The sequence below is a fragment of the Mustela lutreola genome, chromosome 5 (assembly GCF_030435805.1).
Source record: "Mustela lutreola isolate mMusLut2 chromosome 5, mMusLut2.pri, whole genome shotgun sequence".
NCBI classification, from domain to species: Eukaryota; Metazoa; Chordata; class Mammalia; order Carnivora; family Mustelidae; genus Mustela; species Mustela lutreola.
This window is the reverse complement of record NC_081294.1, coordinates 151,000,835-151,070,905: the sequence shown is the minus strand read 5'-3', so window position 1 is coordinate 151,070,905 and position 70,071 is coordinate 151,000,835. Positions and strand designations below refer to the sequence as shown.

General features: G+C 40.9%; 2 protein-coding genes across 6 annotated transcripts; both read right to left on the bottom strand.

The window, feature by feature from the left end:
• Positions 1 to 2,680: 2,680 nt before the first annotated feature.
• On the bottom strand, positions 2,681 to 22,344 carry ZFP2 (ZFP2 zinc finger protein). 4 transcript variants are annotated; one of them, XM_059175882.1, is made up of 5 exons: positions 22,262 to 22,344; positions 19,943 to 20,038; positions 10,722 to 10,857; positions 8,484 to 8,573; positions 2,681 to 4,659 (listed from the first exon to the last, which is right to left on the bottom strand). In XM_059175882.1, exon 5 carries the CDS (start codon positions 4,580 to 4,582, stop codon positions 3,194 to 3,196), a length of 1,389 nt encoding a protein of 462 aa, XP_059031865.1. In that variant the 5' UTR covers positions 4,583 to 4,659; positions 8,484 to 8,573; positions 10,722 to 10,857; positions 19,943 to 20,038; positions 22,262 to 22,344; the 3' UTR covers positions 2,681 to 3,193. The 4 variants fall into 4 exon arrangements, with proteins under 4 accessions (XP_059031865.1, XP_059031863.1, XP_059031864.1 ...); XM_059175880.1 differs by lacking the exon at positions 8,484 to 8,573; XM_059175881.1 differs by lacking the exon at positions 8,484 to 8,573 and having other exon boundaries at positions 22,090 to 22,336.
• An 18,367-nt stretch (positions 22,345 to 40,711) lies between these two features.
• On the bottom strand, positions 40,712 to 59,889 carry ZNF354B (zinc finger protein 354B). 2 transcript variants are annotated; one of them, XM_059175876.1, is made up of 5 exons: positions 59,676 to 59,889; positions 58,524 to 58,609; positions 54,515 to 54,641; positions 53,705 to 53,800; positions 40,712 to 42,451 (listed from the first exon to the last, which is right to left on the bottom strand). In XM_059175876.1, the coding sequence occupies exons 2-5, from the start codon at positions 58,554 to 58,556 to the stop codon at positions 40,872 to 40,874; spliced, it is 1,836 nt and encodes a 611-aa protein (XP_059031859.1). In that variant the 5' UTR covers positions 58,557 to 58,609; positions 59,676 to 59,889; the 3' UTR covers positions 40,712 to 40,871. The 2 variants fall into 2 exon arrangements, with proteins under 2 accessions (XP_059031859.1, XP_059031858.1); XM_059175875.1 differs by having other exon boundaries at positions 59,690 to 59,889.
• Positions 59,890 to 70,071: the final 10,182 nt, after the last annotated feature.

The window sequence follows — 70,071 nt, the reverse complement described above, 5'->3', positions numbered from 1 at the left end:
GCTGTACCTTCCACTCTCCCACATCTTTCCTTTCAGCCGTCAGGCAAACACACTCTCGTCAGACTATTGGCCACATCAACACCTTGCTCAAACCTCCTTTTCTTTGCCTACCTCCACTTTAGAGGCTGGAAGTGTATTTAGTTTCTCAGCCTCCTTTGCTGCTGGCCTCCATGTAACACAGCTGTGGTCAATGAGATATAAGCGGAAGTCCTCTGAGCAATTTCTGGGACAACCTCTTTTGATAAAAGGCACAGATGTTGCTGGTGCTTCCCACCCTCCTTCTTCCTGCCTTGAATCGGATACTTTACCTGAAGCAGAACAGCCATCATGTGACCATGATGGAAAAGCTATCAAACTAAAGATATTGAATTTTGCTTTGAAACAATACCACCCACCTCCAGATTTGTTAAGAGGGGAGAAAAAAAATCCCTGCTTGCTTGTAAGCCTTGTTAACTGGGCTTTCCAGTATTTGTAGCCATAAAGCTCTTCTGATAGATATACCCGCTCTCAATGCCAGTCTCCCTCTAGTTATCTTTCTCTGTGTCTCCTTCCTCAGGCAAGCTAATGAGTCCTTCTACTCATTCTTCAACCTACTAATATTTAGCAAAGGCTTTCGGTAACCAAAACCAAAGGCCATTTTAAATTTTTATCTCACTTTAACCCTCCATGGCATATGAAAGTATTAACTATTCTTACCTTAGGTGAAATTCTTTCACTTCTGTGCTACCATCTTCTAATTTTTCCTTCTGTTTTTTCATTTTCCTTCTGGTTGCTGTTTCCTGTCAGCTCCTACTGGTTCCACTTCCTCTACCTCCCCCATTCAATGAGAGTACTCTCAGAGCACCCTTCATAATTGTCCTGCCAGTTATTCTAGTGTCTGTCAGGAATCTTCACTAGGATACCCACAGACTCATTAAAATGCCCCCAAACTGAACTTACCATGTCCCCACAAAAATCTGTCAACTTTGTGTGTTCTTAATTATGGTACTCCATCCATCCAAGTAAATTCAAGTTCCTACATTTAATCAATTACCACATTATCTAGATTCTGCCTCATTATTGCTTGAATTCTTCCTTTCCCATCCCAGGCCAGTTTTTAGTTGAGCCCTTAAAAAGCAACGAATAGGGGCACCTGGGTGTCTCAGTGGGTTAAGCCTGTGCCTTCGGCTCAGGTCATGATCCCAGGGTCCTGAGATCAAGCCCCACATTGGGGGGGTGGTCATGAAGAGATCCAGAGCTGAAAGAGTTAAATTGTGTGGAGCTTCTGCTAACTTGCTTTTCTCTGACTGCTCTGCTGCTTTGCCGGTTGAACCTTGAGAAGTAGGAACATGGCCTTCCCCTTGTGTTCCCCTCCATTCCCCCGAGGCCCCACATCGGGGCATCTTAAGCACGTTTCCTGCTTAAGAAATGTCCTTGAGGGTGCCTGGGTGGCTCAGTGGGTTAAGCCGCTGCCTTCGGCTCAGGTCATGATCTCGGGGTCCTGGGATCGAGTCCCGCATCCCGCATCGGGCTCTCTGCTCAGCAGGGATCCTGCTTCCCTCTCTCTCTCTCTGCCTGCCTCTCTATCTACTTGTGATTTCTCTCTGTCAAATAAATAAAATCTTTAAAAAAAAAAAAAAAAAGAAAGAAAGAAATGTCTTGAATTATGCTTGTGGTTAACAAAGAAGAGAACTGTTTTGTCCTAGTTTCACAGTTGCCTGACCCCAGCTGCACCCGGACGATAAGATATGGCTAACTGAAAAATGTAAACTGTGCAGAGCATACCAGGAACTGTAACTGTGTAAAGAGGTCACTGTGATTGTGGCTTTGTGCCAAGCCTTTGTCTAAAAAATGTATAAAAACCATATGCTCCCCTTGATCAGGGCTCTCAGCCTCTGCCTGATCTTCGGGTATGCTGCAGAGCCCCAGCATGCTGGAACAATAAAGCCCGTGCTGTTGCAGAAAGAGCTGCCTTAGTGTTGTTTCTCTGCACCTCCCTAGGTTGAGGTCTTCTTGACCCTAACAGTCACTGCTCAGCAGGGAGCCTGCTTCCCCCTCTCTCTCTGCCTGCCTTTCTGCCTACTTGTGATCTTTCTTTCTGTCAAATAAATAAATAAAATCTTTTTTAAAAAGCAAAGAATATATCTTACCCATTTTGATCTTCTAATCATGTCTGTCACATACTTAGCACTTTTTAAGTATGTATGAAATCAATGAAATTTATTTCATTTAAATCTAATGTCATCACTGGAGATCTATAAAACCTATGATTGTTTTGAGTTGCAAAGATTTTGTTACTATGTCACATTTTCATGTCCATTAGTGTCTAGCTTTTTCTCCTTCTCACTTTGACACAGAGTATGGTACAAAGATACATGTTTGAATCCTATGTACTTAGAGACTATATTTAAGTTAACACTGTTTTCTAAATAATTAGCTTGCTTAACAGTAGTTTAATGACTATTAATTGAGAACTCAAAATAGCATGCTATTGCATTATGATCCGTACAATTGTTTCATCACCCGGTAGCAACCAGTTTATGATTTATGGGAGAAAATAACAGCATGGGAGAGGGGAGAGGAACATGGATGGATAATAATAGGATTTGGTAGAGGTAGAGAATTTTGACCCAAAACATCCAAGGAAACCAGATGGTGGAATAGAAGCATCTAGATAACACATATAACATGGTAAAAGATCAAGGATTTCCCAGTGTTGGTTATATTTATAGGTTCATAGCATTTTAGAATTAATAGGGACCATGGAGACCTTCTAAATTCAAAATCTCTCATTTACCAAATAAGGATACTGTGACCTGGTGAAAGTAGGTGACTTGTCCAAGTTAGTGGCAGATCAGGACTACATACCAGGTCTTTGGGCTGTCCAGTTTAGCATTCTCACCTTTTCTCTCCAGTGTGAAGTCTCTGATATCCAAAGATCTACACTATGACATACGATAGAACTTATCTTCATGAATCTTCTTTGTTTAGAACATTAGCTATTTAAAGCTTCTGGTGTAAAGGAATGTTTTACATTCTGAATTAAGATTTCTCTATTCTATATGGTTTCTTTGCAGTGGTATTATCTGATATAGTAATTTATACTTCACCTAAAAGATTCCTACAATAATTACATTTATTAGGTTTCTGTGTTACATGCTTTATCTGATTATCATTGAAGAGTTAATCCTGGTGAAGGGTTCAATGAAAAAACTCATGTATGAGTTCTCTGATGTCGTGTAAGGTTTGTACTCCGACTGAAGGCTTTTCCACATTCATTACACTGATAGGGTTTCTCTCCTGTATGAGTTCTCTGATGCACTATAAGGGATGAATTCTTAATGAAGGCTTTTCCACACTGATCACATTCATAGGGTTTCTCACCAGTATGAATTCTTTGATGTTCAATAAGGTATGCACTCTGGCTAAAGGCCTTTCCACATTCATTGCATTCATAAGGTTTCTCTCCAGTATGAATAACCTGATGTACAGTAAGGGAAGATCGCCCAGTGAAATGTTTTCCACATACCATACATTCATAAGGTTTCTCTCCAGTATGAATTCTCCGATGTTGAGTAAGAGATGAATTCTTGCTGAAAGCTTTTCCACACTGATTACATTCAAAAGGTTTTACTCCAGAGTGAAGTCTCTGGTGTTCTATAAGGTATGTACTTTGACTAAAGGATTTCCCACATTTGTTACATTTGTAGGGTTTTTCTCCAGTGTGATTTCGTTGATGTAGGGTAAGGGTTGAGCTTTTACTAAAGGCTTTTCCACATTCACTACACTCATAGGGTTTTTCTCCAGTATGACTTCTCTGATGTACAATAAGGTGCATGCTCTGACTAAAGGCTTTCCCACATTCATTGCACTCATAGGGTTTTTCTCCTGTGTGAGTTCTCTGATGAACTGTAAGATTCATGCTTTGGGTAAAAGCTTTCCCACATTCATTACATTTGTAGGGTTTCTCTCCAGTATGAATCCTTTCATGTTGAATAAGGGATGAATTCTTACGGAAAGCTTTTCCACACTCTTTACACTGATAGGGTTTCTCTCCGGTATGAGTTCTTTGATGAACAGTAAGGTTCATGCTCTGGCTGAAGGTTTTCCCACATTCGTTACATTTGTAGGGTTTCTCTCCAGTATGAATTCTTTGATGTACAGTAAGGGAGGAGCGTTCAATGAAGTGCTTCCCGCATACATTACACTTATAGGGTTTCTCCCCAGTATGAATCCTCTGGTGCTTAAGAAGAGATGAGCTCTGGCTGAAGGTTTTCCTGCATTCATTACATTCATAGATTTTCTTTCCTACAAACATACTTTGAGCTTTAATTAATTCAGAATTCTGTTTAGTGTCTTCGCCACATGAATTCTGATTATGGGGCCTTTGTCCCACAGGAACACTTTGCTGTATATCAAAGACTGACCTCTGACTAGAACATCTTTTAAATTCATGACCACCATATGCCCGCCTCTCAGGGAGGGTTTCCTTATGAGTAAGGGCCACTTGGTGCGGATGTCTGTCCTGGTTTTTCTCTTTTCCATCTAACCAATTATCAGGTTCCCACGCTTCTCCTAAAGAAGGCCAGAGACCTCTTTCCATTATTACCCCATAGGATAAATCTTCAGTAATGGTGGGCTTTGTCGTTGATTCTCTGGTTTCAAGTCTTGTCTCCCAGTCTGGGGGAAAAAAAAAAATCAAATATACATTGGTTTCTCTGCTGGAAGACAAAAAACTGTATATGATGGGAATGAAAGAAAGAAACTGAGAATAACTGTGGGGCACATGTGAGAGCTTTCAGAGATGTCTACAGTTAGGAAGAAAAACAGAAGGGAGGGAAAGAACAGTGAACTAGTTCATAAATAACAAAAGAACTACAGGAGGTAGTAAGCAGAGAAAAGAGTAAGCCTGAGTATGCAGAAGGGATGGACACTGAAATCACTGACCTCTGGGCATGGCTGAATAATGAAGATGGAATGAAGGGGAAATACAGATAAGCTGGGATCGGGGCAGGCAGATCAGAAAGTCCTGGTATTCCCACCAGCAGTTTCTTCTCCCCTGCAGTGCTGCCTCTGATTCTGACACTAAATCTTTGTGCAACACTACAGTGTGACACCGTCAAAAACTGTTGGCTCTGGAGTCAGACACACTTGGCTTTAAACCCTGGCTGTTAACGTACCCTCTTAACTAGTTGTTTCTCTGGATTTTAGTTTTTACAGATATAAAATAAAGATAAAAATAATCAGATGAGGATTAAGTGAGATAATGCATATAAACTACCCTTCAGGAACACACTTGTTTGGAATATAAAATGCCACAACCTTCTTGAAACTTACAGGACGATCACACAATCTAAAGGTTCCCCTTACCACCAACTTTCAACAGGCTGTAAGTTTCTCATTCTCTTTAAGTAAAAGGGGCGTATAGGGCCCTACCATTTCCTAAAGTCCCATTCATTAGAGATGTGAACTGGTTGCAGGAAGAGGCAAAGCAGGATCTGTTGAGCTGCTTGAGATAGGGCCTTGAAGGAGGGACCTTGCGACCACTCAGACTTTTATTTTCTCACATCCCACTTCTTATCCTAGACAAAGCGGCCAGGGGAGATGAGAGGCAGAGGACAGAAAACTACAGTCTGAGAATCAGCTGTCAGCTTGATCAAAATTATGAGAGCCAAGATCAATAATGAACCAACAAAAAGGCCTGTGGACAGGAGGCTTTACTATGAAGCATGAGGTATGCATTAACTAAACCACCCCCTTGCAACCTGGCCTGCTTATGTAAAAAAAGAGAAAAAGTGGAAAGCCATGCAGGCTCCACTTCTAAAACACACACACCACTGCGTAACCCCAGAAAGGACCTATCCAATCAAGTGTGGATATCGACAGGCGACACATGAACTGGAGGCTGCCTCCTCCCGTCACTATATTACATCCAACTGTCCAACCAAAGCTCTACCCAGTAAGCAACATAAAGGGCAAAAGAGGAGCCATTCACACTGTTAGACAAATACAAACTCCAGACCAAACTGCCCTCATTCAAGATAAGTGATACACAGAAAATGACAAATTTGGAAACTATGTAGAGGTTTAAGAAATAAAAATTTGAAACAAAAACAGGAGAATGAGGAAAAAACCATAAAAACCACCTGGAAAATAAATACTGGAAGAATAATGAAATGCTTCCAGTCATCAAAAGGTATCGAAAAGGAAGTAAACAAAAACAGTGACATACTGGGAGGAGATCTTTGCAACACATGGCCCATACAGGACTAGAACCTAGATCTGGAAAACAGTGTCTGTGGAACACTAAGCCCACCAGAAAAATGGGCAAATGACTTGAGAAAAGGAGACATGGTGAGTAAACAAGCAAAGATACCCAATCTCAACAGTAGCCAGGAGAAGGGAGATTAAAGCTCCAGTGAGTAACATCTACTTGAGGGAAAAGAAAGTGCAGACTGATAGCTTCATATTTTAGAAAGATGTGTTGTAATGGAAATATCACATACCACTGGTAGAAATGTAATTTGGTTCAGGTGTTTGAGAAAGTTTAACACTACCTAGTAATGTAGGACAGGTACAGAGACTGTGATTTAGTAAACCCACTAGTAGATACATACGCTTAGGGAATCTGCTTTGCAAAGGTGTACCACAATTCATAATTTTTAAGGTAACATTGTACATAAGAGCAAAAAACTGGAAACCACCCATATGTTACCAGCAATAGAATTGATAACTAAATTGTGAAATATTTATGACAACAGAATAACTGAAAACAGTGAGTGTTAAAAATGTCATGTTTATGTCTCCCCAAAACTCATGTGTTGAAGCCTAATCCCCAATGAGATAACTTTAGGAGGGGGAGGTCCTTTGGAAGTCATTAAGTCATGAAGGTAAAGCCCTTATAAGAAGTGACGCACATGACAGAGCTTGCTTCCCCTCTCTATGCTCTCTGTCATGTGCGGATGCAGTGTGAAGGCAGCTGTCCATGAAGTAGGAGGTAGGCCCTCACCAGGAAGCCAACCATGCTGGCCTCTCATCTCAGACTTCCAGCCTCCAAGGAACTATGAGAAATAGATGTCTGATGTTAGAGCTACCAAATCTGTGGTGTTCTGTGATAGCAACCTGAACCAACAGAGAACATTAGCTAAAGCTATGTAAAATAATCAGAATGAGTAAATAATTTAAGCAAAGTCACACAAAAAAATGTATGTAGTAAGAGTCCATTTAGATCGAGTTTAAAAACGACTAAAACTAAATGTATTGTTTAGAGATTCCTTTATGGATGGCAGTACTGTAAGTAAAAGCGAGGAAAGGGAATTATCACAAATGTGAGAAGAATGGTTCTGTCTTGGGTAAGAGGACATGAATAAGGAGGCTCACACAAAGCATTTCTAATATACAAGCAATGTTCTGTTTCTAAATCTGGGGTCTAGTGCCTTAGTGTTTGCTTTCCTTATTATTTGTTCATCTTTATCATCACGAACTATAAAGAGAAGCAGTATGGCATAATGGTTAAGACAACAACTTTTGAACCAGGCTACCTGGCTCCACTTAGCTGTGTGACCTTGGGAAGGCTACGTTAACCTGTCTGTGTTCCTGTTTGCTCAGCTGTTAAATGGCACCTAGTGTATAGTGTTGATGTAAGAAAAAAAAAATTAGTACTTATAAAGGCCTCTTCTGTGTAGATTTTTGCTAAATAGTATATGTATTGTCTATAGTATATTATATTGTCTATAAGACATTTCTTAAAATGAGAACAACAAAATATTTGCAATTTTGGAAAATACTAGTAATTTTAAGTTGAAACATCATTATGTACTAAAGAAAACTTAATAGACTCCATATATCTTCATGGAATTTGGAGATCTAATTTAAAAGTTAATTTTGGAGATTTGCTGAAGGAAAAGAAAAATGGATTACCAACAATTTTCTTTAAACTGACTGAAGCGATTGCTCCAGAAAGACAGTGAAGCCATGTCTTCAGGGACTGAGGAAAGATCAATGTGACTCAAGAATTGCACATGGCCAGTACTCCGTACATGTTGTAGAGAAAACCAAAACACATTCTTAAATATGAAAGATTTAGTAATTGTAGTACACTGAAGCCATTCCTGAACTACTGCTTAGATATTTGATTTGAACAAAGGATTTAATCCAGGAGTTCCAGAATGTCACTATCAGGATGCTACTAATTAGTAATATAATATGTTATATTATGTAATATATATAATACATCATATAACATTATAAACTATATTAATATTATATATTACACAATATATATCTATTATATATTGTATATAATATATACTATATATTAATTATATGAATATATTGACAACATATACAACAATATATTAGTAGGACATGAGGGATGCTTCAAAAGTATTTGATAATATCCAACGTTGGATCCTGATTCAAAAACAAAAGTATAAGCAATGTATCAAATACACATAAAACACCAGAATTCATACTAACAACAGAATCAAGGAACAGATGCTTACTATTTAATAGTGTTCCCAAAGTGTGACCAGCACATTAGACAACTTAGAGGAGAGGAAATTTTACTTTTCTCAGATCACATGACTGTCTCCCTGGAAAACACAAAATTGTTAGGGTAACTGTACTCCGAATTAGTGAAGTGTTGAGGGGTTGGGATGGGAGCACTAAGGATCAAAAACTGTAGCTCTTCTAGGACTGGATGAGGTTTCAGATGCTTGCTATTTTGCTGTCTCATTAAACAAGGACCCTGTTAACATGCACAGCAATATGCTTGGTCATTGATTGTTAGCTGTTATCATTACCATGATTATTTTGTGTTAAAAAAATATATAGCCCTCTCTTCATTTTTTCCTAAACAGGACTTTGGAGTGATAGCTCATTCTCCTTATTGTCTTAGAATGTCTAGTTACAGGATTTATATAATCTTGGTACTCCTCAGGACATGAACAAGAGCCCCCAGGACCTTGGGAGAACACAGATCCTTCAGTCTTTATGGCTGACACTGGTCATAGAGGAGGCCAAGAGCCTCTACTGTACCCACTGTACCCACCCCAAGAGAACTGGGGCAGGTACAGCCCTCGGGCAGCAGGTCCGGCTCTTCCTACGGCAAGTTTTTATTTCTTTTTGTCTTTCTTCAATCCCCTGTGTAGTTGGTAAGTTACTCCTTCCACTCCACCAGATAATTTCAGTATTCACCTGACTGGACTTCCTACTTAACACTCTCGCTACTTACTGTACAGTGCATTCTCCATCTAGCAGCCAGACTGACCCTCTGAACATGAATTATCTCTTCAAGAATCACTATTGAACCAGGTGCTGATTAGAGTGCTAATGATGAACAAAACACATTTCTGGCCTAAGGAACTTATATTTCCATGAGAGGAAGAAAGGCAACCAACATAATAAATAAGTAAAATACTTAAAATTTAAGTGGCATGCCTTTCAGAAAAAAATAAAAGCAGTAAGATGGAAGCAGGGAGCATGATGGGTGAGGGGAATGGTCTGTAATTTCACAGAGAGTCTTCAGGAAAGACCACAGTGAAAAGGTGATATTGAAGCAAGACTTTAGAGGCTAAGGACGGACTCACAGGACTATCACAGGGAGAGCAACCCACACAGAAAGAACCACCAGTGCAGAGGCCCCAAGGCAGGTGTGGGTCTGCGCTGTGTAAAGATCAATGCACTTTGGATACCTCTACATTTATGGTCTTTCAGATTAGTTTTCCTACTGATGGAGGCAAAGACAGGGCTGTAGCAAACATGAAGGAGGCTCAGCTTAGCAGAAGGAACTCTGTAAATAGGGACTCCGTAACAGTATATAAATTCTGTGTGTTTGTGTACATACATGTTAATGTACACACACACACAGACATAGAAACACACACACAGATTGTCACCCAGTACTTTTCTGAGAATGATACAAAGTCATGTATAAAACACAAATAATAGGTTTCTACATTTAGGGGTAATAAAGGGTGGCTTCCTGGAGGGCTTAAAATGTTACAGGATCCCTAACTGTATCTTATTTCATAGACAAGATCTTTGGTAATAGATTTTAATACTTTGCACATGTTCTTGTTTGTTTTCTTCATGACTGTACTTCACCAACTGATTTAAGTCTAATGACCACTGATTAGAGGCTAAAACCTCACTGCTTTCCACATTGCTAATAATTCCCATCTTTGTCTCAACATTAACAAGTTTACTAGTGATAATGCTGTCTCTAACAGAACTTCTATCTGCACATTTTCTACTTAGCTTTTATCAAATATAGGCAATATCTAATTCAAGACCTATACACATGAAAACCTTTGTACAGAAAAAGAAAATAATTAACTGGGGTGCTTGGGTGGCTCAATTGGTTGAGCATCTGACTCTTGATTTGGGCTCAGGTCATGATATCAGGGTCGTGGGATTGAGCACCACGTCAGGCTCTGTGCCAAGCATGGATTCTTTCTCTCTCCCTCTGCACCTCCCCCCCCCCCCACCAGACTCACTCTCTTTCTCTAAAAAAAAAAGTAAGAAAGAAAACAATCATCTAAAAGAAAAATTGGGCCAGGACATTAAGGTTCTATTTGTCATAGCAAGGAAGGGAAGAAAAGTTACAACTTTTTTGTTTCAGAATTAGCATTAAACTTGAAGGCAAAAACAAAACAAAACTAGAAACCTGTGTTCAACTTCTGGCATGTCATTCCATCTCTGAACTGGTCTCTCCTAAGAGGGGGTGCTGCAGTACCTACCCCTTTAGATGGTTACAAAGAGTGAGTCAGAATGGCTGGACAAGAGCCGAGCACAGCACTCAGTCCTCCACACTTTTTTGTCTTGGTTTTGAACAGAAGACTAAAAGGTAGCTTTATCTGGCAATAACATCAAAACCTGGAAAAAACAAGACCCAGAGTTAGCACACCACCAATTTTCTGGGCTTCATCCTCTGGCTCCACTTTTCTGGGGCTTTGGTTTCTCGTCTCTACTCTTGTAAATACACTTGAGTTGTTTTGCTGGTAAGAAAACCAGAGGTACCTACCAACCTCCATCTTGTCTCAGTTCTTGCCCTTTCTTCCTTGCCCTCTGACGTGAACCCTGTTGAAACAACTAGTTGTAATGTCTTTACTTGTTTGCTTCTTTACTCATATACCCACAGCCCATTTCCCTCTGCAACAAGAGTACCCTTCCCCACGCCACATCCTTAGCGTCCTTCTGGCTAAGGCCAACAGCACCCTCCAGTTCTTGGTTGGCATGTTTACTCTCCCACTTCTCTCTTCCCTTGGCTTTCCCTACATTTCTCCTCCTTTGATGACTCTTTCTGTCCCCTTCACTGGGGCATTTTTGGCCCCAAATCAGTCTTACTGTTCTTTGGAGTCCCATCCTTGCTGCTTTGCCTTTCTCATTCCCTCATCCTGATAATTAATAATACTCATGATACCAAGTCACAGATAAGATTGTAAATTTCAAACCTGTATTTTCACCTAATTTCTAAAAATTCTACTTGATGTCATTCAGTATTCACTTAACAAACATATATTAAATACCTACTCTGGCAGGCAACATGCCAGGCAGGGGATATAAAGCAAAGTTAGCTCAATCATGACAATTCAGTGAGCCTGCATACTAGTGGCTAGACAGACATTCAGAGAGACATAAAATATCCAAAGTTGTGCAATGTGTGGCAGGAATCATAAAAAATACATCTTTTGACCCAGTGATTCTTGTAAAATCCTATTCTTTATTTAAAAAAAAAAAAAGATTTTATTTATTTATTTGACAGAGAGAGAGATCCCAAGTAGACAGGCAGGCAGGCAGAGAGAGAGGGGGAAGCAGGTTCCCTGCTGAGCAGAGAGCCCGACGCGGGGCTGGATCCCAAGACCCTGAGATGACTTGAACCGAAGGCAGAGGCTCAACCCACTGAGCCACCCAGGTGCCCCAAATCTTATTCTTTAGAAAGCTTACTGGAAACTTGCATTCATAAGATTCTTTGTTTTTTTTTTTTTTCCTATCAACATGTTCTTTTACTGATTTCTTTTATTGCTTTATACTTAGGTAGCCATATACTATTTATACAGAGATTTAAAAAAAATACATGCCTATCCCTTTAATTTAAAAAAGTGTATAAGAAGAAATGCTTTCATATTGAATAGAGAATAAAAGACTGTAAAATTTTTTTTTTTCTTTCCAGAAGAAAGTCAGTGATAACCTCTAACAGAAATTTCATTTCTAAGGGGGATTAGAAACCAGTTAACAAAGACTAAAAAAGACATTAAATGTTTAGAGGAGAATGGAATCCAGATTGAAACCTGAGGAATGAGAAAGGGAATGTATAGAACGTGAGGTTACTAGTGAAAATAGAAAAGCTAACGTCATCTTCATTTGTTTTCAAATGAAGACTAAAACACATATACAAGTTTGCAACTCAGGGAAAAAACCCTCAGTTTCCTTTAAGAAAGCTGACAAACATTTAAATGAAAGAAGTCATGGATACACATTACGGCTGAGAAGAAAGACTCACGAAACAGAGGAAAGAGAATATAAAGTGGAAGAAAATAGAAAGACAGGGATTCAAACTACAGATAAAGACAGAAAAGCAGTAATAATTGGTACATTTACTGATGTTCACAGCAATAAATAAGTGCTACAAATGTAGTACTCATTTGATCCTCCTACACTCTTCCCTCCATGGTGAGGGCTTTTGCGAGACGGATGAAGGATGAGTGACATGAGTAATGCAGAGACCTTTGAGGGAATAAAGGGCAGGCAGGGTTGCTGTCACTCCAGGAGACCGAGGGAGCTCCGTGGGGATTTCCTTGGGTACACACTCAGTAACAAGTCCTTGCAGCCTGATGTGTACCTGGAGAGGCACACTCTAAGTCCATTTGTCATCCAGCTCAGTTCTGCAAGTTCCAGCTGAGAAAACACATTTGGTTTGGAAAGCTGATGCCCTGCTCTGGGGGAGAGACAGTACATTTGGGTTCCGAACTGAGTATAATAACCACTCCTAGTACCTGTCCTTGTCCCTTCCCCATCCGGTCTTCTGAAGATTCCGTTTTCCATTCCATGTCCAGAGAGGACACCAAGCAACCATCCTAAAACAATGACCTATCAATGAGGATTGCAAGTGTAAATTTCTGAATTTCTGTGGTTGTACAAGGTGGCAGTAGGTGGGGGAAAATGTCAGTACGGAGATTTTGAATTAGAACAAGAGGTCTTACCCAGTGAAACCCAAGTCTCACTGTCGTTCTGTAGCATCACTGTCCCATACAAGTTCCTCTGAGCAGAATCCAGACAAATCCACTCCTCCTAAGTGCAATCCACAGACACATCCCTGATGGTCACTGACTCCTGAAACTATAAATTCTTGCTCAGAGGATTATGCTAATAAAACCCCCTGAGGGAAGTGGGGGAAAAAAAAAATCCATGTTAGAAGGGACAGGATAAAGATCTGTGTGAGAAAAATGTCTTATCTGCCAAAAGAAACTAAACACTACATTATCATGAAATGACCAGAGAAAAATGTAATATAAAGTGCTTTGGGGTGCCAGGGTGGCTCAGTCGGTTAAGCATCCAACTCTTGATATTGGCTTAGGTTGTAATCTCAGGGTCCTGGGATTGAGCCCCATGTTGGGCATTGGAGCCTGCTTAAGAATTTCTCTCTCCCTCTCCCCTCACCCCATCATATGTGCTCTCTCAAATAGTTAAATAAAATGAGTAAATAAAAAGAATGTGCTTTGACTTGTAAGGATGGAAGAGGAGGTATTAGAGAGTAATAGGGAAAGATACTGAAGGCTGCCCTAGATAACCACTGGCAAAGAGTAGGTAGTGTTCTAATGGCCTCCCATTTACCCTGTTGGTGAAGGAGGGATCCCAAACCTTAGAGAGTACAAGATGACTGAACACATGACACCGAGCACCAGGCAGAAGAGGCTGACAGCAATTTACAAGTCACATGTTCTTATAGCCTGGGGAAGGAGGAACTACCTCCCCATGCAGGACCATTCAGGGAGTGTACCTGTGAACCAGCAGGCTGTGGGAAGCAGGCTTTTTAGTGACAAGAGAGCAAGGTGACCATAGAAAGTTGCAGTCGACCTGTCTGAACAATTTTATGGGCTGGTAGGGAGGCAAAACCTATTAAGGTTGAGGACTGGGAGGGATTCACCGGTCTGGCTGATAGGGCAGTTAGCTAGTTAGGGTGCTTTCCTTGCTGGGCTGGGGCAGGAAGACCCAGGGGAACTCATAGCCAGGGCTTTGGAGCCCCATGAGGCTCAGCGATGACCAGGCAGCACATGGAATTTCAGGCTTTACAATATAGGCAGAATCCCAGTTAATGGAGGGAGCATGTACAAACATGGTACCTGCAGAATATGGTTGAGAAGTCCAAGAACACATCCAGCTTGACCTGAAAGTGGCATTTCAAATTTCTAAGCCCATTTCAGCCCTGTTCTCTTGCCCTTAGATTAGGAAGTAAAACACAGTAAGCATTCAGTATCTGTTTAATGAGTGTGATGGTTAATTTTATGTGTCAGCTTGACTGGGCTAAGGTATTCCCAAATAGATAGTAAAGTATTATTATTTCTAGGTGTTTCTGTGAGGGTGCTCCCAGTGAGTCATTAGACCGAGTAAAGATCAGCCTGCAGCAATGTGGGAGGGCATCATCCAATCCATTGAGGCCCAAAGAGAACAAAAACGCTGAGGAAAGACAAATTTGCTGCCTCTGCTTGAGTTGCGACAGCCCTCAGACAGTACTCTTAGCTCTTAAGCTTTCATACTAGGACCAGGACTTACACCCTCAGTCCCAGATCTCTGGCTTTCCTGGCCTCCAAATTGCAGAGGGTAGATTGTGGGGACTCTTCAGCTTATGGGTTCTGTTTCTTGAAGAAGCCTGGTACAAGGAGGGAGCACTAATTGAGTACTCACTGTTGTACTGAGCTTTGCGCTAATAGGAGAGTCTCACACCTCACCCCATTAACCCCTATGACAACCTGCTAGATTGCTAGCAGTACAGTCATCATTTTACAGATGAAGAATCTGAGGATCAGAATGGCTAAATAATTTCTCCATGATCACACAGCTGGGACTCAAACCCCAGGCCATCTATCTCCTCGTGTTGTTAGAGGAAAAGGCCAGCCCTCTTCAGAGCAAGTGAGAGAGGGAGAGAGAGAGAGTGTGTGTGGTGGGGGGGGGCGGTGGATATGGAAAGAAGTAAGGACAAGGAAATGGGGATAAAGCCACTGAGGAGGCTTTCATTTAAGGACAAAGAGTGCTGTGCTATGTAAGTGGGCAAAGGGGAGAAAAGTAGTGGAGAGGAAAGGCCTGGAAACCAGCGATGGCACGAAGCCCACCCCAAGAAATGTGTGTATTTTACATCCTGCTCGCTGTGAACTTCTAGGAAAAGTGTCAGCACTGAGGCAGAGTTCATTATCTTTCTACCTCATTATTTCCTCCTAATACTTATTTAATCGATATATCAACATAATGTTAAAAATCACAAATATTGTCCAAAAATGTGAAGGTAGCTTCTAGAAGGACATAATTATGTGGCTGAATTTCCATTTTATGAAAGGAGAAAAAGGAACCAAGAAAAACCATCAGTTTAACAAATATAAAGAAAGGAAACAAGAAAGCATAATAAACATAAATCATTAAATAATCAGAAAAAAGACGTGATACTTATGTAACAACATACGTGAATCAGTTGACTTTCTCTATTAAAAGACAAAAACTCTAAAATTGGTTTCAAATATAGCACATACAAAAGATATACCTAAACAACATACCAGAAAGTTAAAAAGTGTGTATGTGTGTGGGGTGAGGGGTGGTAGGGTAGAGACAAGATACAGCAGGCCAGTGTAAATAAAAAACAAGGAGAAAAAAAGAAACTAGGAGGAGAACATATGAATATCAAATAAGATAGAATGTATGTGGGAACAGGAAAAAAGGTAACAGAAATAGGATATTCTCTTTCCAAAAATTAAGCCACTTTTTTTTCCCCAATAAATTGCCTTGTTAGCTGAATATATTGGGCAAAATTAAAAGCCCAGATTCAGGGGCGCCTGGTTGGCTCAGTGGGTTAAAGCCTCTGCCTTTGGCTCAGGTCATGATCCCAGGGTCCTGGGATTGAGCCCCACGTCGGGCTCTCTGCTCAGCGGGGAGCCTGCTTCCTCCTCTCTCTCTCTCTCTCTGCCTACCTCTCCATCTGTTGTGATCTCTGTCTGTCAAATAAATAAGTAAATAAATCTTAAAAAAAAAAAAAAAAAGCCCAGATTCAGACTTCTATGGGCTATATGCCAGTATTCCCCACTTCCTGGATTTTTATCAGCTTTAGTAAGGAGCTCCCAGAGCTTGTCTCTATTATAAAACATCTTGTGGGCCCCTGAGTTATATAAAAGGGCTCCTAAAGACCAAAACTTAATGATATTGCTCACAAAACGTATTTGTTGTTAATCCCTTCAGAGGTTTTTCCCTTTCGCCTTTCCACTTAGTATGGTCTTTTCTCCCCAGCGCTACATTAAAAGCACAGGTTAACTCATGGTGTTTGAAATAAACAGCTTCATGGATTTGTCTCTTTCGTGCAAAGGTTTTCTTAAACCTAAAAATGCAGGCTTTTTGATATTGTTATCCTTTGAAAGACTGAGAACCAAATGGAATAAGTGGGGATATTTTAAGTGATCAAAGCATAATTTATAAAGAAGGTATGACAGTGATGAAGTTTGAGGCACCACAGCAACACAATGTCTTTCTTCAGGTATAATTCTTAGCAATCCAATTGTTATTTTATTTTTTTTTAAGATTTATTAATTGAGAGAGAGAGAATGCATGCACGAGCTTGTGGGTTGGGGTTGGGGTACACAAGCAGAGGGTGAGAATCTCAAGCAGACTCCCTGTTGAGCATGGAGCCCAACATGGGGCTCGATCCTAGGACCTTGAGATCATGACCTGAGCCAAAACCAAGAGTCAAATGCTTGACTGACTGAATCACCCAGGTGCCCCAGCAATCCAGTTTTTTTGTTTTTTTTTTTTAATCTCAATCATGTTTAAATCACAGTCACAATAGCAACAAAAAACCAAAACACCCCAGAATACACTTAACACTTAACAGGGATATGTAAGATCCTTGTGATCAAACTTAACAAAAGCCATTATGAATGATCCGAATAAAATGAAGGGTAGTTTTTTAATAGGAAGAATAAACATTGTAAGAGATGGCAGTCTTCCTCAAATTGATATAGATTTAATGGAATTCAAATCAGAATTGCATACTTTGTTACTGTTAAAACTTGATAAAAAGTAATAAAATTTGACTATAAGGATAACTGTAAAAGAACAGTACTGTAATGCAAAATTTTGGAAAGAAAACCAAGGGAGAATTTGCTTTATGAAATAACAAAATAAAATCTAAAACAACAAATAAAATAGTGTGGTACTAGAGCAGAGATAGAGCGACTGAATGGAACCTAGAAAAACTTATGTAATGTATATATAAACATAGCATACATTAAAGGTAGCATTTCCAATCTATGGAAAGAAGCAGATTATTCAGATTACACCAGTTGGAATGCCATCTTTTCCAGAGTGCCACTCCAGCTCTACCCAGCTAAAACAGACATCATACTCCACCATGCCACCCTGCTATGTGGCCTTCACAGCACCTAACAATGTCCTCAGTAATTATTTCTTCTCTGCTGCCTTCCCTTTCTGAAAGACAGGACCTAGGAGAAAGGGACCGAGCCTGTCTCACTCACCACCATTTTCCCAGCATCTAGAATACTGCCTAACACGTGATAGGCAGGTGCTCAGTCCTTGTTGAATGAACCGATGGACAACAAAATACTACACATTTTAAATGAAGTTATATTCCAATCTCACATTAATATATGATAAATTCCAGATAGCTCAAAGATGTCAGTTTAAAAGAATAAAATTAATAGAAAATGTAGAAAAATGTTTATATACTCTTAGGGTACTGAAAGCCTTTCATAGCACGATTCCAAAGCCAAACAAAGGGAAAAGGAAAGTTAACTGCATAAAACTCCAAAACTTACTTATAGCAGAAGATGTTATAAACACATTTAAGAGAAATGACAGGGAATAAATAATAATGATTTATGGCAAAGGATTAATGTCCACACTGCATAAAAGCCTTCTTTTATATATAAACCACCCAGTATAAAACTGGGCAAGCATGTAAACAGGTATTTAAAAGGCCAGAAGAATGTGTGCCTGTGCATATTTTTGACAGTTTGAGACATGCAACTATATATTATAGTCTTAAAAATTTTTTTTTACAACTACACAGCTAGTATGTATATTCATAAAAAGAAGATGTAGTTTAAAGGCAAATACAAGTCCTACTTGGGTGATTCATAGTCCAATGACCAGCCTAAAAAGGAAAGATGGGAAAAGGAGAACAGCTCCAGTGCTTCACTGATACATCCCAGGTCCAAGTGTCAAGGTCCTCCAAGACAAAGACTGAGGAACTGTTCCAGGTGAAGGGAGGCTAAGGAGATGTGACAGCTGAATGCCAGCTGTGATCTGGATTAGGTCCTGGACCAGATTTATAGGTTATAGGTTAGCTAACAGTACTGTGTCCACATAAGTATCTTCATTTGGTAATTATATTTTGGTGATGTAAAATGAGAGCTTGTTTTTAGGAAATACATACTGAAGTATTCAGAAATCAAACCAGTGATTGCCTGAGGCAGGGGATGTGGACTGGAAGGGGATGACAACATTTTCTGGGGTGAAGAAACTGTTACTGTAGCTTGACTGGGGTAATGACTATGTTGGTGCATAAATTTGTCAAAACTTAATAAATAATATGCTTAAAATGGGTTATCTTATGTAAAATTACACCTCGGGGTGCTGGGTGGCTCAGTGGGTTAGAGCCTCTGCCCTCGGCTCCGGTCATGATTCCAGGGTCCTGGGATTGAGCCCCACATCGGGCTTTCTGCTCAGCAGGGAGCCTGCTTCCTCCTCTCTCTCTCTGCCTGCCTGCCTGTCTGTCTTCTTGTGATCTCTGTCAAATAAATAAATAAAATCTTAAAAAAAAATAAAATAAAATTACACCTGGGGAAAAAATCTGATTAAAAAACTTAATTAACACTATTTAACTAAATAAAATAAAACCAAGGCTCCTGACAGCCAACCGCAACCTTCATCAACCGAAATCTTCTGAATGCTCCCCCTTTATACCTTCTTTTCTAGAAACTCCCTCTTTCTTCTGCCCATTTTTGTGAGTTATGATGCCTTTCTTAACTGAGCTTGATAATACTAAGGAGAGAGAGTAGGACAAACATAAATCACAACAGTTAGTACTTGTCTTCTTGAAGCCTTTTTTAAACTTGTTCTTTTGATAAATAAGTGACATATCTGAGAGAACGCTAATACATGATCTTATGAATGGAGAAAAACACCTTGAGTCCTGTGGGATAGGAAACAAAGTTAAGTAAGCCTAACCATAAGAAACAAAACAAAACTTAGGGTCTCCTGGGGCCAAGTCCCCCTGATATCTTCTTTTTCCAGAGCAGCAAAAACTCCAGGTTCTAATAAAACTAGCAAATTCCATTTTCTTTCTTTCTTTCTTTCTTTCTTTTTTTTTTTTTAAGATTTTATATATTTATTTGAGTGAGATGACCTCTCTTATTTATTTGAGTGAGATGACCTCTCTTATGTTCCCTGAGAGTCCATAAACCCGATAAGCACCCAGACTATCTTTCATATGATTTTTGTTCCTTCGATGATGCTTGAATGGCACCAAAAGCTCAGTAGACCAGGGCTTCCAGCTGAATAAGGAAGTAGGCTGCTGAGGACAGAGCTGAGGTACACTAAAGCCCCCCACTAGGGGGGGATTTATGGGAAATATCTAACATTCTGAGATTGCAGTAGCCCCATCCTCTGCAGTGAAGCCCACATATGGTACAGGTATAAGTGCTAAGGAGTAAGGGAGAGGGTTTAGAGAGAAACATGCACTCACCTTAGCTGCCAGGAGCAGAGGCCCAATAGCCATCACCTTCTCTTTCCTTCCTGTGCCATCCTTCTAGGGGATGGGCAGGATCCAGAGGAAGCAGAGCTGAGGGAAGGAAAGGAAGCTATGAGAAATGAGACGCCTGCAAGAACAACAAATACCTACAGATCAGCCAAATAAGAAATGTTTGGTACCTTCTTAAGGAAACGATATTTATATTCATGAAGTTCATTTTGCTAAGCTTATCTAGATATATAAAGGATGAACAGAGAAACATACCATATTCCTGGATAGGCTATCACAATATCTAAGTTGTCACTTCTTTGAAATTAATTTATAAACTTCGCACATTCCTAACCAAGTTATGCTTAAGTAATAGTATTTTAAGGATAATTATGGAAAATATCTTTTTTAAAGTTAAGTGCGTCCTTTAAGGACAGCCAGGAAACATTTGAAAAGGAAGAGTGGTGAGGGAGAACCTGCCCACCAGGTATCAGATAAGCTATAGTAATTAGAACACACTGATTGAACAGACTGAGTCATTCATGCACCAGATACAATGTTGACCACCTACTGTGTACCAGGCAAGATTCCTAGGGGAAAGGATAAATACAGCCATAAACAAGTTCTCTCCATGCCATCATGGATTATAGTCTAGCAGAGAAAAGGATCAGTAGAACAAATTAAAATCCTGCCAACACAAACAATTCCGAGAACATTTTGTATGTAAAAATTCAGGATATGAAAAAGTAACCTCTCATCAGTGAAAAAAGAATGAATTAGTAACTTGGAACGAGGGCTTACCATTTGGAAAAGAATAAAATTTGCACATTCAATCAAATTAAAGTACTAGAAGAAACTGCAGATGAACATTTTTGTGATAATGGGATAGACGGCCCCCTAGCAATGATGCCAAAGACCCAAACATGAAGGGATTGTTTCCATGCCTAACCATGAGAAAATGTAACATTTCTACCTAGTAAGAAAACACTGTATTATATATAGAATTCAAAAACAAACCTCAGCATTTCATAAAATATTCATTAGTGTTCAAAACACACATTTAAACAACCCTATTGCCTGCACCTCTCAGAAAGCTGGAGAACAGGAACACCCAGACTTGGAGTGGATCCATCAGACATCCTTATCTTGCAAATGCTTATAAACTACTACTGTTCTGGAGAGAGTAAGGTGGGAGGGTATCAAAAGTCTTACAGTATGATCCAGAAATTTTCATATGAAGAGATTTAAAGAATAAGACAGGAATGCAAAGATGTGTGTAGCTGGATGGCCTATATGGTTTATAACATGAGGGGGTTAAAAACCTGAGAAATAATGTAAAGGCCTAAAGGAAGGACTGAATATGACACAGACACTTTTTTTTCACGCTCTTTAAAATGACACTTGTTTTAAAAAATTGACATAACTGTATGTTTTCAAAATATTAATTTTTTTTAAAAAAGCTTATTCTCTACCTGATTCGAGTGGTATTTACACAGATAAAAACATTTGTAAAAAATCATGGAGCTCAATATTTGTGCTCTTTAAACCCCTTCCAAATGTCTGTCAAAGCTCGGTTTTAAATGTAAATGGAAAGGACACTAATGTCCACATCTTTGTTTAGAAACAAAGGCTTTCTATGTTTATATGCCAACATGCAGATTTTGAGTTTTCAAATAATTTTTTATTTGAAATGCTCCTCTGAATTTTCTAGTTTTCCTATAGTGAACTTATCCTTTTTGGGGGACTGGGGGAGACGGAGGAAAAAAATGGCTTTAAAAAAATAAAACGATTCCCTGAAACAGAAACCTGCACGGGGTCGACCTCCCCATTCTTAGATGGGTCAAGGGGGGTCCACGCCAGCGCCTCTCGTAATCAGACACCGCAGATGGCGCGTCCGCGAAATGAGGCGGACACAAAGGGCAGGTGCTGGAGCCCCAAGACCGCGCACCAAGTGCGGCATCCCCAGAGACTTCTGAAGTGGGGCCCGGGGAAAGCCCGCGGCGGGGAGGAGCCCAGGGTCTGAGTGACTCCCAGAGCCCTCGGGCCCGGGACCGCTGCACCAGGTCCCCCGCCCTCACCGCTCCCGAGAGGTGACGGTCCTCATCTCTCGGTTTTCCCACCCAGCCGGGCTCCCGGGGCGAGAGAGGGCGCACCTGGAGCGAGCGGCCCGGCGCCGCGCGGGGACTGAGAGGACACGGCCCCCAAACCATCCACCGCCAGCCACGCCCCTCAGGGGCCTCGCCCGGCCGTCCGGGCCTTTTCCTGCGTGGGCCTCCTCCTGGCTCTAGTCCCATACGGTGCGTCTCACCCCGGCCCCACACTCACCCTCTCCCAGCAGGAGCGGGAGCAACCGGTGCGGACGCAGCCCTCCCCGGCGCGTAAGCCCCGGGCGACGGACTACATTTCCCACAAGGCTGCAGGGGCGCGGCGCGGCGCGGCTGTCACTGCGCAGGCGCCAGCGGGAGGGCGGGGGCCATCCCAGCGGTAGAACAGTAGGCGTTTCCAGCATGGCTCCCTCGCGGTAGTGGGGTTTTGTCTTGGGAAGCTGGGGAGGGGGGGGGGGCGGTTCCCCAAAGAAGTTCCTCCTGGTTAGAGCCTGTCCATGCTTAACCCATACGAAGGGATGAGGGGGTAGAGAGCTTTAACTAGCCTCGTTTTACTCTTGTGAAATGACGAGTCACCTGCAAAGTTGTCGGAAGAAGGTAGTAACGTACCGTATGTGTAGTGGGCCCCCCATGAGTGGTGATTATTATACTCCTTCACCTCCCTCCACCACCACCCCCCCCACCGCTAGCTAGGCGCCCAAGATAGGTACAGTGTAGAATCCCGCGAAAAAGTCTAATTGAATGGGTGGCCAGAGTTGTTTCAGTTGGATCTGTCGCTGGCACTTGGAGAAATACATGACATTTGGGACCTATCAGTACGGTAGCATAGACTGTGCTACTTGGCTTTATCAAGATAAATGCTAATTTTCTCTGCCTCTTTCTATTGCTGTGACAGAGACGGGACCAAACCAGATTCCTCTGAGTCCTCTTTCTTTTCGGCCACATTGGGCCCAGTCCTAGCCTGCAGAGCCCCTAGTTTTAGCAAGAGTCCTGCTAAGTCAGTTTAGGTAGAAACCTCATTCTTGGTATCTGATCAGTTTCCTTTTTCCCTCCTCTTGATGTCTGCATCTTTGGCCTGCCTTTAGCAAGAATCTTATTGAGACAGGTTTGCAAGAATCCCCCAACTTCGCTGTCTCCTTTTGGTCATTTTCCATCCATTGATCCCTTAATCTGTTACTGTAAATCCCCTGCTGTCTTGGCTGTACTGGGAGTTGAGTTCAGTTTTACTGAAGCTTCTCTCCTCTATTACAGTAGTGCTGAATAAAATATTTCTTTACTACTTTTAACTTGTACCTTTATTTATTTAACTAACTTTGTTTCCTCTTAAGAGCTCTGTGAACTATTGTAAAATATTGAAAACTATGAAAGATTCCACAATTCATTTAATCAAGCTAAAGTACCCCAGATAGCACCAAAGTAAATAAAAATATGTCACTACAATAAGACAATACCTTGAACCAGTTTCTCCACCACTACAGGTCATTTTTTTTTTTTTTAAGATTTTTTTTTTTTTAATTTATTTGACAAGAGAGAAATCACAAGTAGATGGAGAGGCAGGCACAGAGAGAGAGAGAGGGAAGCAGGCTCCCCGCTGAGCAGAGAGCTCGATGCAGGACTCGATCCCAGGACCCTGAGATCATGACCTGAGCCGAAGGCAGAGGCTTAACCCACTGAGCCACCCAGGCACCCCACTACAGGTCATTCTTATGTTAGAAACCACATAGGGCGCATGGGTGGCACAGTGGGTTAAAGCCTCTGCCTTCAGCTCAGGTTATGATCTCAGGGTCCTGGGATTGAGCTCCACATTGGGCTCTCTGCTCAGCGGGACGCCTGCTCCTCCCTCTCTTTCTGCCTGCCTCTCTGCCTACATGTGATCTCTGTCAGTCAAATAAATAAATAAAATCTTAAAAAAAAAAAAAAAAAAGAAATCACATGAGCATATTCATCATAGTTGTTCTGATAGAGAAATGGTCCTTGATAATAAAACTCACAAAATAGAATGTGCAGTTTCCAAACAAGTAGGCAGAAGGAATGGGCAAAGGGGAAGGGAGGACAAAAAAATAAAGTAAAAAGTAAAGTAAAAGTAAGTAAAGTAAAGTAAAATAAAATATCACATGTGCAATAAACCCATAAACAAAAATTTGGACAAATAAAAGGTACATAAGGATATGGTAGCAATAAATCCAGGCCTCTCAGTAATCACTAGATATGCACATGGACTTAACTTTTCAATTAAAAGAAAAATAATATAAGACTAAATTTTTAGAAATATAGCTTCATGCTAAAACAAAGATACACACATCTTAAAAGTAGAATGTTGGAAAAAGACACACCTGGCAAATATTAACCAAAGAAAATTCATGTGGCTACATTTAGTTAAATAAAAGATAACATGTTAAGAAAATGTGTTACTGGAAATAAGATAATTCTATAACAATAAAAAGTTAATTCACCAGGAAAAATAGTAATAAACTCTTTTATATTTAACAATATAGCTTCAAAATATATAAATAAAAATTGACAGGAGAATTGACAAATCTATTATAGAGGTATTTTTAAGCCGTCTTTATCAGTAACTGGTAGGAAAGCTGGCCTCCTCCCCCCAAAATGTCACCGAAGATACGGAATTTCTGAACAGCAAAGTGAGCAACTTTGATTTGATGAATAGACATATGGAATATTGCATTCAAAAATTAATGAAAACAGGGGCGCCTGGGTGGCTCAGTGGGTTAAAGCCTCTGCCTTCGGCTCAGGTCATGATCCCAGGGTCCTGGGATCGAGCCCCACATCGGGCTCTCTGTTCAACAGGGAGTCTGCTTCCTCCTCTCTCTCTCTGCCTGTCTCTCTGCCTACTTGTGATCTCTCTCTCTCTGTCAAATAAATAAATAAAAATCTTTAAAAAAAATTAATGAAAACACATTTTTATCACACATTTTTAAAAAAATGACCTCATGCTAGGCTGTAAAGTTGTCTTAAACATTTCAAAGAATTGGTATTATAAAAGACACATAGTATCACAATGCCAATTAGATATTTTTCTTTAAAGATTTATTTATTTATTGTAGAGAGAGAGCACACAAGCAGGGGAAGGGCAGAAGGAGAGGGAGGGAATCTCAAGCAGGCTCCCAACTCCTCATTGAGCATGCAGAGCCTGATGTGGGGCTCAATCCCATGACCCTGAGATCATGACCTGAACAGAAATTGAAAGTTGGCAGCTTAACCCACTGAACCATCCGGGTGCCCCCCAGTTAGACATTTTTAAAAGGACCAGAAACTTCTTTAAAGTTTTAGCTAAAGGGAATATTTAGAGATTGGGCCAGTTATACTAACAGATTCCTTCTTTGACCATACTCTTCATTGGACTCCTCTTCATTGGCAGTTTTTTCAACAGCCCCTTGTTGCAGCAAGTACCTCGTTGGTACTTGGACCCAAGGCTCAAATTATCACCCATGTTTCCTTAACTCAGGGGGAACCCCCCTCTCTGCCTAGATCCTCTCCTCACTCTATCCTGGAAGTTATTCCATAACTGGAAGACATAATCTTCACTCCCCTTTACCCACTGGGGCAGCCATGGAGCTCCTGTCACTTGGTTCCTTCCTCCAGACGCCGTCCTGTACTCCTGTTGCTAGGTTTCATGTAGCTCTTCTGGCTTTTTATCCATCCAGTCCTGGAAGTCTGAATCTTGTGCTTTCATCACAGGCAGAAGGGGAAGCTTGGGATTCTTTATTAGATTCTAGCTTGCTTCTTAGAACATTAGGTTATTATTTTCAACACTATGATTTCCCATATTTTAATAGATTCACAGGTAAGACATTAATAGACTGTCTCATGTTAAGATATCTTTTATTTTTTTAATTAGATGACTCCACTGAAATTAAAATTTTTTTTTTCAACTTCAGTATAGCTGACACAATGTTACATTAGTCCCAGGTGTATGGCATAGTGATTTGATGAGTTTTTACACTTGTTCACCACAAGTGTAGCTACCCTCTGTACCATATAATGCTATTACCTTATCATTGAGTATATTCCTTATGCTGCACCGTTTATTTATTCCTGTGACTTGTTCATTCCATAACTGGAAGACATAATCTTCACTCCCCTTTACCCATTTTGCCCATCTCTCCCCTCCCCTCCCCGTCAGTTTGTCTCTGTATTTATATTTATAGGTCTGATTCTGCTTTTTGTTTCCTTAGTCATGTGTTTTTGTTTTTGCTCTTTTAGATTCCACATACAAGTGAAATTATATGGTATTTGTCTTTCTCAATCTGACTTAAGGAACCTTTATACACTGTTAGTGGGAACATAAATTCATGGTAGCCACTGTGGAAAACAGTATGGAGGTTCCTCAAAAATTTTAAATAGAAATACCATATGATCCAATATTTCCACTACTGGGTATTGACCCAAAGGAAAAAAAAAAAAAACACACTAATTTGCAAAGATACATGCACCCCTATGTTTACTGCAGCATTATTTACAAGAGCCAAGACATGGAAAGAGCCCAGGTGTCCATCACTGATAGAAGAATGGATAAGGAAGAGGTGGTATATATAACACAATGGATTATTATTCATCCATAAAGAAGGATGAGATCATGCCGTTTTGACAGCATGGATGGACCTAGGGCATTATGCTAATTGAAATATTAAAAACCTTAAGGCAGCAAAGGAAGAAAAAGAAACCCTGGGGTAAGAGCAGCCTTCTGGCCACAGCAATCTAATAGCCACTTTTCTTTTTCGCTGTATTTCCCACCCAGCCTTAGGACCTTCACGAACCCTAAGTTCCTGTCATGGCCCACAGGGCAGCTCTGTGAATGACAGGAGTGACTCTGGTACTTGGAACCCTGTCTTTGCCCACACAACCTTGGTGAGTAGAAGGTAAATGAGGCCCCATACAAGGACAGATATCACCTTCCCTAAAACAAAGGGAGAGCCCTTTCAGACCAGGAATTCCTTAGTTAAAATCCTTCTGTATAGTCAGTTTTCAGATTTTTTTCATTCATGAATTTTAATATTATCCAGACATACAGAAGCTTCCTGACAGGTTTATACATATAGGGATTGGACGTTACTTTGCCCACTGATGCTGGTTCCTGACCTTCCCATTTAAGGATTTCTCATCTTCCAGCAGCAGACATAAAGGCCTATGTGGACCGTACCAATGTAGAAAGAGTCTCTGAAAACCACCCACATATAAGGTGTGAGTCATGCCAAGGTACATCCACATTTCTCTATCCCTTTCAGGTCAGTTCTTGGAGAGACCAGGGAATCCAGAGTTTCCTACATGACTGGGGAGTCCTTGGAAATGAGTTTCATCTGAGTCAAGGAAGAAGAATCACATCCTGACAAGGACAGTTGCTTTGTCCCCAAGCCCAGAGCCATAAAGAAAAGCTGGCAAAGTGTCCCCAGATGCTGATAAGTTTGTAGGATTTACATTGGACTGACTATACATGTGGCTAACAAGTGAACCCTGGCCCATCTTCATGGAGAAGGTCTACAGCAGACCCTGGGCCAGAACTGGGAGGAACATATCTCCTCAAGTAGGTCTCTTACATATTTGACTTTATGGCCCTTACGTGACCAACATGGCCTGGCCCTGCCACCACTCTGTGCCCTGAGCAGGGTGGAGAATTTTGAGACCAGCTTCTGGCCATGGTACCATCTGCATGAGACTGGAAAGGACTTAACATTCTGAACTTGTCCCTGCCTCTCTTTCTTGATTGCTCCTCAACAAGTGGAGCCCAAAGCAATGGCGCTATAGGGTTCTGTTGCCAGCCTGTTCAGAGTGACCTTGGCCCCTGTGGAAGGCAAGACTCAAGGTAGTGATCCGGGGTCAGAGGTCTGGGCCAGCCCTGAAAGTGTCTGTTCCATATAGTTCTTCCCTGTGCATATGGCCTTGTCCCACTTCCCAGGACCAGTTCCAGGGCTGGCCCATCTACGTTCCTGAGGGTCAGTTTGAGGTCCCTCCCAAAATAAACTATTATTGAGGACACCCAAGTAGTGGGATGGAAACCTTGGGTCCTGGCTGGTCACGTCTATACGCATTTTCTGTACTTCTGCTTGGAGACCTGCTTGGAGCATGTCTCACTCTGAAACAGATCTAGAACTTAAATTTAGAACTTAAAGTCATTTAAACCTGGATCCCACTTCTATTTGAAGGACCAGGGTTGCACCCATTGAACTGCAACATCAGAGGCTTAATATTATGTTGGAGAACGTTCACTAAAATGATCTAGCCAGTTGTTAAAAAAAAAAATAAACCAGCAAATAGAAATAAAGATCTGTGGAGGTGGTAAGTACTCAGATTTGCCACAGTATTATCTACCATATTGCCACATATTATGTACAATGTCCAGTTTTCAACAAAAAATATGAGACAGGAAATATGTACACTGGGAAATAAACAGGCCCCAGAAACTGCCTGTTAATAGATGTTGGATTAAGCAGAAAAAGACCTCCAAATACCTGGAAAATACAATTGAAATGAAAAACTTACTAGAGGGTCTTAACAGATTTAAACTAGTAAAAGAAAGAATTAGGCAAACATTGATAGAAATTATGTAATCTGAAAGAAGAAAGAAGAAAAAAATGAAAGGAGACTCAGGGAAAATGTGGGGCATGGTAAAGCACACCCACATATGCTTAAAGGCAGAACCAGGGCAGAGAAGGGAGAAGAAAAATATTTTGAGGAAATAGTGACTGAAAATATCCAAAATTTATTGAAAAACAAAACCCCACAGAGTCAGGAAGCTCAACAAACTCCAAGTAAAATGAGTTTAGAAGAGATACACAATTAGATATATCATATTAAAAATACAAAGAGACATTAAAAGTATAGATTGTTCTAGGCAGAGCAATCTGTACTTTTAATGCCATTCTGATCAAAATTCCACTGGTATTTTTCAAAGAACTGGAGCAAATAATCTTAAAATTTGTATGGAATCAGAAGAGACCCCGAATTGCTAAGGAAATGTTGAAAAAGAAAAACAAAACTGGCGGCATCATGTTACCTGATTTCAAGCTTTACTACAAAGCTGTGATCACCAAGACAGCATGGTACTGGCATAAAAACAGACACATAGACCAGTGGAACAGAGTAGAGAGCCCAAATATGGACCCTCAACTCTATGGTCAAATAATCTTCAACAAAGCAGGAAAAAAATATACAGTGGAAAAAAGACAGTCTCTTCAATAAATGGTGCTGGGAAAATTGGACAGCTATATGTAGAAGAATGAAACTCAACCATTCTCTTACACTGTACACAAAGATAAACTCCAAATGGATAAAAGACCTCAATGTCAGATGTCAGATGTCAGATGTCAGAATCCTAAAGGAGAACATAGGCAGTAACCTCTTCGATATCAGCCACAGCAACTTCTTTCAAGATATGTCTCCAAAGGCAAAGGAAACAAAAGCGAAAATGAACTTTTGGGACTTCATCAAGATCAAAAGCTTCTGCACAGCAAAGGAAACAGTCAACAAAACAAAGAGGCAACCCACAGAATGGGAGAAGATATTTTCAAATGACAGTACAGACAAAAGGCTGATATCCAGGATCTATAAAGAACTCCTCAAACTCAACACATACAAAACAGATAATCATGTCAAAAAATGGGCAGAAGACATGAACAGACACTTCTCCAATAAGACATACAAATGGCTATCAGACACATCAAAAAATGTTCATCATCACTAGCCATCAGGGAGATTCAAATTAAAACCACATTGAGATACCACCTTATACCAGTTAGAATGGCCAAAATTAACAAGACAGGAAACAATGTGTGTTGGAGAGGATGTGGAGAAAGGGGAACCCTTTTCCACTGTTGGTGGGAATGCAGGTTGGTGCAGCCACTTTGGGGAACAGTGTCGAGATTCCTTAAGAAATAAAAAATAGAGCTTCCCCATGACCCTGCAATTGCACTACAGGGTATTTACCCCAAAGATACAGATGTAGTGAAAAGAAGGGCCATCTGTACCCCAATGTTCATAGCAGCAATGGCCATGGTCGCCAAACTGTGGAAAGAACCAGGATGCCCTTCAACGGATGAATGGATAAGGAAGATGTGGTCCATATACACTATGGAGTATTATGCCTCCATCAGAAAGGGTGAATACCCAACTTTTGTATCAACATGGATGGGACTGGAAGAGATTATGCTGAGCTAAATAAGTCAAGCAGAGAGAGTCAGTTATCATATGGTTTCACTTATTTGTGGAGCATAACAAATAACACGGAGGACATGGGGAGATGGAGAGGAGAAGGGAGTTGAGGGAAATTGGAAGGGGAGATGAACCATGAGAGACTATGGACTCTGAAAAACAATATGAGGGTTTGGAAGGGGCAGGGAGAGGAAGGTTGGGGGAGCCAGGTGGTGGGTATTATGGAGGGCATGTATTGCATGGAGCACTGGGTGTGGTGCATAAACAATGAATTCTGTTACACTGAAAAGAGATTTTAAAAAATAAAAATACAAAGAGACAAGAGGCACCTGGGTGGCTCAGCGGGTTAAGCCTCTGCCTTTGGCTCAGGTCATGATCTCAGGGTCCTAGGATCAAGCCCTGCATTGGGCTCTGCTCAGCAGTGAGCCTGCTTCCCCCTCTCTCTATGCCTGCCTCTCTGCCTACTTGTGATCTCTCTCTCTGTCAAATAAATAAATAAAACCTTTAAAAAAATACAGAGAGACAAAACCAAAGGGATAATTTTGAATACAGCAGGAAAATAATCACTCATCACCTAGAAGGGAAACAGTAAAAACAGCCGTCTTCTTATCAGAGACAGTAGAGTCTACAAAGCTGTAGGCAACATATTCAGAGCTCAGAGGAAAAAATATGTCAAACAAGAATCACATATTCAGCAAGGCTATCTTTTTCTTTTTTAAGATTTTATTTATTTATTTGACAGAGAGAGAGAGAGAGAGAGAGAGAGAACATGCACAAGCTGGGGAGAGGGAAAGGGAGAAGCAGGCTCCCCACTGAGCAGGGAGCCTGATGTGGCGCTCCATCCCAGGACCCTAGAATCACAACCTGAGCCAAAAGTAGATGCTTAACTTGACTGAGCCACCCAGGGTGCTGTTAAGCAAAGCTATTTTCAAAGAATGAAGACAAAATAAAGATGACCCTCATAAACAAAAACAAAATTTGTTGCTACCAAACCCATCTTGCAAAAGATTAAAAGGAAGTTTTTCAGATGATAATTTAAATTGGCATGATAAAACAGAATGCTGGAAAAGGTCATTGTGTAGTTATAAGAGATAATATATATGCAGATTTCTCACCCTTTTCTTAACTTATTTACAAAGTAATAATATCAAACAATATGCATATAATGTATTGTCAGGTCTAACCTTTGGAATCTATATTTGTCACTAACAGCACAAAGAAGGTAGTGAAAGCAAAGCTGTTTGGGGCTAAGAAAATTACTTGAGACAGTAACTGGAATCCACAAAAACAAATGAAGAATACCAGAAATGGTAAATAATGAGGTTAATATTTTAAAAAGCTATAGTTACTTGTTTTCCTTTTTTTGTGTGCGCTTCTTCAAAAGTCACAACATTACTTAATAATTATAGCAATGTACTTGTTGGGTTTGTAGGTTTTATAGATGTAGTATGTCTAACAATAATACTACAAAAAGGAGTGAAGAGGAATAGTTGTATAGTGGTAATGTCTCTGTATCTCACTGGAACTAAGTTATTAATAAATCTGAAGCTGATTTTAGTAAGTTAAGATGTAGAAGGTAAGCCTAGAGGAAACATTTAAGAAACAACTTTAAAAGTTATAGTGAAAAAAATCCTAGAAATTAAAATGTTACTTTGTAAAATTTCTGCTTACTGTAAAAGAGGAATAGAGGAACAAAAAATACATAAGACATGTAGAAAACAAAAGCTAAAATGCAGTTGTAAATAAACTATGTCCCTAAAAGTCTTAAATGTGAATGGATTACAACACATTCAAAAGGTAAGATTGTCAGTCTAGATTAAAAAAAAAAACAAACAAGGTTGAACCATATGCTGTCTACAGGAGACATATATTAGATTCAAAGATACAGACAGATTGAAAGTAAAAGGATGAATAAATAGATTTCAGGCAAAGACCAATCACAATAAAGCTGGAGTTGCTACACTAATATAAGACAAGATAGACTTCAAAACAAAAAATGTTGGGGTGCTTGGGTGACTCAGTCAGCTAAGTCTCCAACTCTTGATTTTGGCTCAGGTCAAGATCTCAGTGTTGTGAGATCATGCCCCACATTGGGCTCTGCACCAGGCGTGGAACCTGCTTAAGATTTTCTCTTTCCCTCTCCCTCTGCCTCTTCCTCTCGCCAGTCTCTTTCTCTCTCTCAAAAAAACAAACAAACAAAAAAAGGTACTGGAGATTAAGAAGGACATTTTATAATGATGAAAAAGCCATTACATTAAGAATATATAATAATTCAAGGGGTGAGCCATTCTGCATTTCTCTCAGTAATGTGTGACTGTTCTAGTTGTATTATAACCTTGCCTGCACTTGGCATTGTCAGTCTTTTAAATTTTAGGCATTCTGGTGTGGGGATGTCAGTGTGGGTATGTATGAGATGGTGTCTCATTGTGGTTATAATTTGCTTTTCCCCAATAATTAATTTTGAATAGCTTTTTATGACTTAATTGACATCTGTGTATCTCCTTAAGTGAAGGACTCAGATCTTTTTTACAGGCCTGTTTGTCTGTAAATGTTCTTTATATATTCTGCATTAAAGCCCTTAATTAGAAAAGAAAGCATAAGAATTAAAAACATACATGCATCTAATAACAGAACACCAAAAACATTAAGCAAAAACTGACGGAAAAAGGGGCACCTGGATGGCTTAGTCAGTTAAGTGTCTAACTCTTCATTTTGGCTCAGGTCATGTTCTTAGAGTCATGGGATCAAGTCCCATGTTGGGCTCCATGCTTAGTGGGGAGTTTGCTAGAGATTCAAACAAATATATAAATCTTTAAATATGTATCATTGCTTAGGATTGGGGGGTATAGAGGGAATGGGACAGTGATAGTGGAGTATGGGGTTTTATTTTGTTGAGGTGATGAAAATGTTCTAAAATTGCTTATTTATTATGGTTACACATACCTGCGAATATACTAACAACCCACTAGTCCTTTGGGCAAGCCTCCAGAAAGCAAGACCACTGACTGCACAGTGGATGTTTCTCTTTCCCTCTGAAGGAGAAGCCCAGAGCTGGGAGTTTTCTCCTGAATGTGCTTTGCTGGGCCACACAAGGGACGTGGCTGGGGTTGGTAAAATGTCACCAGTTTAACCATCCACCCCAATGCATTTCTTATTGGCTTTGCACTCACTTGAGTACTGCAGTGTCTTAACTGCTTTCTGGAGTTCTCAAAAGCATTTTGTTCCATGTCTTCTTGTTAGACAAAGTCTCTGTGGGAGAATGAAGGCCAGGGCCTTTCTAGCCCACCATTTTGCGGACATCATTCCTCTGGGTTCATAGATCTTTTATTATGTTGTACCTCAGGTTTCTGCTGAAAAGTCTGCTTTTTCAAATTTTTTCCCTTTATATGTAGGTGTTATTTTGCTCTCTAATCTCTTTCAAGAATTTTTTCTTTGACTTTAGTTTTCAGAAGTTTATACGTGTTTTGGTTTTTTATGTTTTTTAGGGTTAACTCAGCTTCTTAAATCTATAGGTTTATGTCATTTGATAAACTTGGGAATTTTCAGCTAAAAATGCTTCAAAGACTTTGCAGGCCAATCCTCTTTCTCCCCTCCCTTCTGAGCTCAGATGATGTATTAGATCTTTTGTTATAGTGTCACAGAATCTGTATTTTTTTTTTGTCTGTTTTCTGTCCTTCGTTAAGACTGAGTAATTTATACTGTTTTATCTCCAAGTCCGTAGATATTGTTCTCTCCATCCAGTTCTGCTCTCGAGCCCACACAGTGAGCTCTAAAATTGTCACTTACAGTATGTTTTCAATTCTAAAATTTCCATTTGTTTCTTCATTTCTTCCATTCCTTTGCTGAGACTTTAAATTTCTTAGCTGAGACCCTGTTTTTTGTTTCACGCATTTGCATAATTGCCCACTACAGTATTTTTATGATGGCTGCTTTCAAATCTTTGTTAGATTATTGAAATATCTGTCACCAACTTGTTAATGTCTGTTAATTGTCTTTTTTTCATCCAAGTGATCTTCCTTGTTCTTGGGCTGAGAAAAGTCTTTTGTTGGAAAAAAAAAAAAAAGTCGTTGTTGAATCCTGGACATTTTGAATGTAGCTGTGAAAACTGGATCTGATTTGAACCTTCTGTCTCACCTGGCTTGCTTTGATACTGCTCTAGCAAAGGAAGAGGTGGTGCTACTTCATTATGGCCATGGGGGGTAGAAGCCCAACTTCCCCATTTGTCCACCTTCCCAAATACTTACGGAGGTAAGGGTTGGGATTTCTAGTTCCTCACTAGGCCTTCGCTGACATTATTCTGGCTGAGGAGTTAGAGGGCCCTGTCACTATTCTTTTGGCCTCCAGTGACACCATAAGGTGGGATTGTGGCCTCATTACTGCTGGGCAGTAGCCAAAGTTCCAGCTTTGCTCTAGGCCTCCTCTGACACCACCCCAAAAGGGAGGGGGAAGGGATGCTCTCTTACTATTGGGGAGGAGAATGTCCAGGTTTCCCACATGGTCTCCACTATCGTTGCTAAGAAAGTGGTGTGTTTATTGCCAGCCAGCATGGATGCATGTCCTAGCTCTTGGCCATTTCTGACACCACCCAGCAGGGTTTTATGACCCCCTCTTTACAGTCTCACAAGGAGGGTGGGGAGTCTAGGGTCCCCACTCAGTCTTTGCTGGTGTGGGTAGTGATAGGACTAGTTTTTTTCTGTGTTGTTTGGCTGAAGTAGAGTGGTTATTATCTAAGAATTTTTTGTCTTGCTAGGGATACCCCTTTCTTGGCCCTTTGGTTAAAGAATACAGGCTCTTGTTTGGGCTATGCAATATTTTTGTGTGTCTGTGTTCCTGGTTCTTCAGCTCCAAGTCTGGGGTATATGAAGCAAAAGACCCCGCAATCACCACATCATTCCTCTTTTCCTGAGGTTCCTACCTGACCTTTCTTCTCTCCACTTTTCAGTCTTTTTATGAGTTTTTAGATATACTTAATGGGAAAAATAAGGAAAATTATATCTGTCTACTCCATTTTCCCACAATAATTCACCTTTAGGTTGAAATTTTTAGTTCATAATGTATAATTTAATTATTTTATCCAATAATATGTGCCAGTAGTATTACTAACAATTTGATAGATGAGAAGAGTATTTCTTTGTAGTTTTTTTTGTGCTCATCATTTCTACACAAAAAATGCATAAGATATAAATTTAAATTTTGAGTTGATCTACACTGTTGGGGTCCAAGATCAAAGGAACGAGACTGATACAAAGCGAAGGTCAATCAAAGCTTTATTTCACGCCAAGCATCAAGACTCAAACTGACCCGTCAGGGCTGTCTCTTACGAAAAGGTGACAGCGATGACCCCGGCAAGGCCACTCCCAACATGGCTGCTCTGGACGAGGCCTCTCCCTAGACGATGATGCTCCTGACTAGGCCGCTCACCGAGGAGGCCTCACATCGAGGAAGCCACTCCCAGAACGAAGCTGCTCCCGCAAGGCCACTCGGCAAGGCCACGGAGCGGCTGGACCGCTGGCGGCTGTCATGGCTCTCACGGCTCTGACAGCTCTGACAAGAGCTCTGACAGCTCTGACAGCTCTGACAAGAGCTCTGATAGCTCTATGTCTCTTGCAAGAGCTCTGACGGCTCTCCCAGCTCTGACGACTCTCCTACTCCTCTGACGGCTCTCCTTCTTCTTCGAGGGCTCTCCTTCTTCTCCCAACGGAGAGAAGACTATTCCTGCAAAGACTCTCCTATTCCTGCAAAGACTCTCCTACTCCTCCCCAGCCTCAGCCTCGCAGACTAACCTTTATAGGGATGGTTGAGCCCCGCCCCCACACAGGTGGCCAATGGGATTTAAACTCACATCAGTAAATATATGCACTCCCCTCTGATTGGATGTCTTCACCTGGCCTGACTCGCCCTTGTATCTAGGCTTTGCAAGTAAGTTCCTATGGGAGGGGCAGGGTCAATCCAAATTCACTGCATAGGGTCAATCTAAGTTCACTGCAACAAAATGGCTCCCTCTGGCCAACGAGGCCCTTACATACACCATTAGGAATTGTAACAGTAGATGAAACAACATAGTGGTATTTATATAGTTGAAAAGGCCAGAGGCTATGTAACTTGAAGCCGAATGGGGGTAGACAAATATGCAAGTCTCTTGATGCTTTGTCCAGTGTTCCAACAAGAAGTTACCTCTCAAAATGAAAAACTTTTTCTTATAACTCTCAGAAAATCTATTCCTGAAACAGTTGGTTTTGTACCCGAAACATACTAATCTACAATACTAACTGAATTGTATCTTCTGATTTTGAAAGTATAATTGCACCTTGATTTTGAAAAATCTAAAAGCTTAAAGCTTCATAAAGTCAGCTTTAAGAATTTTATCACCTGGGGCATTTGGCAAAAGACCAGAGCAATTGTCAGGCATCAAGAATGGAGCTACCCTCTGTTTTCTGTACTGCTCACTGAGAACAATTTTTCCCAATGCCTACTGCCAATAACCTGTCTTTCAGCTAGTTTCACAAGGATCTAAAGGATCATATCCCAGCTATGGTAGTCTCAGACAGCACTCAAGGTCTCTGATAACCTAATTCAAGCTTTCATTTCCAATATTATTTTTTCTTTTCTCTTATCAGGAGCCCCCTACACCAGCAAGACTAGTTTCCCGCTGGTTCCTACAGATGCTGTATTCACTCTCACTCTGAGCCTTTTGTTCCTATAGTACACTTGCCCTTGCCTTTCCCTTCCTCTCCAGATACTAAGATTCCATCCACTCTTCAGATTTGAATGATTAAAAATTCTGCTCTCAATTCTTAGAATATAGTCTTCAGTCAGTTCTTCAGACTTGTAATTTATTAAGGAAGAAACCTGATCTTATACACACATACACATATATGATGATATATTATGACCAAGTAGGATTAATTCAAAGGAATGTGATATTGGTTAACATAAAAATTCAGTCAATGTACTTCTCTATTAAAAGTGTGAAGAGAAAATAAGGTCATGTTGATCTAGTGCAGAAAATGAATATGACAAAATACCACCATTTGTGATAAAACAAACAAACAAACAAACCTCACAGCACACTAGGAATACAAGGGAATGTCCTTAATTGTCTGATAACAGATAACTACAAATTAAAGCTCACACATTAAATGGTAAAGTACTGAATGTTATTATTTGTATTCAACATTGCACTGGCTTGCGCCATATGGTACTATAATGTAAGAAGAGAATTTAAAAGGTATTATGAATAGAAAAAAAATAAGATGGCCATTATTTACAGATGATGATTGTATATGCAGAAATTCCAAAAGAATATACAAATAAGCTATTGGAAGAAAGTGAATTTATCAAGGTTACTGGATATAAGGTCAATATACAAAAATCAGTTGTATTTCTATGTACTAGTAAGAAATAATTGGAAAATGAAGTTTAAAAAATACTTTTTACAGTAGTACAGTGAGCACGTCGTGTCCTCTCATGATTCCTTGTCATTGCACAAACTTTTCCTCTGATGTGAATGCTTTTCCATCTACCTCCACACACCTACCTGTTGAAATCCTACATTTCTTTCTAGTCTCTCTTTCTTCTTATAACTCCTTATAACTCTTAAAGCATTCTTTCTTCCCCTTCCTAAGAATTTTTTTTAAGGTTTTATTTATTTGGGAGAGAGAGAGCCAAAGATAGTGAGAGAGCACAAGCAGGGAGGAGAGGGAGAAGCAGACTCCCCACTGAGTAGGGAAAGCAATGCGGGACTCTCTCCCAGGACCCTGGGATCATGACCTGGGCCATAGGCAGAGACACTTAACTGAGCTACCCAGGCGCCACCCCCTTCCCAAGTAGTTTTTAAACTCCAATTCATGAGCAAATTTTCTTGAAAAAACAAAAAGTAACACAAGTGCCAAACATAGAAAAGTGACAAAGGTGGAGATTTTGACCCAAGAATGTAGAATGAACTCAGAGCCATGACTTTCTAAAAACATCTGCAAATCACAGATTGAAATTAACATATTTTTAGATACCCAACGACCCCAAAATTGCTACTATAATTAATATCTCTAAAAAATGAATCTTTCTCCCACTTTATGGAAGATAAGGTCAGCAGGAGGAAATTCCTTCACCTCCAAATCAAACAGGAACTTATCTGCATTCTCATATTTCTGTAGGCTTTTTCCTCCACCCTAAGGTTAATTTCTTCACCTGTGCTCTAACCCTGATTCCCTTAGAACATTGCAGACAATTTGTCCCACCTAATGCTCTCCTTTAATTCACCCTCAGCATGTTGTCCCATTAACACAGAAATCATTTTCTCCCCTCTAAACACAGCCTTCTTTTCTTCTCTTCCTTTAAGCTTCTTGAAACATGTCTGAAACAGCCCACTAGTTCTCACCTTCCTATTAATAATCCAACCTAGAATAATCTGGCTTCCATTCACCATAAATCACTGTACAGTCTCCAGTACTGTCCTGGTTACCAATTCCGGTTTACTCCTTATTACTTGATTTGTGGCACCTAACACTACTGACCATCTGATGACATTCATTTCACATTTGGGCTCAGTGACATCGCTCTTCTGGCTTTGGAGCCATTTCATTTCATCTAGTTCAATTCCTCCTCTTTGACCAGCTTTGACCAGCTCCTTATATATTGATGTTTTCCTGGGTTTTAACTGTGACCCCTTTGTTTCTCATTCTAATCCTGTTTTCTGCTGACCAATTTCATATACCGTGGTTTTGACTACCAACTCTATTTTAATTACTCCTAATACTAGTCTACTGGCTCATAATTCCCTTTTGGATCCATATGATCAACTTTAACACATGCCAGATCACACTGGTTTACTCCTGTATCTTAACTCACCACTCCCAATTATTTGATTGTAAAAACCGTATTTTACGCGTTAATATTTGTCACACATTCTTCACTTCCCCTGCCCCCTGCTTGAGTTTAGACCCTCATTTACCTATCATTCAAGTTACTGTCACAGCCCATACTCTAGGCTCCAGTCTGCTCAGTTGTCCTAAACATCCTAAACTCATTCTCCATACATTATTGTCAGAGCAGTTTCCTTTATGATATCATCTTTCATCATAATTCCATAATTCCATAATTCAGAATCAAATTCAGGTTCCTTAATCAAATGCAGTTAAGACCTTTGGTTATCTAGTATCTGCCTCCTTCTCAAGCTTCAACATCTGTCATTCTCATTTCTTAATAGATGTTCTACAAATGTGCCATGCTGTCATGTACCTGGATCTTTGCATGTGTGGCTGTCTCTCTTTTAAGTACTTATCTCACTCTCTGGAGAATTCCTGTTCTTCCAGAACTGGGCTCGGGCATCCCTGTCTCTGGGACACTAAATCTGATCAAGCTCCCTTGGTTAGACTCCATTCCTTCTTTCTGAATTCTGAGCAAATGTCTGCAAGATGTTCTGTAACACGGTACCTCTGTACCATCTCTTTTTCCGTGAAAACTTCAACACATTATGATAATTTGCTTATTTACTCACTAGTCCCTTCAGCCCCATCCTCTCAATTCTTGACTTCTTGAAGATTAGGGCCTGTTTCTCTCTTCTCTACAATTTCCAGTGCCCGGGATGGTAACTGGTTCAACCCTGGGATTAAGCAAATATTTCCTGAATAAACCATTTCTAAGGCTTAGAATTATTTTCTTTATTTGCTTTTGCAGTCTGAATTTTAAAAAAAATTCGAAAACCTCAAGTAGGGAAAACATGCTTTAATTTCATGAAATGGATTTCTTTAAGACTTTGCCACAGTGACATATTCTTTAAATTATTTCTTAAGATTTCTTTTGCAGCCAACTAAAAAAATATTAATAGGCTTAACCTTGAAGTGACTGCCAAACAAACAAACTATATTTTTTCTACTTAAATTAACATGCTGTTCAGAACACAGCAACTGAGGGGTATAGCTCAGTGGTGGAGCATTTGACTGCAGAACACAGCAAGTACAGTTCAACAATAAATGACTTCAATGCAACAAATAAATGTAATTCTGAGAACAAAATTAGAAATTGTGCAAAAATTTTTGGGGAGACTGTTAGATGTAGTTTGGAAACAACTAGAAGAATAAAGGAGTGAGAGAACACCTTTTTTTCCTTTCTCTTTTTTAATGAAAACTGTGCACAAAGTTTGACAACAATTTAGGAAAAGGCAAATTCCAGAGACTGAGGTAGTTTCCAGGGGTTTTTTTCTTTTTTTTAATCTATTATTTGGTCTACATATGCATATATTTTAAGATCAGTTCTGTTTGCTATTAAAATGTTAGTTCTAATAAATATGCTGCTGGCTTATACAGTTGGTGTCTTTCTAATGAGAAATCCAGCACTCCTACACCCAGATTTTTCTCATGTTTATACATCACATATAGTATATATAATACTGTATAAAAAGATAGAAGAACCCCACTTTACAGATGGTCAAAATTGTGGTTTTGTAATCAATTACAATTGTGATTCCCTTATCTTAAGATATTTTTAAAAAAGTGACTGACAGGTATGAAAGTTTTCCACATATTTATTACGTAGTCAGAGTTCTTTATCCTTAGAATTTAATATCTGATGAGACAAAATTAAAATAGAAAAGTTTTCTCATGATCATGGCATTTATTAAATCAATCTCAAGTATGTATACCCTGCTGAGCTTTGGTTTAAGGCTTTCACACATGCAAATCTACTTTCAAGGAATCCTCTTCAATGTGAATTTTATAATGATTAGTAAGGGATGACCTCTGGCTGAACAGTTTCCCACATGCATTACATTCATAGGGTTTCTCTCCAGTATGAATTCTCTGATGTGCAATAAGTGATGAGCTCTGTCTAAAAGTCTTCCCACACGTGTTACATTCGAAGGGCTTTTCTCCTGTGTGAATCCTTTGATGCTGAATAAGAGCTGCACTTTGGCCAAAAGAGATCCCACATTCCAGACACCGGTATGGTTTCTCTCCTGTATGGATTCTCTGATGGTTGCTAAGGGATGAGTTACACCTGAATGTTTTCCCACACTCATTGCATTTGTAGGGTCTTTCTCCGGTATGCATCCTCTGATGCTGAATGAGAGCTGAACTCTGTCGGAAGGCTTTCCCACACACTTTGCATTTACACGGTTTCTCGCCAGTGTGAATTCTTTCATGAATGATAAGTGTCGAGTGGGAACTTAAGGCTTTACCACACTCGTTACAGTTATACAGTTTCTCACCGGTATGAATTATCCGGTGTCTGTTAAGTCGTGAAATAGAAGTAAAACCTTTTCCACATTCGTTACATCGATAGGGCTTTTCTCCAGTGTGAATTCTTTCGTGCTGGATAAGAGACGCGCTCTGACTGAAGGCTCTCCCACATTCACTGCACTTAAAAGGTTTCTCTCCCGTGTGAATCCTCTGATGATAACGAAGGGATGAGCTTGACTTAAAGGTGTTGCCGCATTCATTACATAAATAGGATTTCTTTCTGAGGTGAATTCTCTGACATCCAGGAAGGGATGTGCTGGCTGCCTTCCTACCTGGATTGTATCTATGGGGATTTTCTCGAGCGTGGATTTTTTGATGTATAAAAAGGCCAGACCTTCTGCTGAAGGATTTACCACATTCTTTACATCGATAGGATTTCTCCACAGTGTGGATTCTTAGATGTTTGCAGAGCGATGCACTGTGGCTGAAAGCTTTCCCACATTCTTTACAGATGTAGGGTTTCTCTCCAGTATGAGTTCTTTGATGCTGAATAAGAGCCGAACTTTGGCTGAAAGCTTTCAAACATTCCTTACATTTAAATAATTTCTCTCCAGTGTGGTTTTTCTGGTGTTTACGAAGGGAAGAATTGTGAATGAAGGCTTTTTCACATATATTACATTTATACCGCTTTTCTGCTGTTTTGATTTTTGGTTGGCTAAGTAAGTTTGAATTCTGCTTGAAGCTATTTCTTTGTATTTCATATTTTGAGGGTGTTCTTTCTCTAGCAACCCTCTGTTGCTTAACAAAGACTGATTTCAGGCCGAAATTTTGGCCAAAGTTGCTATTTTTATGGCTTCTTTCTACAGGGAGGATTTTTGTATGGGTGATTGAAATTATTTGTAAACTTTCATTTTTGTCCTTTTGTTTCTTTAATCTGTCTTCATATATACAGGGTTTTTCTGATAGGAAACTCCAGGGTTCATCCCTTTTGAGTCTTTTCCTTCTTAGCCCCTGAAATGATGAATCTTGGGTTTGAGTTGACTTTGTAGTTTTAGGACTGCTCTTACATCCTGAAAAAAAAAAAATCACTAATGATTCACACAATTGGCTGAGACTTAATGTGTAGAAAGAATAAATACTAATGATATTTAAATAAGGGCTTGCTTTCTGGCTAAAAGATACTAGCAAGAGGAAAAAATAGGAAAGTAACACATATAAAATAATAATGGATGAAGGCAGAAGGACTAGGGTAATTAAAAGAATAAAGGAAGCTCATTTAAGGAAGGCAACCAGGAGAATGAATGGGAAGACAGGATTAGAAAAGTATGAATTAAGTGCAGTCTGATATCCAAAGCTTTTTGCATTATTTATATGCCATTGTTAAAAGACTTAAAAGACTACATTAAAAGACTTTTATATTATTTATATGCCATTGTTCTCATTTATGTAATGTTTCTAATGTTGAATGTCATTACTCCTTTTTCTACGTGCCAAACTCCTCTGTAGCCTTCAGATTCAGTTCCAATGTTAATTTCTCCGTGTACCCTTTTGTGAATCCAGCTCCAACAATCCATTGCCCTTATTATTACCACAGTAAATGGTATTTTACAAAGTAGGTACCTAAGGGGAAAAACTGTGAGTATATTTAGAGACAGTGGGAAAGCCTTCAAAAGAACTCAGCACCACTGATAGTAAAAACATTAAAGAAAATAAGAATTGATGGATAGTTCCTCAATATGCTAAAATACATATAGTTTGGTCCTAAAACCAGTATCCTATTTAATGAAGAAAGACTAGAAGCATTTCCGCTATGATCAAGAACAAGGGGTGCCTAGCTGACTCAATAGGTAGAGCATGTGACTTTTAATCTTGGGGTTGTGAGTTTGAGCCCCATGTTAGGTATAGAGATTACATAAAAATAAAATCTTAAAAAAAAAAAAAGAACAAGACAAGGATGCCCATTATTTTCACTTCTATTCAACATTCCTAGTAGATGTCTTAATCAATTCAGTTACATAAGAAAAACCAAGTAGATGCACAAGGATGAGTAAAGAAGAAATGAGGAAATAAACCTACCACTATTTGCTGGTGTTATAATACCCTATCTACGTAACTCCAGAAAATCAATGATAAAACTTGATCAGTGATGTAGCAGATATAAAATTAACATGCTGAAGTCAATAATCTTATTGGCACTAACAAAGAATTGGAGGAATGAATTTACAACAAATATAAAAAAAAAACTTATTATGAGGAAAATTTTTAATAGCCCTGAATATTAATATACCTAAACAAATGGAAAAACCTCTCCTATTCTTGGATAGAACCACTCAATGTTATAAAAATATAATATTTTTTAAAAAGTATGTAAAGATATTTTAAGTCCTATATAGAGATAGGACTCAGCTTACATTTGAGGACAGATAATTCTTTGGTGTTGGGCTGCCCTCTACCACTCCCGCCCTTCCTCAAGCTGTGACAATCCACAGTGTTTCAAATTTGTGTGTGTGTGTGTGTGTGTGTGTGTGTGTGTGTATGCTTAAAGTTTTCATAATAAACTAAAAACTAAATCTTCTTCCACTTTTCTGTCATTCCTTGCATAAGAGTGAGAGGATTAATCCTTTTCCTCTTAAAGATCATATCTAATAAGAGACTTGCAATTTTAAAAGGTTTCTGCACATGAATTTAAAAATATCAATATACAAAGGAAAAGATCTTTAAAAAAAATACTTTCACTTAAAAAAATATACTTCCTAAGTAAAAAATCAGAATGCTTACAGTATGATAAAACTTATTAAAATAGGAAATACCAAAGCTTTCTGGGTAACTGAAGACAATGGTAGGTGGATAGTAAGCAAACTGTCAAACTTCACCAAATGATAAGAAATAACTTTATAACTGTGAGACTTCTTTTTTTGTTTATTAAAATTTTTATTTAAATTCTAGTTAACATATAGTGTAATACTGATTTCAGGAGTAGAATTTACATATAACACCCAGTGCTCATCCTAACAAGTGCCCACCCATCACCCACTTCTAAGTGGTGATGGAAGGTTTTACCACACTCATTACCAGCTAACTGTGAGACTTCTATCCAAATCCTCCTCTTCCACATTACTTGAGAAAAGAAAGAAAATGCCAAACCTTGTAAAATAAATGTGAGTCAAAAGAGTAATAAGTGGACATTAAGGAAGATGGCAGAGTAGGAAGCTCCAGGATTCTGTTTCCCCACCTAAGACAACAAATGAACTGGCAGAATCTGGCTGCTCCAATGATTTTGAAACTGTGGAATCTAACTGAAGGCTGGCAGCTTCTAGGGCAAAGCCTGGTTGATAAATGGTACGTAGTTTCAGTCGCTAGCCCCTACCCATGCCCCAGCCCCCAGCTCCATGGCAGGCAGCTATACTGACAGTCCTTAGGTGGCTTGCAGAAGCTAGGGTGAAAAGAGCCTTGTTCTTCAATTACTGTAGATCTGGGTTCTGACTGAGGATTATTGCTTGGGGTCATGGAAGTACAGACACAAAGGCAACCTGCCATTGTTGCCCCACTGGCTGAAGCAGCTGCCAGGGGATTTAAGGGTCAGAGCCCGTCTTCTCCCTACGCTCTCCCATTCACATTTTACCTTTTTCCCACATTGGGCAATCATATTTAAGTATAAGGACATCCAAAACTAACTGCATACATGGGAAATTTAGAAAGTCACCATACATGCCAAGGGAAAGGTAGAAGCTCAGAAAAGACATGAGAATACCTTTGGTTTATATCTCAGGCCGGTCCATGGCACAGAGACCCCTGACAACAATAAAAAATTAGTTATATGTAAAAATACATGTATTCATATATACAACTATCATTTTTCCCTGTTGTAAAGTGATTTTACTGAATTGATTTGGACATACTGTAGGTCAAATAATATTTTCCAAAGATAACAACTATGGACTTTTAAACTTGACATAAGATTTGTAGCTTCAGCAGTATTAGTCATATTCCCCATCAACAACACGATAAAATAATTCAGTTATGTAGGAATACAGAACTCTAGGACTAGCTGGAAACATGGAAATCACTTAGCATAATATTTTCATTTCATGAGAAAACTAGACTCAAGTATTAAGCAATTTACCCAAATTCAAATATCTTATAGTAATAAAGCTGGCCTGGAAGAGGCTTTCCCAAATAACTGAAGTAGCCCTCTCTTTGTGAAAAGGACGAAATATATGAGAAGGAAATCACTCTGGGGAAGGGGAAGAATCTAGTTCCCAGAGTTATGACATTATAAAATTCAAATGTCTAGTTGGCAACAAAGAATCAGAAGGCACACACACAAAAAAAGATATGACTCATTCAGAGCAACAAAATAAATAGACAAAAAAACATCTATGAGGAAGAAATAAAGGTGGATATACTACACAAAACTTTTTTTTTCCTTAAGATTTTATTTGACAGAGAGAGGCAGCAAGAGAGGGAACACAAGCAGGGGGGTGGGAGAGGGAAAAGCAGGCATCCTGCTGGGCAGGGAATTCAATGGGGGGCTCAATCCCAGGACTCCGGCATCATGACCTGAGCCAAAGGCAGATCCTTACTGACTGAGCCACCCAGGCACCCCACAGAAAAACTTTTAAACAACACTTTTCAAGATGCTCAGGAGAGCTAAAGAAAGATATGGGTAAAGCCCATGAAAATGAATTTTTCAAAAAATGAAATATCAATAAAGAGATAGAAAAATAGAAAACACAGAAAGAAAGCAAAATGAAATTCTGGAGTTGAAAAGTATAATAACTGAAAATTTCACTAGAGAAACTAAAAAATCAGATTTCAGCAGGCAGAAAAATCAGTGTACTTGAAGATAAGCCATATTAAAATTACTGAATCTGAGGATGAACAACAAAAAATATTGAAGAAAGTGGAGAGATCCTAAGAGACCTGTGGGATACCATCAAGTGGACCAAAATAGCATTGTGGGAATCCTAAAAGGGAAGAAGAAAGAGGGGAGAAGGATCATTTGAAGATAATGGCTGAAAACTTCCCAAATTTGATGTGAGATAGGAACCTACAAATTTATGAAGCATAATGAACTCCAAAAAGAATAAAGTCAAAGAGACCAACAATGAGACATATTATCACCAAACTGTCAAAACCCAAAGCCAAAAAGAGAATATTGAAAACAGCAAAAGAGAAACAAGACTTATAACATACAAATGATCTTCATTAAGATTATCAGATTTCTCATCAGGAACTTTGGAAGCAAGAAAGTATTAGGTTGATATAGTCTGTGTGCTGAAAAAAAAAAAAAAAAAAAAAAAAAAAAACCTCAAAAGGGAATTCTCTCTCCATCTGGTAAACCATCCTTCAAAAATGACAAAGAGGGGCGCCTGGGTGGCTCAGTGGGTTAAGCCTCTGCTTTCGGCTCAGGTCATGGTCTCAGGGTCCTGGGATTGAGCCCCGCATCGGGCTCTCTGCCCAGCAGGGAGACCACTTCCCCTCCACCCCTGCCTCTCTGCCTACTTGTGATCTCTGCCTGTCAAATAAATAAATAGAGTATTTTTTTTTTTTTTAAATCATTAGGCTGCGTTTTAAGGCACACAATGTATAATGATGCGGTCTGTGACAACAGTAACTAAAAGGGGATGAGGATGCAAGTATATAGAAGCAGAGATTTTATATATTATTGTACTTAAGGTGGAGTAAGTTCAAATCACAGTGTTATGAATTTTGGATGTTAAATATCCCAATGGTGACCAAAAAGAAAATACCTACATAATATATATAAAAGAAAATTGGAGGGGAATTAAAATGTTTATCGACTAAACACAAAAGGAAACAGTAATGCAGGAAATCAGGGACAAAGAAGAGATATAAGGTGTATAAAAAAAAATCCAAATGGCAGAAGTGAGTCCCTTATATCAGTAATTACTTCAAATATAAATACGTTAACTTAATTATCCAGTCAAAATACAGATCTTGGCAGAATGGGGAAAAAAAATCATAATCTAACCAAATGTTGTCTATAAAAGACTGGCTTCTTTTCTTTTTTCTATCTATTGAAGAATGATTAACATACAGCTATCTAAGTTTCATATACAAATAATGAGTTAGCAATTCTGTACGTTACTCAGTGCTTATAAAATGGATATACTCGTGGGGGCTCCTGGGTGACTCAGTGGGTTAAGCCTCTGCCTCAGCTCATGTCATGATCTCAGGGTCCTGGGATTGAGCCCTGCATCCAGCTCTCTCTGCTCAGCGGGGAGCCTGCTTCCCTTCCTCTTTCTCTGCCTGCCTCTCTGCCTACTTGTGATCTCTCTCTCTCTCTGTCAAATAAATAAACAAAATCTTTTAAAAAAAAAGTAGGTGCACTCTTGATCCTCTTTATCTCTTTCACCCCTCTTCCCACCCACCTCAACTACCAGTTTGTTCTCTGTAATTCAGAGACTGTTTTTTGTTTGAATAAAAGATTCATTTTAGAGCCAAAGATACAAATAGGTTGCAAGTGAGATGATGGAAAGCTACTTCACGCAAATAGAAGCACTAAAAGAGAGCTGGACGGGCTATACTAGTATCAGATAAAATAAACTTTAGGAAACAAGTTATAAGAGACAAAGGATGGGGCGCCTGGGTGGCTCAGTTGGTTAAGCGACTGCCTTCAGCTCAGGTCATGATCCGGAAGTACCGGGATCGAGTCCCACATCGGGCTCCCAGCTCTATGGGGAGTCTGCTTCTCCCTCTGACCTTCTCCCATCTCATGCTCTCTCTCACTCTTTCTCTCTCTCTCAAATAAATAAATAAAATCTTTAAAAAAAAAAAAAAGAGAGACAAAGGATGATGTATAGTCATAAAAGGTTCAATTCAGCAAGAAGACATTAAAATTACAAACATTTACATACCTAATAACACATCCTCAAAACACATGAAATACAAATTTACAAAACTGAAGGGAGAAATAGTTGGAGATTTCAATGCCCTACCTTCAATAAGGAATAAAACAACCAGACGAAAAGAAGTAGTAAAGGACTTGAACAACACAATATACCAACTGGAACTAATGGATACATACAGAACGTGCTATCCATCAAAAACAGAAACAAACCAAAAAACAGACTTAACTACGGAGAACAAACTGATGGTTACCAGGTAGGAGGTGGAGGGTAGGGGGAATTGGTGAAACACTTGATAGGAATTAAAAAGTACACTTCCCAAGATGAACACAGAAATGGAGAGAAGTGTTGAACCATTATATTGTACACTTGAAACTATTATAACATTGTATGTGACCTATACTGGAATTTGAAAGGGAGGAAGAAAAAGAGAGAGAAACAAACAAACAAACAAAAATGGGCAAAGGACTTAAACAGACATTTGCCTATAGGAGATATATCAGTGGCCAATAAGCACATGAAAAGACCACTTAAAATCATTAATCAGTAGGGAAATATAAATCAAAAACCACCAGATACCACTTTAAATCCATGAGGATGGCTATGGATAACAGAAACAAAAGAAACCAGAAAATAACAAATACTGGCAAGGATATGGAGACTTTGAAACCCTAGCTCCATTGCTGGTGAGAATGTAAACTAATGTGGCCACAATGGAAAATGATATAGTAGTTCCTCAGAAAGTTAAGTAGAGAATTACCAAGTGATCCAGCAATTCCACTCCAATGTACCCAAAAGAACCAAAAGCAGGGATCCAAAGAGGTATTTGCACACTCACATTTGGAGTAGCATTATTCACAAGATCCAGAAGATGGAAATCATCCAAATATCCAGACCAAATGATAGACCATGTGTGGCGCAGACATGTAATGGAATACTGTTCAGCCCTAAGACAATGGAATGCTGACAGATGTACAATGTAGATGAACCTTGAAGACACGATGTGGAATGAAATAAGCCAGCCACAAAATGACAAGTGTCCTAAGATTCCAATTCTTTTTTTTTTTTTTTTTTTTTTAAAGATTTTACTTATTTATTTGACAGAGATCACAAGTTGGGAGAGAGGCAGGCAGAGAGAGAGAGGGAAGCAGGTTCCCTGCTGAGCAGAGAGCCCAACATGGGCCTCCATTCCAGGACCCTGAGATCATGACCCAAGCCAAAGGCAGAGGCTTTAACCCACTGAGCCACCCAGGCACCCCTATAAGATTCCAATTCTATGTGGCTCCTAGGAGTCGAACACAGAGACAGAGAACAGTGATTAGCAGGGGCCTGGAGACAGGTGGGTGGAGAATTAGTGTTTAGTGGGAAGAGAGTTTCAGGAAGGGATTAGAGAGGACTTCTGGCACCTGGATGGTGGGGATGGTTGCACGGCCTTGGGAATGAGCTGAATGCCACCAAACTGTACACTTAAAAACAGTCAAAATGGCAAATTCTATGTTACTTGTGTTTTACCATAATAAAAAATTATGAGGGGACAATAAGAAGTTTGGCAACACTAGATAAACTGGAACCTCCATGCCTGCATAGCGGGTGGGAAGGTGAAAATACAGTTGTTCTGGAAAATGCTGTGGTGGGAGCTCCAAAGGGAAAGAGGGCTCCCTACCTTTTCCTCAAAGCATTTCTTTGGGAAAATTTGCATTTCTAAATCCTTCCTCTGTGCTTTTGATATGAAATGTATATAAACCTGTGAACACTATAAGCCTCTGGGAACATTATAGCCTAAGGATGTTCTTGGTTGTTAAGCAGGCTCCACCGGGTGCAGAGCCCAATGTGGGGCTTGAACTCACAACCCAGAGGGCCAGACCTTGGCTGAGATCATGAGTCAGATGGTTAACTGCTTAACCAACTAAGCCACCCAGGCCCCCACCAAGGATGTTTTTCTTAAGCTCCTGGGAGCCATCTCTTTGCAATGTAAACATCAAGAAGGAAGCCAGGAGAGGTTTTCTGAAGGGAAGTGAGGTGGCCTGATTTACCTTTTAATAGAGCATTCTTGCAGCTATGGGAACAGGTTGGTGGCAGGAGGGAGGTGCAGGGCCAGCAAGGGTACTGCTGGGGAGAGGGGGCAGGGGACAAGGACAAGACTGACCAAACACAGCAGAGGCGCCTATGAGTACCTGCTCTCCGCTTTCACCTCCTCAGAGATTCTTCTTTAAACCCCCGCCTGCTGGGTCGCTGCGCTGCTAAGGGCAGCACCTTTGTGCAAGTTAGAAAAAGAGGCCCCACCCTCTGTGTGGGGCAGCCCCCAGGGACCCCTCCGCTGACCACGCAGCCGGGGTTCAGTCCCCCCACCAGGCTTCTTGCGCTGAGATGACAAAGGAGGAGAAAGTGACAGGCAAGAAAAGCACATTTTCACTGGAAGGTTAACTGTTTACCCAGATCATACCTGCATTTTTAAATTTTAGATTTCAGGACTATTTCCGCATTCGGGCATAGAGCTAACTCATGATGTAGCGGCTGGTTTAATGGCCTCATTACAACTCCTCCGGCAAAGCACCCCCCGCAGGTGTGCTCCCTTCTCAGCAAGAGACTCCGAGGAGACACACACCCCTCCTTCCACCTCTCACTTCAAACATCCCCCCGTGACCCTTTGTTTTTCTGTTTTTCCTATTTGCGAATGGCTTTGAAAAAATTTTTTAAAGGGGGGGGGGACATTGGGAGGCTGCTAGAGGTGCCCCGAGTCCACCCTGGAGCATGGGCTTTTCGGTCACCAGCTGTGGGAGGGGCAGGTTTCAGGTCTGACAAGAGTTAACCACCTGAGCTACATCCAGAACACCCCATCCTTCATGCGTGCTTAGGGTGAAGCCAGCTGCACTCCGGAGGGAAGCCATTCCGAGGCTGCATTAGTCCGGGCAGATGGAGACTCGCCAGGGGTGCTGGACGGACAGACAGACACATGCAGGCGCTCCCGGGGTGACTGCCATCTCTGCAGGAGAGGAGGTGCATCCTGTCCAGGGACATGCACGTACCAGTCGGCTGCACTGTCCTTCCTTCCTCCCGGCGCCCACCTGTGGTCCACCCTCAGGGACATGTCCCCAACACTGAGGAGGAGGCTACTGAGGACTCCAGCCCCATTGCCTGGGGGCCCCAGCGCCTCTCAGCACAGCTCCAGACTCCAGACTCTGGTCATACTTTTACTCCCCGGAACCCACCAATGACTCACTTCACTAAGAGAGATGCGTTCCTGGATGGGAGGCTCCCGAGGTGCGGGGAAAGGGACAGAGACTTCCTTCTCTTCCTCAGATCTTTCCTGCTGGCTGCCCAGATGCCACCCTGCCAAGCCTCGGCTGATTCATGGATTCCTGCCTGCTCTAGGCACTTGACGGCGGCCTCTACCCGCTTCCCAGACCTCGTGTCTTTCTTCCAAACCAGAGTAAGATAAACAGACAGACACACAGGTGGTACCCACAGCAGAAATGTCAGAGTATGGTGGGAAGCAGGCTCCGTTGGCCTGCGGGCTTGGGGAGGGAGAACACCCAGCCTGCAGCTCCTGTGCGGGGCCCATGGAATGAGAGGCCATCACTGACGCATCTGGACCTGACAACAGCGGGGAGGAGCCCTCACTTCCACACCAACAGGCCCCCCCTCGGCCTGCAGGCTGCTCTCAGCAGTGTACACCTGGGGCCCTGGTAAGACTACTTCCCAGTCCCCAGGCTCCTGGCCTGGTTCTCCAACACAGACCAGATCCTGTGTCCAGGCTCCCCCCCGCTGTGTGGCATCTGGTCCCTGCAGAGCTCTCCTGGCTCACGGCAGCACCCACTGGCTTCCTTTCTCTGGAATCAGGTGAACCTTTCCTGTGGCTGGACCCGGCTCCACATCCTCCAATCCCACCTCCTTGGGAAGCCTCTGCCTACACCACCCCTTCTGCTGCGCACGCTCACACACTCTACAGACATCCTATGGGGTCATTCTACACCCTGTGTGCGCTCAGTGCACCGTCACCTGTCTCCCCACCCAGCCGTGATCTCTAGCCGGCAGAACCTGCATCTTTCTGTCCAATGTTGCATGGCCAGTGCCCAGCACAGAGCTCACGTACATACCATCCATTAGGGGACAGGAAAGTAGGGGATGGGGACTCAAACTTGGATCCTCCTGCACTCATCAGCTCTCTGTCCCCAGTTTCCCTGTCAGCTGCCTCTCCCGTTTTTCTCCTCTGATGACTTCTCAGGCTCGGCCAGAGTCGTCTTTCCTAACCCACCTTGTAAATGGTGAGGTTTCCTGGGATTCTGTCCTCTGCTCTGTGCCCTCACCTGGTCAACTTGAGGCATCAAATGCCACCTTTGTACTGAGGGCTCCCTGACCTGCCTTCGGAGTTCCCATAGACCTCATACAGCTCTCGACCAGCATTTCTCTCCAGGCATTCCTCCCCAGTGAGACCCATCCCACAGCAAACTCACCCTACACCCTTAACAAAGGGACCCCTCTCCCTCCCTCCGGACCCCAGTGCCCATACCTTTGTCCCAGCATAGAAACATCTCGCCTACCTTACTGCAAGTGTCTCCGGGACACTTGTCTCCCCATCAGCTTTTCCCTCACTTTCAATCTACCCCCCACCATGCTTCAAAGTGACTATTCTTATTAAACTCAAATTACATAAGGATTTCATCAATCTATTCTCTACGAAATGTTAAGATTACATACTACTAAAGCCCTCTTTTGTCCTGCCCCTTCTCAATCCCATTCCATGTGGAGCTCCTGGCACCAGCTCAGGTGTGTCCCCCCAGCCTCTGTCTGCACTTCTGCACCCGTTACAAATACACACATAGCCACGTCATCACTCTTCAGCATCAACAGTGACACAGCAGTAGCTGCCCCCCGGCCCCTGCCAGTTCTGTCCACACCAGCCACTCTTTGTCTCTGACAGCGGCCCTCAATGCCAGAATAGGGGCTTGCTCCAGAGGACATTAACACTCTTTCACATTTAAGCCAATTTTTCTAAAATACCCAGAACTCCAGTCTTCTGCTGAAAATCCTTCATTTCCATGGGATGGTCCCATGCAGAAGACTCTTGTCAAAGCCCAGTGTAATGCGGCTTTGCTAGCTTTCAGACACCCTTTCCTTCCTCGGCTCTTTCTCTCCTATACCGAGCCTTGGTCAGATGGATTCTCTGCCATTCCTTAAATACACTATTCACTGACTGAATCCCCGAGATGCAGCGATCCTGTGAAAACGGAACGAATAAGAAGAGCTCCCCAGAGATTCATTTGGTAAGTGATTACCAAGAGAGTAAGAGGAAGCTCATGTCTGGGGCCTAAGCATCCCCCCTCTGCCGCTTGTGGGGGACAGAGGCTCCGGAGAAACCTTCCTGACCGACATCTCCGAGCCACACTGTCCACTTACGCCCCCAGACTGTTGCCCGCACCCACCCCCCGCCGCTCGGTCCCACCCACTCACCTAGAGAGGGGCCTCCAGGACTTTCTTTCTCTACCTTCCAGGGATCTTCTCCTTGCTGCAACAGGGAGATCACTCTTGGTTTGGAAAACAGGAGTCCTGCTCAGAGACAAGAAAAAGAAAAGAGAAAGATAAGACTTGGTTTTCTTTTGACGCAAAGACGCATCATGGATCTGAGTGGAAAACGCATGGGATGGTACAAAGAGCTCCCTGGGGTGTTCCAGCCGTGCCTCCGCGACGTGAGGGAGTGTGTGAGGGGAAAGGCAAGGGGCCTGTAGGGCGTGGCCGTGTGGGAAGTAGCTGCAGGTTAGAGATGCCGGATACACAGGCAGCTCTGGTTACTAGAGTACCCATGGCTTGCCACAGAAGAGGGAACATATTAGATTTACAGACTAAATGTTTGTAAACAGGTACCCACACCAAGTGCCCTGTTTAAAATGAGAAAGCACCATCTGACTCCCCTTCAAAGATGGTTTATACACATTCATCAGGCTGGAAGGGAGAATTGGGAAAGGCTGGCGGCAGGGTAATGAAGACGGTTGAGGGATGCTTTCTGCTGTGAGCTGAGCAAACAAATCACAGAAAATCACAGCAGGAAATGTTGCCTAACTATGAGGGAATTTCTAACATACAAGTATGTCAGCTATCCCACATGTGGGACAAATCCATGCCTATAGTGGGAAAGAACCTTTAAATATTTATTTACAATGTGCACAACCCCAAGGCCAAATTCAGCTGAAAGTTCCTGATGCCCCACAGCTTTTATGCAGGGAAGCAGGTGCTGACTTATGGTAACAGGGAAAATTCCCTTACCCAGTGAGACCAGGTTACTGTAGTTCTCCAGCATCACTTCCTGGTACACGTTTCTCTGAGAAGGACCCAGCTTCCTCCACTCATCCCGTGTAAAGAGCACAGCCACATCCTCGAAGGTCACCGACACCTGTAATGACAAGCCATCCCAGCTCACCCAGGACCTCCCATAGCACAGGGTAAAAGTGGTGGCAGTTGCTGGGGAGGATGGGCTGCCTTGAAAGGCTTCTGATGTCATTCTTGTTTCTTAAGGTTTCAGGTTATTTCTTGTTCAATGAACCATTGGCCAGTGACAAATACATACTGAGCAGCATAAAGTCTTACCAGGCCCAGTATTAACCACTATAAGGAGATGCAGGGAGGAATTAAGACCACTGGAATGTTAATTAGAATAATCTTGCAGATGGGGATATGATAATACATATTAAAATCTTTAAAATGTGTTTATTCTTTAACTCACCAATTATTATATTTCTACTATAATGAGCAGTACACAAAAGTGCACACAGAGCATTTATCATGGTTTTAGTAATACCAAAAAAATGAGAAACAAGCTAGGTCATCACGGATGATAAAGGGCAGGGTCACTAACAGAAGGCACTCTCTGAGTGCCACTGAAGCTGGAGGACAGAAATAATGGAAACTGAAATCTCTCTCTTCTCCCAAATGCTTTATACAGGCCAGGTACAATCCCTAGAGCTTTCTATTGATCTTTCTTTTTTCTAATTCAGTTACCTATTAATCTTTAATATAATCTTTATCTAAAAGTCACAACAACCCTAAGAGAAGATATTATCACTGTCTCCATTTACATGACAGAAAAGAGCCACGGAGAGGATAAATTTGCCTGAAGTCTCACAGCTAGTCAGTGGGAGACCTGGGATTCCAGTCCAAGGACATGTCCAAGGCTTCATTCTTAACTGCAGAAATGCCTCCCACAACCTATTGCATAGAGCTATTAAATAAATGAGATAATCCATACAATGTAATTAATACCATGTCTGGGGCCTACCAAAGCTTCAGATGTTAGCTATTGTCACATCAATATGAAATACTATGCAACCAGTGCAACTGATGGTTAGGTCAGTATCTGTTAAAAAGACATCCATGATCATGTTAAATACAAATATTTATATTTGTTATATATCAGTGTGTAGTTTGTACTCATTTCTGATAAAAGCTTATATATATATATATATATATACATATATATGAGAATGATGCTGAGAGATATATAACAAATGATTGGCAGTGATTATCTCCAGATGGTGGGGTTAAGAGTGATTCTACTTTCTTTTGAATATATGAAAAAATTAACATACAGATGACCCTTGAACAAGGAGGGGGTTAGGGGCCCTGACTTCACACGCAGTCGAAAATCTACACTTAACTTTGGATTCCCCCAAAACATAACTACTAATAGCCTACTGTGGACTGGAAGACTTCCTGATAAAGTAAACAGTCGATAAACACATATTCTGCATGTTATATGTATTATATACTATATTCTTACACTAAAATAAACTAGAGAAAAGAAAATGTTATTGAGAAAATCATAAGGGGCGCCTTGGTGGGATCAGTTGGTTAAATCTCTGACTCTTGATTTCCACTCAGGTCATGCTCTCAGAGTCATGGGATCGAGCCCCACATCATGCTCTGTGCTCAGCACAGAATCTCCTTGAGATTCTATCTCTTTTCTCTGTCTCCACTCAACTACTTGTGCTCTCTCTCTCTCAAACAATAAACCAAAAAAGAAGCATAAGAGAAATACATTTACAGTACTCTACTGTATTGATCAAAAAAAATCCATGTGTAACTGGACCTGCCCAGTTCAAACCTATGTTGCTCAAGGGTCAATTCTACACACACACGTATCTACACGTCTATGCATACATACATGCATATTTTATTCTCTACAATGTTTACCATGATTATAAAATATCTATATGGTAAGAAAAACACTGAATTATTTACATATTGGGGAGGAATATAAGAAATAATTTTTGCTCTCAAAGAATTTACATCCAGCTGGCAGACAAGATAAACACCTTGGATCAATGAAAGAAGAATGTGTACTTGGGCAGGACTGTATACCATCTCCCAGCAATATCCTCATTTTAGAGATCAGGACTAGAAGGTCCAGGACAGTCAAGACCAAAGGCCACCTACTTTACCAGCAGCAGAGGCAGGACAATAATTAAAGTCTTCTGTTAAGCCAGCACTTGGTATATTCTCTCTCTGGTCTTAAACGCCCATTGCCGGGCTTTACCCACAAGCCCATGCAGTAGGGGCACATGGGAGCAAGTGAGGTTGGGGAAAATGCCACATGCATTCACTCCCCTGCAGGTTGGAGAAGATTCTGGGCAAGAGAGCAAGGTCAGTCTGTGGGAACTGGAGGGGAAAGCTTTGAAATATGCACTGGCCAGTCCCAGCCCAAAGATCAACCACCACAACATTTCATGGGCCCCAAATCAACACAACAGTGGAGAAGAGCTCTGGCAACATGGGGTTTGGGGCTGCCCTGGGATTTGAAAGAGGCACCAGGGGAATGGCTGCACAGTGACAAGCCTGGACCCAGAGGCCAGACACACTGCACTGGGGTTTGAATTCAGGTTACTGGATGTCTCTGAGCCTCAAGTTTGCTAATGTGAAACATGGGAATGATCATTGCTGCGCGAGTGTGGGCATGAAAACAAAGGCCACACCCTCATGCAGACACCCAACACTGTGACTGTCAGATGCAGATGAGCAATGAAAGGACAAGTCCCAGCAATACGGTCCAGCAGGTCCCATCTGTCGGCATGAGTGGTATCATCACTTCAGTAACACCATCCGGCTCCCATGACCACCCCTTGTTGGGTGTCTGCTAGTGCCCAGCCCTTATCCAAACACTTCCCATGCACTGACTCGTGTGACCCTCTCACCTGTCCCATGAGGTCAGCATGTTTGTTATTCCCATTGTCCAGGTGAGGAAACAGGCACATCTGTCCAGGGCCCACAAACAGTAACCAAGGAGATGGGTTCAAGCCCAGCAGTCTGGCTTTAAGCTCTGCTTCCTACCCACCGGAGACCCTGCCTCTCCACTCCTGATATCCTGTACACCCTCCGTGCTCCCTCCTGGGGAGTCTTCTCTCTGCCCTTGGAGTCCAGAGATCTCTCCAGCTGTGTCCCCTCCAACACGGCTATTCCTTGTTCAAGCATGGCTCACCTGGACTGGGTCCCTCCCCCATTTCCAACAATAGAAGGGTTAAAATGGCAGGTCGAGAAAAGTTTTCAAGAGAGTACAGAAATAAGGAACATAATCCACAAAGTAAAGAGGGAGAAAAAACGGACAATGATGGGTTGGAGAAGCCTAGGGAGGTTATCCTTTAAAAAAAAAAAAAAAAAAAAACAAGGGTAGGAAGGGAGACCAGGGCAAACCAAGGAAGCAGGGCCAGAAAGGAGCTGCCGTGTGTGTGTGTGTGTGTGTGTGTGTGTGTGTGTGTGTGTGTTTTGTCCCCATGTGGCATCTCACCTATCAAGTTAGTAATCATACACTGAATTGAGACTGATGAATAAAAAGAAGTGTCTGGGGGCACCTGGGTGGCTCAGTGGGTTAAAGCCTCTGCCTTCTGCTCAGGTCATGATGTCAGGGTCCTGGGATTGAGTCCCACATCGGGCTCTCTGCTAGGTAGGGAGCCTGCTTCCCCCCACCCCCCACCCCCGGCCTGCCTCTCTGCCTACTTGTGATCTCTGTCAAATAAATAAATAAAATCTTTTTAGAAAAAGAAAAAAAGAAGTATCTGTTAGGAAAAGAAAAGGGAAACACTAGACATGGATTGTCAGGGAGGAGACAAACATTCCCTACAGAATCCACCCTCCCCATGGGTGGACTGACTCTTGAAGGAGGAAAGGGCTTGGGCTTCAGGTCCTGCAGAAGACTGCATGCAGCAGAGAACTTTTATTTGAGAATTAAAATAAAATAAAATAAAATAAAATCTGTCTCTAAGACCAAAGATGTCAATGAACTCACATGAGATCTTGCTTCCCTCGGTCCAATAGCCATATCTTCTTTCTGGGCTCTTCCCTGAGGATGGGTAGAGTCTCCAGAAGACAAATCTGAAAGAGGAAAAAGGGAGCCAGGACAGAGAAACCCCTTCTGGTTTCCGCCTCTTCTGCTTTCCAGCCCTGAGAATCACCAGCTCTGAAATCCTTCCACCACCTGAGAACTGAGGCCACGTGCCCTCGGAGAGGGAAGTCAGAAGGAGCTGGAGCTAGACAGGCCCAGACACACGCCAGCCCAATGTGGGCCGGGGCCCAACTCTTCCCCCTGTGGCTCAGAGAAAAAAGACTAGACTCCAGCTTCAGTAGCAGCAACAACTCACTGAACCTGCCTCAAGGGGCCAGGCACGGCCTACATCGTTCAGTCCCGCAGCATTGCTGCCATTGTCCACGCCTATTTTACAGATCAGGAAACTGAGGGCAGAGTGGGAGCCACTTGCCCCAGTGCACACAGCCAGTGAGGGTGCACCGGGATCCGTACTGCGCTGTCTCCACAGCACCGGCTCTAACCTCACCGCCGGCAGGGTACAATTCTTCTCCACCTCAAGCTGCACCCGCCCCCAACTCCTCCCCCTGTTGTCAAGGAATCTCCTTCCAGGTTTTTAGAGAAAAGTGCTTGGGAAACAGATGACAGCAGTTTTCCGACGGCGGCCGCAGGGCTGCCGTCTGGGGGAGCAGGCACAGAGACCGAAATCCTGGGTTCCAGTCCAGATTCTGCCGTGGGGGGAGAGGGAAGCCGGCAACTCACTTCTCTTGGAAAACACATCTCTGCGCCTGCAGCCCGGGAAGGCAGTAGCGCCGAGGAGGGGTGGAAACACAGTTCCTCACGTTCACTGACAGCCGCGAGCAAATCCAAACGCCGGCAGGGCAGGCAAGTAGCGCGCCGGGCACGGGTCGGGAGGGAGTAGGGGAGTGACCGGGGCCTGGGCAGGTGGGGACAAGTGCCCGACCTGCAGCGGTCAGGGGCACGTCCGCCGGACGGCTGGTGGGTGGTGCCAACCTTTGGCCCCCATTGCGTGCTCCTACAAAGGCCCCACTGGCGCGCCTCTGGCCTGTGTCCCGCGCCCCGGCGCAGGATCCTCCCAAGGCCGGGGTCCTCCCCTCTGTCCCGCATTCCACCGACCTTCCGCCGCTCACCTCGCCCAGGCCTCGGGGCTTCGGGGTCTGCGCCTCCTGGCCGTGCTTTGCAGGCGGAGGCTCCGGCACTGCCCGGATGGACAGCAGCCCGGGGTCGGGACCCCTTCTCCGGGTCTCTAACCTCACTGGGCTGAACTCAGGCCGGGAGCCTTGGGCTGCAAAAGCCGGCTGTCCAGAGAGGCGGGGCAGGGGGCGAGTTAGGGACGGCCGCTAATGCCCCTGGGGAATGTAGTCCAGGCGAGGACCTATGCATTCTGGGAAGTGTAGTTCTCCGCTCTGGTCTGCGAGGCTGGGAGGGGCGAGCCTGTCACCTGCCGAGTTCCCGCTTCCGGGCTCGTGGTCACACCCCTTGGGCGGCGAGGGCTCTGGCTCCCGACTCCCCGTGAAGGAAACGGTTCGCCGAGGGCCGTGTCTTGTAGCTGTACATCGGCACAGTGACAATAAGGCAAGTAGACAATCGCCGAGAACAAACCTATTTCCCCTTCGGTCATGCAGCCAGTGTGTTTCGAGGACCTTCTTGTGGCAAGGGCTGCCATAAGTGGTTGGGAATGAGTGAACAAAACAAAGGTCGTTGCTTTCAAGAACTTTTTGGGGGGAGTTGGTAGGAAGCACAGTAAGCCATGGACGTAATTCTGTGACATTTTAGAAGATAAGCGTTATGGGGAGAAACAAAGGAAAGCGGGGTGGTGGCATCTGGGCGCGTTCAGAAGAGTGAGTGAGGTCCCCTGGCAGCAGCGGGGGTGAAGGGAAAGGGCATTCCAGGGGCGGAGAAGCCAGTGGTTCTCATTTCTTCATAATGGGAGCGCGTCCCATTGGGGAGATTTTATAAATAGGGAAAAACAAACAAACAAACAACAACAACAACAACAAACGAAAGAAAAATGTACCCAATGCCACTGCCCAAAAGTTAACGTTTTGGTGAACATTTGCTGCCGACCTGCTTTTAGCAAAATGGAATCTTGCAGATAGCAATTGTAACTTACTTTGGTTTTTTCCCCACATAGGAATGAATGTACCTCGGACATTTGAATTTGCCAGTAGATAATTCTCCCTGAGGAATGTTTTGAATGGCTTCAGTGCCTTCCATTATGGCAAATTAAAAATTTAAAATATATTTTGTAAGGGCCTGGTTAGCCAGAGGGAGTAATTTTGTGTTTATGCGGTGAACTTAGATTGACCCCACCCCTCCCAGAGGAACTTACTTGCAAAGCCTAGATACAAGGGCGGGGCAGGCCGGGTGAAGACATCCAATCAGTAGGGCAGGCATATGTCTACTAGGGTAAATTGAAATTCAATTAGCCACCTGTGTGTTACCTAGCAGTTTTTTCTGTGTATGGCAGACCTAGCATGACTGACTGTGCAGTTTTCTCTGTGTATTGCAATCTCATTGGCCACCTGTATATAGTCCCCCTAAACTAGCTCTATAAAAGTTAGTCTGTGAGGCTGGGCGAGGTCGCCTCTTTGCAAGAGATGGCCCTGAGGGGTCAGTTTGATTCTCCGATGCTTGGTGTGAAATAAAGCTTTGCTTGACCTTCGCTTTTTATCAGTCTCGCTCCTTTGATTACGGACCCTAACATATTTAACTAAAATAGTTAAATAAGCTGGTAGTTAAATATTTAAATAAGCTAATAGTTAAATAGTTAAATAAGCTAAATAAATAAAATAGTTAAGTAGGCTTAATTTAATTAAAGCTTATTTAACTATAAATTAAGCTTATTTAATGTGTATTGTATATATGCTGTTATATCTGGTTAAATATATTTAACTAAATTAAGCTTATTTAATGTTTCTTGTTAGTTATGTTATTTCTAAGTTTTTGCTCCATTAATATTCTTGTACCTGCATCTTTGAAGATTATTTTCTTAGTTAAATTTCTTGAATTGAATGACTTTATCAAGGACTGGTGGCATTCTGAGCTCATTGTCTAGTTGCCTTCCTGGAAGATTTTACAGTTTTTATTTCCATAGCAGTTGGTGATAATATGTGCTATGTCTAACACCCTTGCTTACTCTGGGGTTTTTGTTTTATTTTTAATGCTTTTTCTTTAAGTTTTTGTTTATTCAAGGGGGCAAATTTTTTATATCTAATTTTGAGTACTTGAGAAATTAAATATGATCTCATATTTATTGAGCCATTTAGATATTTTCTGATATAGACTGCCTGTATATGTACTTTATTGAAATGTTCAATAAATAAATAAATAAATTTTCGTCATTTTAATATACTGCATATGCATAATTTTTGTAAAGTGCTTTGTTGTTTACCTGATTGTGAAAATTATAAGAAATTTATACACGGTATGGGGATTGAAGAAATAGTAATAAACACTGATTACATCTATTCATATATACTATTATGTGTGCTTACGCACCGTTGTGTGTACGAAACAAAAATAAGGTAATATTTTTCATACTTTTCAAAATGTGAAGTATACAGAAAGGCAGAACATATAATCCAATAATAACACATCATTATAGAGAGAAAAACCCTGAAAATATCCACTCAAGTTGAGAAGTAGACCCCTTTTCATATTAAAAGTAGATCTAGGTGATGGTTTATGGGTGTTGATTGTAAAATTATTTCAGTTTTACTTTGTGTTTGAAATTTTTCATAATAAAGTATTGGGAAAAACTCTGTATTAGGGGTTTTGAGCCAGAACAGATGACCACCATTCCTCCTATGTCATCCCTTTTACAACTAAAATCCCTGGGCATAAATAAACAAACATAAGAAGACTCCGAAATGTGAGGGGTGCCTGGGTGGCTCAGTGGGTTAAGCCTCTGCCTTCAGCTCAGGTCATGGTCTCAGGGTCTTGGGATTGAGCCCTGCATCGGGCTCTCTGCTCAGCAGGGAGCCTGCTTCCCCCTCTTTCTCTGTCTGCCTCTCTGCCTGCTTGTGATCTCTCTGTCAAATAAATAAATAAAATCTTAAAAAAAAAAAAAAAGACTCTGAAATGTGAAAAGAATATGGCAAACTGCGAGGAACTTCAGGGCTGAGGAGCAACATGGTAGTAAATTCTCTTCTCCTTCTCACCTTCCGTATCTTTCAGCTAATGTGTTCTAGAAGCTTCCATGTGAGAACCTCCAACAGACACAGACAAAAAAAGCTCTAAGCCTGTTCCCCTTAGTCAAAACCAGGAAAAGGGTGGCCAAACAGAAAACTTTCTTGGTAATCCCCACCTTCCTTCAATCAAATACCAGTGGAGAAACCACCTTCCCTGCCCCAATCTGAACTATGGAAGCCAGAGGAAGTTGCATATTTTTCTCAAGTGCAATGGAAGGAGCTATCAGCAATGAATTCTCTATCTAGTGAACATATTCAGGAATAAAAGGGAAATAAAGATGTTTTCAAAAGATAACTAAGGAGAAACTAAAATACTTAAGGAAGAATAAAAGAAATCCTCTAAAGTCAATGATAACAACAAAGGCTTGAAACTACTGAAAGAAAAGAACATCAGAATGGGAAAAATAGGAATATTATACTATCCTACTTCTAAGTGTCTTACATCAGACATGATGGTTGAAACAAAAATTACACCATTTGATATTCTCCATATATATAGTGGGAATATTTAAGACAATTATATTTTAAAAGGGGGAAGAAAAGGGTCCTAAATGGAAGTAGGGTTTCTGCACTTGGCTGACTGCTAGTTCATGTATGCATACTGTTATATCTAGAGCAACCGCAAAACAAAACAAACAAACAAAAAAACTATACAAAGTGATATACTCTAAAACACTATGTAAATCAAGATGGAATTCTGAAAATGTTTGAGTAACCCATGAGAAGGCCAGAAAAGAGACAGAAAAGAACACGAAGCAGGAAACAAACTGAACACAAACTAAAAATGCTTTGTCTCACATTAATCAAAGGGCTCACTATAGGCTAGATACTAATTGTATCTCAAGATTCGTTGTTTTTGTTTTCATTTTCAGATCAGAGTAATAATAATTTTTAAGAAAACATGCTTCTGTAATAAGCCAGTCACACACACACACAAAAATAGTGTGTGACTCTACAGAAAATAAAAAGGTGTTTGCCAAAATGGTGGTTGCAGAGGGGAGGGGACAGGGGAAAGGGGAGTATAGCGTTTTAGTTCTGCAAGATGGAGAGATAGAGAGATGGAGAGATGGAGATGGATTCTGGTTATGGCTGTACAACACTATGAATGACTTTAAGACCACTGAACTGTACACTTAAAAATGGTTAAGATGGTAAATTTTATGTTACTTGTATTTTACCACAATAAAAATTTTTTGAAAAAGCATCATGCTGCTGTAAACATTCTGTATACACTGGTCTACCCCTTCATGAATTTTTTGAGAATTTGCATATGCCTGTGAATATGTGAAGACTTCCCCAGGAGTGCATAGTTACTGATAAATTTTTTTAATTGAAGTGTAGTTGATGTGTACAGCATTGTCATTCAACATTTATGTAAGGAAATGATCATCATGATAAATGTATTCTAACTTCTTTCAGTTAACATAATATCTAAGTCTATTCATTTTGCCACAAATTTTTTTATGGCTGAGAAATATTCTATTATATATGTATATCACATCTTCTTTATCCATTCATCTATTGTTGGACACAGAAGTTTTTTCCATTTCTTCACTATTATAAATAATATTGAAGTGAACATAGGGGTGAATACAAGTTCTTGATTTAGTGGGTTTTTTCCCCTTTGGCTAAATACCCAGAAGTGGAATTGCTGGATTACCTGTTATTTATACTTTAAACTTCTTGAGGAACTTCTGTACTGTTTTCGACAATGGACGCACCAATTTACATTCCCACCAACAAAGCACAGGGTTGCCTTTTCTCCACATCCTCACCAACACTTTTATTTCTTGTCTTTTTGATAATAGTCATCTTGACAGATTCGAGGTGTGATTTTGATCTCATTGTGATTCTGATTTGTATTTCCCTAATAATTAGTGATGGTGAGGATCTTTTTGTGTCTGTCAGCCATCTACGTGTCTTCTTCAGAGATATATCTCTTCAGGTCCTTTGCCCATTTTTAAATTAGATTGTTTGGTTTTTTTTTTTTATATAGAGTTATGTGAGTTCTTTACATATTTGGGGTATTAATCCCTTATTGGTTATATTCAAGTATTGCCTTGAACTCAGTAGGTTGCCTTTTCATTTTGTTGATGGTTCCCTTCACTGTGAAAAACCTTTTTTATTTGATGTAGTCCCATTTGTTTACTTTTGCATTTGTCGCCCTGCCTGAGATGACAAATGGAAAAAAATACTGCTAAGACCATATGTCCAAGATCTTACTGCCTTTGTTTCTTCTGAGAGTTTTCCACTTTCCAGTCTTACATTTAAATCTTTAATCTATTTTGAGTTTATATTTTATATATGGTGTAAGAAAGTATGATTCTTTTGTATGTAGATGTTGAGTTTTCCCAATACTAGTTGTCTTTTCCCCATTGTATATTCTTGCCTCCTTTACTGAAGACCAAATGACCATATAAATGTGGGCTTATTTCTAGGGTCTCTGTTCCATTTATCTGTGTATTTAGGTTTTATATATGTTTTGTGCCAGTACCATACTGTTTGGATTACTCTAACTTTGTAGTATAATTGGAAATCAGGGAGTGTGATGCCTCCAGGTCTGTTCTTCTCTCTCAAGATTACTTTGGCTATTTGAGGTTCCATACAAATTTTAGGATTATTTGTTCTACTGCTGTGAAAAATAAGGATTGCATTAAATATTAAATCTGTTAATTGCTTGCATAGTATGAACATTTTAACAATATTATTCTAATCTATGAACACTGTATGTCTTTCCATTTATTCATATCATCTTCAGTTTTTTCCACATTGTCTTACAGTCTTAGAGTACAGGTCTTTCACCTCATTGGTTAAATTTGTTCCTAGGTGTTTTATTCTTTTTGGTGTAATTGTAAATGGGATTTTTTTTTCCCGTAATTTCTCTTTCTGAGCATTCGTTATTAGTGTATAGAAATGGAATAGATTTCTGTATATTAATTTTAGGTTCTGAAATGACTGAATTCATTTCTTCTAAAGTTTTTTTGGTGGAGTCTTTAGGGTTTTCTATATATACTATCAGGTCATTTCAAATAGTGACAATTTTACTTCTTCTCTAATTTGGACAGCTTTTATTTCTTTTTGTTGTCTGATTGCTTTGGCTAGGACTTCCAATACTGTTGAGTGAAAGAGGCAAGAGTGTTCATCCTCGTCTTCTTGATTTTAGAGGAAAACCTTTTAGCTTTTCCCCATTGAGTATGAAATTAGCTCTGGGTTTGTCATATATGACCTTTATTATGTTGAGATATGTTTGCTCTATACCCACTTTCTTGGGAGATTTTATTATACATGGATGTTGAATTTTATCAAATACTTCTTCTGCATCTATTAAGATGATCATATAATATTTATTTTTTGTTAATGTGGTATATCATGTTGAATAATTTGTTGATATTGAACCATTCTTGCATCCCTGGAATAAATCTCACCTGATTCTTATGTGTTATCCCTTTAATATATTGTTGAATTCAGTTTGCTAATATTTTATTGAGGATTTTTGCATCTGTATTCATCACGAATATTAGCCTGTAATTTTCCTTTATTTGTGATGTTGCCTTTGTTTGGTTTTGATATCAGGATAATGCTAGCCTCATAAAATGAGTTTGGAAGTGTTCCTTCCTCTTCAGTTTTTTTGGAATAGCTTGAGAATGATAGGTATTAACTCTCTAAATGTTTGAGGGAATAAATGCTCTATACTTTTGTTTCTTGGAAGTTTTTGATTATTGATTGAATTTTATTAGTAACTAGTCTGTTCAGATAAATCTATTTCTTCTTGATTCAATCTTAGAAGATTTTTATGTTTCTAGAAGTTTATTCATTTTTCCTGGGTTGGCACATTAGCTGGCATATAATTTTTTATAGGAGTCTCTTATAATCCTTTGTATTTCTGTTGTGTTGGTTTTAACTTCTCTTCCATTTCTATTTATTTATTTATTAAAATACTCTCTTTTTTTCTTCATGATTCTGGCTAAAGATTTATCAGTTTTGTTTATCTTTTCAAAGAATCAGCTTTTAGTTTCATTGTCATTCCTATTGTTTTTTTTCTTTAGTCTCTGTTTCATTTATTTGTGCTCTGATCTGTATCAGTTTCTCTGTCTTTCTTCATGACATTTACACTTTTGAAGAGTATTTTGTACAGTGCCTTTCAAATTTGGATTTTATAACTTTCCTCATGATTAGGCTATCATGGCTTTGGAATAAGAATCCCACAGAGGTGGAGGACCCCTCTCACATCATTTAGGTAGCATATGATATCATCATGACTTTCAATGATGATGTTATCCTTCATTACTTGGTTAAGGTAGTATCATTTGCCAGTTTTCTCTATTTTGAAGTTATTGTTTTCGGTTTTCCATATTCTAATCTTTGGAAGTAAGTCCCTAAGTCCAGCCACCATGAAGGAGGGAGAAGAGGATTAAGTTCTACTTTTTGGCATGGAGGGGTGGCATAAGTGTCTAGATATATTACTTGGAGTTTCCCTGTAAGGAAAATACATCCCCCCCCCCACTTATTTGCTCATTTAGTCATTTGTTTTCATCAGTATGGACTCATGTAAGTTTATTTTATACTTTGGGTTATAATCCAATACTACTTTATTTATTTTGTTGATTGAATTGTTCTAGCTTTGGCCATTGAGAATTCTTTCCTTGTTGGCTGCGATCTCCCTTTGTCTTGCCCTCATCCTTTTTTTTTACCTTTTCCTTACTTTCTTATACTACCTGTCTTGTCTGCTGACAATTTCCAAAAAAAAACACCCTTTCTACCAAATTCTGAAAAAATACTAAATGGCAGATTGTATATGAATATCAGGTATGGGAAGTCTGGATTGTGCTTAGAGAACTTGGCTCACAAGTGATTTATAGGTCCATACTCAAAGACTGAAAGAAGAACAAAAATAACATCACATCCTTCTTGACAAACATTTCCATAATACAGGGATAGCGATGTGCCTAAAATAGCACTTGTATCTCACATTTAAAAATCAATCAGATGAGCACCTGGGTGGCTCAGTCTGTTCACTGTCTGACTCTTGGTCTAAGGGTTGTGAGATCAAGCCCCGGGTCCGGCTTAATGCTCAGTGGGGAAGGTCCTTCTTTCTCCCTCTGCCCCTCCCCCAGCTTACATTCACTCTTTCTCTAAAATAAATGAATTTTTTAAAAATTCAAGATGGGCCTGAATCAGCGTTTTTTGGTTTGTTTGTTTGTTTGTTTTTACTGTCGACATGATATAACTTCAGACACGAAGTTTCGACCAAATAAAAGATGGTCTGTTTTGAAAATGAGTTTGGCAAGACACTGAACCTCCTTGTGGCTCACACATGAAAGGTTAATCTAGACAACCAGATTTATTAGGAATCAGAGTTCATCAATTAGACAACTAGGTTTTTTAAATTAACATAATGTAATATTTGTTTTAGGGGTACAGGTCTGTGATTCATCAGTCTTACATAATTCACACTACTCCCCATAGCACATACCCTCCCCCGTGTCCATCACCCAGCCACCCCATCCCTCCACCAGCCCTCAGTTTTTTTCCTGAGATTAAGAGTCTTGTGGTTTGTCTCCCTCTCTGGTTTCATCTTGTTTCATTTTTCCCTCCTTACCTCTATGATTCTCTGTCTTGTTTCTCAAATTCCTCATATCAGAGAGATCATATGATAATTGCCTTTTTCTGATTGACTTATTTCACTTAGCATAATACCCTCTAATTCCATCCACGTTGTCGCAAATGGTGAGATTTCATTTTTTGATGGCTGCATAGTATTCCATTGTATATATACACCATATCTTCTTTATCCATTCATCTGTTGATGGACATCTAGGTTCTTTCCACAGTTTAGCTATTGTGGACATTGCTGCTATAAACATTGGGGTGCACATGCCCTTTCAGATCACTACATTTGTATCTTTGGGGTCATGTTACAACCCAGTAGTGCAATAGCTGGGTCATAGGGTAGCTCTATTTTCAACTTTTTGAGGAACCTCTATACCGTTTTCCACAGTGGCTACACCAGCTTGCATTTCCACGAGCGGTGTAGGAGGGTTCTTCTTTCTCTGCATCCTCGCCAACATCTGTCATTTCCTGTGTTAATTTTAGCCATTCTGACTGGTGTGAGGTGGTATCTCATTGTGGTTTTGATTTGTATTTCTCTGATGCCAAGTGAGGTTGAACACTTTCTCGTGTGTCTTTTGGCCATTTGGACTAGGCAACCAGTTTTTAATATTCCCGTAATAAAAGCAAAGTCATCTGCTGATGGCTGATTGACATTGTGAGAAACAAAGTCCATGTGAAGCTTTTCTGCCCTCAAACACAAGTCGACAAAATATTACAGGCATGGCAGTAACATGCAATACTCAAGGAAAGCCTTCAGCTCAGAAGAGACACTACCAATCTCTCCTGGAAGGTCCCTGGCTGGATTAGTCTTAATGCACAGTTAGAAAGGAGATGATTCATACATCTCATTGCAATTGTCATGACATGGAACGGTCCCTTCTCCACTGGGTGAACAATGTCTGGGGAAACATGCTGGGAAGAGGGATGAGCCTCTCTTTCAACATTCACTGAGCTCAAGTCAAACTTTTCTCTGCAAGTTGTTTCAATTGCTTGTGAAGAGCTGGCCCCTAGTGGCTCATTAGTGATACATGAAAGTTGCCTATGAGGAAGGGGGATGGTGTCTGTGGGGACCCCAGCTGCAGAGAGCAGACTCTGGAGGGTGAATTTGCAGACACAAATCTGATTTCCTGGTTGCTCCCAGGGAGGACTCTGCCAGCCTGGCCCTGTATCTGCCTCTGTTGGGAAGAGGGCACCACAGGCCCCAAATGATGGTACGCGTTAATTTACGAGTTCAGAAGTTTATGAGTTCATGTCCTGTGAGTGCCTCATGGGCAGGAAGACACAACAAAAGCTGATTCTGCTCAGGTCCCTGGAATAAACTCATTTCCCCTATCTCTCCTACAGTCCCCTTATGTAGTTGGCTCATGGAAAGTAATGCGAAGAGCCAGTGAAGATTTCAGTAGAAGGGGCAGATCTGCTGTGTGGTAAATGATGACTTCTCCCTGAGATGAATTGGTGGGGACCATGATGATAGAGAGTTATTTTCCCTTTGACTCTGCACCACGTAGTATGTTCTTTGACTTGCCTCTATCTTTTTTTTTAATAACTTTTAAATTTTTTGATAAACATATAATGTATTATTAACCCCAGGGGTACAGGTCTTTGAATCTCCAGGTTTACACACTTCACAGCACTCACCATAGCACATACCCTCACCAATGTCCATAACCCCACCCCCTCTCCCGACCTCCCCTCCCCCCAGCAACCCT

Excerpts from the sequence above, each read along its gene's own strand:
- ZNF354B (XM_059175876.1), bottom strand. The coding sequence starts at position 58,556 with ATGGCTATTGGACCGAGGGAAGCAAGATCTCAT. Across the intron at positions 54,642-58,523 it reads CGAGGGAAGCAAGATCTCAT|GTGTCGGTGACCTTCGAGGA; the intron begins GTGAGTTCATTG and ends TTGTCATTACAG. Across the intron at positions 42,452-53,704 it reads TCCTGGAGGCCCCTCTCTAG|GATGTAAGAGCAGTCCTAAA; the intron begins GTGAGTGGGTGG and ends TTTTTTTTTCAG.
- ZFP2 (XM_059175882.1), bottom strand. The coding sequence starts at position 4,582 with ATGGAAAGAGGTCTCTGGCCTTCTTTAGGAGAAGCGTGGGAACCTGAT.